Below are 72,089 nucleotides of genomic sequence, written 5' to 3' on the forward strand. Positions count from 1 at the left end.
TGAGTAACGGATACAAATGGAACACCTTACGTCTCTAACCGGCATTCACTGACAATGTAAATTTTTTTTAAAATAACGGAACATGATGGAATGGAGTCCAAGTAAGCACAAGTGAGACTAATATGGTAATAATACATTGGGGCACATTTATGAAGAATAGCGTTTTAGACGCCAGTCTTAATAAAGCCCTAAGCTTCCTAGATGTCCTACAGTTAGACCTGTTTCTACGCCTGAAACAGGCGTAGAAAATGGTAAGTGAGACGGGCCTACCGGCCCATTCCTGTCCATACCACTCCCGCAATTTTAGACCTGGCGTGAGCGGGGTGAAGTCGCAGATAGTGGCACAACTAACCGTATAATAAATGACCCCCATTATTTCCAAGAATAAAACAATGGAAATCATTTAGAGAAGAATGAATCGATTCTTCTGATCAGAAAGCGTTCTCCATGTGTGAGGAGCTGTCCCCGCAGGTGAAGAAGCTCCCACTTGTTACATGATTGACATAGCTGGGTATCTGACTTGGCCCTGACAGTCTCTCGCCTGTGCCGCTGCTCCAAGCACCGGCGCAGAGGCTTCGGCTTTGACTGTTCATGTGCCGCTACCTGGAGTGTAGTGTGCACATGCAGCGGAAAAAGAGCCTCTGTATTTGCACATCTACTCTGAGCAGTGGCTCAGGTGCAAGATTTTCAGGGCTAGGCTAGGTGTCCAGCCCTGTCAATCAGGTGGCCGCTTCTTCACTTGCGGGGACAGCCCCTCACAGGTGAAGAACTCTTGCTGATGAGACAAATCGATTTGTTAATATCAATTTGCTCTTTCTAAAACCATTAGCACTGATGTAAACTTAGAAATGTACTTAGTGATTCATTCATTTTATGCTGAGTACGTTAAGTTCTTTAGAAAATGCTTTTCAGAACAAATTGTATAATTCTTCTGACTTATTAGATGCATTCGATTTTTCATGCAAGACATGACCGTTTTATCCCAGTTAATATGGAGAGCTGTCTGATTGACAGTATAATGTAGAACAGTGGATGCAGCAGCTGCAGTCCTTACCTGATAGGAAGAGTCACAGGTGAGACCATGTGAGGTACCGTACATGGACAATTGTTTGCATTCAGCGATCAGTACAAATGCCTTTACACGGTTATAACGACAAGTAGATGTTCAGATCCTCTGATACATCTCTAATTCCTCTTGCTCCGCCACATATGGCATCTCTCTGCTGCCTGCAATTACTTTGAAAAGAAGCTCATGATTTTAGGGAAAAGTGGAAATTAAAAGTGAAAGCTCTTTAATCCACATCCTCCTTCTCTTCACTGCCTGAAGCCAATTTGCACGGTGTATGGTCCAGTGTCTCTTTGACCGATCCTTCCCCGCTGCGGTGTGACAGGGGGATTTGAGCGGTAAAGACAGAGCCAGATTAAAATAATTGTATTTATCGTTGAATATGCCACGTAGCTTCATTAAAACCTGAAGTCAAGAAAGCAGCTCCCGCTGGGCACCATCAGGATTTCTTGTGCCACCAGAGAAGACCAGAATATCAGACTACAGGGATAGTTTCAAAGTTTAAAAGGACTGTTTTATTCCAAAAACTTTTTGGGAAGAAAGCAGCCATCTTTTTTCTAGTCCTCGACATGCCCTTTAATGTGTTTTTACCACCATAGATTATATATTGACTAAATAAAAGTCTGATCATTGAGGGTTTGACCTCAAAACGCCAACAAATCCTGAGAATACGGTGACTGGTGAGAGTGTGGTAGTATGTGCACATGTGCAGCTACTCTCCATTAAATAGGAAAAATGGTACAATGGATAGGTTTTGATTTGATTAAATGTTCTCCTCAGAAAACAATGTTGTATCTGTTGTTCTCCTTCAGTGTATACTTCCAAAAATACAAATTCTGGAGTCCTTTGGGCTCCTGCCCATTGAAAGTCACCTCTGGTGATGTCACCATTGGATGCAGACATTTTGCTGCAGTTATGGGATATCAGGACAGCCCTGGAGACTTTACCACTTTATTAATTACTGCATCATGGACAACATCTTCTACTGCGGTGAAGACGTCCCACTCATAATTCCATTAGTTTTGTGGCTTCCACCCAAGAACTCTTGGCTAACATGGGGATGTAATCAACAAATTTGTCTCTTCAGGAAAATACCGCTGAGTGTTCTTTATTATCCCTTCCTTTCTATCCCAGGTTTCTTCATATATAATCATGCTTTATGAGTAGCTATCACTGCCTGCACTGCATCAATGAGTAGTCGTCGTGATCATTGTGGTGCTGTCACATCGTGGGTTACTGTAACACTGTACCTAACATGGCAGTAACAAGTACTACTGGTATGGACAACATTTAGCTATTACTGTGGTCCATACTCTGGCTTTCTCTTGGGAAATGTATAGAGGGTATGTTACTTCGTAATTGCTGGTCCCCTGTATCAGATAGTCCTTAACGTCTTCAGTACATTCATCAAGGACCTCCTTTGGAAACTATATCAGAATACCGTAATGGTTCACTGTGGTTCATAACAGTTCATATTGTAGTGATACCATTGTGATCACTCCTGATAGTAGAGCGGCTCCTTGTAGAAAAGAGACACCTGTGGAATACAGACTACAGTCTCTCTGCTGACTTGTAGGGCCTTAAAGGTAATAGGTCACCCCCGTTTTGGACCATTATCTACAGTAATATGTGAGTAGTACTGCAGATAAGGAGCCCAGATCACTATTTTTTATTTTCCTACTGCTCCTCATTCCTCCGCTGTCAGCGCTCAGAGCTGCATTGAAATACATTTTCAGGGTTGCTGTGCATGCGCACAGGAGTCCTCTCCATTATGTTAGAACACAACAGCAGTCCGGGCTGTGTATTTCAGTGCAGCTTTGAGTGCTGACTGGGTAGGATCCGAAAGCGGTAAGCAAATAAAAAAAAATGTGATCCTGTGTTACTGTAGATCAGACATGCTCAACCTGCGGCCCTCCAGCTGTTGAAAAACTACAACTCCCATCATTCCCAGACAGCCTACAACTATCAGCCTACAGAAGGGCATGGTGGGAGTTGTAGTTTTGCAACACCTGGAGAGCCGCAGGTTGGGAATCCCTGCTGTAGATAATACTCCAAAATCAGGATGACAGATTCCCTTTACGGTGGACTTTGAGAGTGCCGTTATAAGGATGACCCAACTACTAAAAACGATTGAATCTGATACTTATGCCATATTATGTAATTGTTCTTTAAACAGGTTTATGGACAACTGCAGGTGGTCCAACAAATGGGATTTCCAGCAATCCAGAGAATATGAGTCCCTGTAAGCATGTCGGAGTGACGTAGACAGTGCTCCGCTAGTCCCATAGAAATGAATGTAGTTGCGGGCTGGTATGCGCACATCACACCATTCAAATAGGGATCGGGTACCCTGTTCCTAAGACTGTAAGCTGTTCCAGCAGTTAGACCCTCAGCCCCAACCTATCCTTTGGGTAGGTGATAAATGTTGTTTGTGCGATAACTTTTTTAAGCAAATACATAGCATGTATGGCAAATTCTTGGGCATTCTGAGAAAATAAATGTGTTCCTTATTTAGGACGTTCATTGATTAGGCAAGTGGCTACTATAAATCTATGTAATGCTTTATTTTCCCTGTGGTGGCGCTGTAGAGGAATGGAATACTTAGTCCGCTACAGATTGCAGCTGATTGTCAAGTGTCCCAAGTGCAGGACGCTGTGTGATCCACTTATGGTTACAGGACCCTTGTGACGAAAAGGGATTTCCAATGTGAAACAACCCTTCTAAGTAAAGAAACCTTCCCTCTTGCTCTTGCACTGCTGCACCTGTATGGCTTAGTCCTCTCTTCTCTACGGGCAGAATTTTGCATCTCGATTTTGCTCCATAAAGTTCTGTGCTTAGCTCAAAATTATTTGCACAAATCAAAGAGGAAAGCTGAAAAGGTTGTCTAGGTAGTAAAGATACAACTTATTTCCTGCCTCCTGTCATATTAAAGAATACATGATCTCATATAAGTGACCTTGTGACCACAGCTTAAATGGGTTATCCCATGATTATTGTAAAAAATGAAAATCATATAGTACATGGCAACCTCTTTCTAACAAAGCTAGAACCAGCCCTATACCTCACATGGATCCAGAGATCGCCACACATTCATTGCTCTGCTAGATTTATATCAAGCTGGCAGGTGAGGAGGAGTATCAGGGGGCGTGTTTTTTCTGCTGGAGCTCTGCCTATCCCAGCTCAGGGGGCGTGTCTCAGCTCCGCCTATCACAGCTCAGGAGGCAGTCGAAGGATAAAACTGAGCATGTGCGGCCTTCTCAGTGAGGCGGACAAAGAAATAAAAAAACAGCAGGTGGCGCTATACAAATAGATTTTATTGAATTACTCAGTGGCTATGCAAATTTTTTTATTACATGCAATTACAAAAGTATTCAGATCCAGGTGCTGGTTTTAAAACTGTACAATATTTTTCATGGGACAACCCCTTTAAATATAACAGATGTGCTTATCATTATTATTATTTTATGGATAGATGTTGATTCTTGCCCTTTTTCTCTTGCAGCTTTCTTATGGTAAAGAATCCACAGAATGTGACTGAAGCAGCCATTATGACTCTTCTCGGAGGAGAGAATTCAGATTATGACTACAGTGCTCTAAGCTGTGCCTCTGAAACCTCTTTCAACCAAAACTTCTTCACAGAGACTGAATCTCTAAAAGGGATATTTTACAAGAGGGCCAGACTCATACAGCCAGGAGAAGACCTCTTTCATAGCATCCACCCAGAGGATCGCAAGCACCATGCCATTATAAACGTTGGGGGCATCAGGTACGTACTTCCATGGACAACACTGGAAGAGTTCCCACTGACGCGCTTGGGGCAGCTTAAGCTGTGCAGCAACTTTGATGAGATTTTAAGTATCTGTGACGATTATGATGTGACCTGCAATGAGTTTTTCTTTGACCGGAATCCCGGTGCCTTCAGAACTATTCTGACTTTCCTGTGTGTGGGAAAATTGCGACTCTTACGTGAAATGTGTGCTCTCTCTTTCCAAGAGGAGCTTCTGTACTGGGGGATTGAGGAGAACAGTCTGGAGTGGTGCTGTAAAAGAAGGTATATCCAGAAGATGGAGGAGTTTGCAGAGCTTAACCTTCAAGAGGACGAGCTCCTTGAGAATGAAAATGGGTCAGAGCCTGAAGATGAGAGCAGGTTAAATATGTGCATGCGACACCTGCGTAATATGGTGGAGAAACCACAGTCTGGACTACCTGGAAAAATCTTTGCATGTCTGTCTGTTTTATTTGTGACTATCACAGCAGTGAATCTCTCTATCAGCACCATGCCAGATTTGAGGGAAGAAGAGGAAAAAGTAAGACCACTGTGTATTTGGTAATTCTCTGATTAAATAAATACAAAAATAAAATTGTAGTATTTCACAGAGAATAGTTTAATATTAATTTAATATTGAACTGCCCTACAAGGTCGTCTGCTTGTTAGAAGGGTCTCCCGCTGATAAACAGATCACAGGTTGTCCTGCCGCTGGGACCCCTAGCTGTCAGCTAAAAACAATGAACAAAGTTTTGAATTACGCTGCAGCACCTCCACAGGGGAAAAAAAGCATTACACGGTTTTCATTTAAATAATTGATCTGCGTAATGCATGGAACTCTTTTTGTAGTGGTTCTCCACCCTGGTTCATTAATGGGCATCCCCTTCTATTAATTCATTATTCCCATATAAGTTATTTAAAAATAAGTTTTGTAAACCAGACTACCCCTTAGCCTCCAGCCCCACCTTACAGCTAGACTGTCCATTAGTGAATACTGAAATGATTATACATGACAGATTGTACTTCTGAGATGAAGAAAATTCATAACTCCTGTAGCTTTCTCCATTACTTACAAAGTTGATTTTATGGCAGTCTGGGGCTCATTAGATAGATCCAAGCTGCCATATAATGCACTCTGCAGTAGAAGCGGGAGGCTGGAGCATATTGGGAACAGATCTGCAGTGTCGCAGTGATAGAGTTTTGCTTTTTTTCTTGCAGTATAAAATATATACGAGCAGGACTAGGCATTTGTAGAAAACTCCCAGTGCCCCCACAATTCTTCCTATTATAGCTTATATGCAATCTCCTGTTTTTATTTATTGCAAGTTCTACTAATTCATCTTTCAGTTCCAATAGCCATGATTTCTATCACTGGCTTATACATGAGGGTGATCTTGCTTTTTATCGATTAGTGCTTTGTAAACGAATAAGAAAAGCTGCTATGTAATGTCCCACACAGAGACAAACAGAGTTACAGTACTATATGTACCAGCGTTTGTATGCCAAAAGGCAGTAGTATCTGTGCTTACATCATACACAGATAGGCAGTGCTATCTGTGCCTACACTATCCACAGCGAGGCAGTACTATTTGTGCCTACATCATCCATAGCAAGGCAATACTATCTGTGCCTATATCATACATGGTGAGGCAGTACTATCAGTGACAACAGCATACTGTCACGAGGGTGTCAAGACCCACGCCTGACTCCGTTATACCCGGGGTCAGGAAGTCGCAGCGGTTGGCTGCGCGCTCTATGTAAGATAGGGCTGTTTCCTTATGGTAGCTTTCTAGGTTTGCTTTGCAACCCTTTTTGGCTCACTCAGGGATCCGTAGCTCCTTCTCCTCAGCTGTTCCTTGTCCAGCACTCCAAACCTCCTTATATTCCCCTCTCACACTTCTCTGGTTGCCAGATATAGAGCTTCCTGCCTGGACATCTATACTGACCCTCTGGAGCTGTGTTGCTGCGTTCTCTGGTAGTTGGTCCAGAACGTTACCCTCCGGATCCCTGTTGGACCTGTGTGGTCTGCTGTGGTCGCCCACCTGGGTGTATGTGTTTGTCTGTATTGTCTGTCCTCTCCCTGGTGTTTCCCTCTTAGTGTCAGTGGTGCGGACTAGCGATCCCACCGGCCCGTTCACTATCTAGGGCTCATTCTAGGGAAAGCCAGGGTTTAGGCACGTGATCGCCGCACGGGTGAGGAACCCGTCTAGGGACGTCAGGGCAGTCAGGTGCCAGCCGCAAGGTGAGTCAGGGGTCACCACCTTTCCCTCTCCCTTGGGCAGAGCTTTCCCTTTTCCCTCCCTGTGCGTGACGCCGGTCATTACATTATATCTGGCCCTTATTTTGTGTAGGTAAAAAAAAAAAAAAATTTTTTTACCTACTTAGAATACAGTATGGATCCAATTGCTGCTCTGTCCAAACACTTTCATGGCCTGTCTTTGGAGGTGGCAGGATTGAAGGCGTCGGTCCTCCAGCAACAGCAGCAATTAGAACTGACCGCAAGCCCAGCGGTTGCTACTGGTAACCAGGTTGTTGCGGAACCCAAGGTCCCTCTCCCTGACAGATTTTCTGGGGGAAGGGACAAGTTTTTGACATTCCGTGAGGCCTGTAAATTATATTTTAAACTGCGCCCTTACTCCTCTGGTAATGAAGAACAGCGGGTGGGGGGTTGTTATTTCCCTGCTGCAGGGGGACCCGCAGTCCTGGGCGTTCTCTTTACCCTCTGATTCCCAGGCTCTTCGGTCAGTGGATGAGTTTTTCGGGGCCTTGGGTCTCATATATGACCGAGTCGCACTGCCTGAATCAAGTTTACGGACACTCCTACAAGGAGAGCGGCCGGTAGAGGAGTATTGCTCTGACTTCCGTAGGTGGGCTACGGATACCCAATGGAACGACCCGGCTCTCAGGAGTCAGTTCTGCTCTGGGTTATCCGAAAGGGTTAAGGATGCGCTTGCATTATATGAGACCCCCTTTTCCCTTGATGCGGTTATGTCCCTTTCTATCCGAATAGATAGACGCCTTAGGGACAGGTTGATAAACCGGAGCAATTGGTAACCCCTCCCAAGCAGCAGTTAGTCTGTACAGACTTAGACGAGCCTATGCAGCTAGGAGGAACTACTCGTCAGGTCCGTCCTCCTGAGGCTCGCCGTAGGCGTGGGGTTTGTTTTTTTTGTGGGGAGAGGGGTCATTTCATTAATGTCTGTCCTTCTTTCCTCAGAAACAAAAGACCATCGGAAAACTACTAACCCCAGGCTGTGTGGAGGATGTCAGCCGGGGGGTATATGTTTCCTCCACACGTACATCGCAATTTGTGTTGCCAGCAGTTATTGTTTTTGGTGTTAAGACGGAGACTATTTCTTTCTTTCTTTCTAGACAGTGGAGCAGGGGTAAATTTGATAGATGCCCATTTTGCCCGCACTATGGGTTTGTCTCTCTGTACGCTACAGAGACCTATTCCCATATTCGCTATTGATTCTGCTCCTCTGTCTCAGAGAAACCTCACCCACATTGTTCATAATTTACACCTTCGGGTAGGGGACCACCATAACGAGATGCTTTCATGTTATGTTCTGGAGGGGCTTCCCACTCCGGTAGTGCTGGGCCTTCCCTGGTTGGTAGCGCACAATCCAGTGGTGGATTGGCAGGCCAGAGAGATATCGGAGTGGAGTGAGCATTGCAGAGAAAATTGCTTAAATAGCAATTGCTTAGTCGCCTCCATAACTACCCTACCTACATTTATTTCAGACTTTGAGGACGTTTTTTCTGAAAAGGGTTGTCAGAAGTTACCACCTCACCGTCCTTATGATTGCCCGGTTAACCTTATTCCCGGCGCAAAATTACCCAAGACCAGGTTATATAATCTTTCGGGTCCAGAGAGACAAGCCATGAAAGATTATATCTCCGAGAGCTTGGCTAAAGGACACATCAGACCCTCTTCTTCACCCGTGGCTGCAGGGTTTTTCTTCGTTAAAAAGAAAGATGGGGGCCTGCGTCCTTGCCTAGATTTTCGCGAATTAAATCGGATAACCATCCAAGACCCATACCCTCTTCCTTTCATTCCTGACCTGTTTAACCAGATTGCGGGTGCTAGGTGGTTCTCCAAACTTGATCTTAGTTGGGCCTACAATCTGATTCGTATCAAGGAGGGGGATGAGTGGAAGACAGCTTTTAACACCCCTGAGGGGCATTATGAAAATCTAGTTATGCCTTTCGGTCTGACCAATGTTCCTGCCGTCTTTCAACATTTCGTTAATTACATTTTTAGTCATCTAATCGGCAGGTTTGTGGTAATATACCTAGATGATATTTTAATTTATTCGTCTGATCTGAGAACACATGAGGTGCATGTCAGAAAAGTACTGCAGGTCCTACGGACGAATGAATTATATGCTAAAATTGAAAAATGTGTCTTCGCCGTTCAGGAGATACAATTCCTAGGTTATTTTTTATCTGCGTCAGGTTTCCGTATGGATCCTAGGAAGGTCCAGGCAATTTTAGATTGGGATCTTCCTGAGAACCTCAAAGCTCTGCAACGGTTCTTGGGCTTCGCAAATTTCTATAGGAAATTCATTAAAAATTATTCAGTTATTGTAAAACCCCTTACTAACATGACTAGGAAGGGGACTGATTTTTCTAAATGGTCTGACGCTGCTAAAGTTGCTTTTTCCTTTCTAAAAGAGAGGTTTACCTCGGCACCTGTACTAGTCCAACCTGATGTCTCTCAGCCTTTTATTGTTGAAGTCGATGCGTCAGAGGTGGGAGTGGGGGCGGTGCTGTCTCAAGGTCCGTCTCCTGGCAAATGGCGTCCTTGTGCTTTCTTTTCTAAAAAACTATCTACAGCAGAAAAGAACTACGATATTGGCAATAGGGAACTATTAGCTATTAAACTAGCGTTTGAAGAATGGCGTCACTTTTTAGAGGGGGCAGTCCACCCCGTCACTGTGATTACGGACCACAAAAATCTTCTGTACCTCGAATCAGCTAAGCGTCTCACCCCTAGACAGGCTAGGTGGTCGCTATTTTTTACCAGGTTTAACTTTGTTATTACCTATCGTCCTGGGGCAAAGAATACCAAGGCTGATGCACTATCTCGTTGTTTCCCTGGAGGGGGTAATGTGAGTGATCCGGTACCCATTCTTCAAAGAGGAGTGGTTGTTTCTGCGGTACACTCTGCTCTGGAGGGGAAGGTGTTAGAGGCCCAGGGGGACGCCCCGGTCTCTTGCCCCTCAGAGAAATTGTTTGTACCGTTGAACCTGCATTTCGAACTATTAAAGGAACATCATAATTCGGCACTTGCTGGGCACCCGGGTAGTAAAGCAACCTTGGAGCTATTGTCTCGTCGTTTTTGGTGGCCAAGGTTGCGTCAGGATGTATTGTCATTCCCAATAGACCATGGACACATCTGTCAATGGATTTTATCACTGACTTACCTTTGTCTGCGGGTAAAACAGTTATTTTGGTAGTAGTGGACAGGTTTAGCAAAATGGTACACTTCATTGCGTTACCCGCACTACCTAATGCTAAGACTCTTGCTCAGGTATTCGTCAGTGAAATCATGAAGCTTCACGGGGTCCCTTCCGATGTTGTTTCGGATCGGGGTACCCAGTTTATTTCTAAATTTTGGAAAGCTTTTTGTTCCCGTTTGGGGGTACACTTGTCCTTTTCCTCAGCTTTCCATCCTCAGTCGAATGGACAGACTGAGCGTACCAACCAAAACCTGGAGACATATCTAAGATGTTTTGTGTCTGAAAACCAAGAGTTGTGGTCATCATATTTACCGTTAGCTGAGTTTGCCATAAATAATCGTCGTCAGGAATCCACTGACAAGTCACCATTTCTTGGTGCATATGGTTTTCATCCCCAATTCTGTACTTTCAAAGAGGGAGGGTCTTCTGGGGTTCCCGAAGAGGAACGTTTTTCGTCATCTCTTTTATCGGTATGGCAGAAGGTGCAAGCTAACTTGAAAAATATGGGAGGTAAATACAAATGCATGGCTGATAAGAGACGGTCGCCAGGTCCGGACCTAGGAGTGAATGACTATGTGTGGTTGTCTACTAGGAATATTAAATTAAAGGTTCCCTCTTGTAAACTGGGTCCTAGGTTCATTGGCCCTTACAAAATTGTAGCCATCATCAACCCTGTGGCTTTTCGCCTGGAGCTACCTCAGACTTTTAAAATCCATAACGTCTTTCATAAGTCGTTACTCAAAAAATATGTTCGACCTCTAGAACCGTCACCGCTGCCACCCCCTTCTGTTGTTGTGGATGGTAATCTAGAATTTCAGATATCCAAAATTGTTAATTCTCGTCGGGTCCGCCGCTCTCTTCAATATCTGGTGCATTGGAGAGGTTACGGTCCAGAGGAAAGAATGTGGGTTCCTGCGTCTGAGGTAAACGCCGACAGGCTAGTTCGGGCTTTTCATGCCTCTCATCCTGAGAGACCTAGTCCTGAGTGTCCGGAGGCCCCTCGTAGAGAGGGGGGTACTGTCACGAGGCTGTCAAGACCCACGCCTGACTCCCTTATACCCGGGGTCAGGAAGTCACAGCGGTTGGCTGCGCGCTCTATGTAAGATAGGGCTGTTTCCTTATGGTAGCTTTCTGGGTTTGCTTTGCAACCCTTTTTGGCTTACTCAGGGATCCGTAGCTCCTTCTCCTCAGCTGTTCCTTGTCCAGCACTCCCAACCTCCTTATATTCCCCTCTCACACTTCTCTGGTTGCCAGATATAGAGCTTCCTGCCTGGACTTCTATACTGACCCTCTGGAGCTGTGTTGCTGCGTTCTCTGGTAGTTGGTCCAGAACGTTACCCTCCAGATCCCTGTTGGACCTGTGTGGTCTGCTGTGGTCGCCCAACTGGTTGTATGTGTTTGTCTGTATTGTCTGTCCTCTCCCTGGTGTTTCCCTCTTAGTGTCAGTGGTGCGGACTAGCGATCCCACCGGCCCGTTCACTATCTAGGGCTCATTCTAGGGAAAGCCAGGGTTTAGGCACGTGATCGCCGCACGGGTGAGGAACCCGTCTAGGGACGTCAGGGCAGTCAGGTGCCAGCCGCAAGGTGAGTCAGGGGTCACCACCTTTCCCTCTCCCTTGGGCAGGGCTTTCCCTTTTCCCTCCCTGTGCGTGACGCCGGTCATTACACATACTCAGCAAGGCAGTACTATCTGTGCCAACAGCATACTCATTGAGGCAGTACTCTCTGTGCCAACAGCATACTGAGCGAGGCAGTATTATCTGTGCCTACATTATCTACAGCTAAGCAGCACTATCTGTGCCTACATTAGCCACAGCGAGGCAGTACCATCTGTGCATACATTATACATGGCAAGGAAGTACTATCTGTACCTACATCATCCACGGCGAGGCCAGTACTATCTGTGCCTTCATTATCCACAACGAGGCAATACTATCTGTGCCTACATCATACATGGCAAGGCAGTACTATCTGTGCAAACAGCATACACAGCAAGGCAGTACTATCTGTACATACATCATCCACAAGAAAGCAGTACTATCCTTTTCTGCATTATCCACAGCAAGACAGTACTATCTCTACCTACATGCATTATCCACAATGAAGCAATATATCTGTGCCTACATCATACATGGCAAGGCAGTACTATTTGTGCCAACAGCATACTCAGCGAGGCAGCACTATCTGTACCAACAGCATACTCAGCGAGGCAGTACTATCTGTGCCAACAGCATACTCATTGAGGCAGTACTCTCTGTGCCAACAGCATACTGAGCGAGGCAGTATTATCTGTGCCTACATTATCTACAGCTAAGCAGCACTATCTGTGCCTACATTTTCCACAGCGAGGCAGTACCATCTGTGCATACAATATACATGGCGAGGCAGTACTATCTGTGCCAACAGCATACTCAGCGAGGCAGTACTATATGTGCCAACAGCATACACATCAAGGCAGTACTATCTGTACATACATCATCCACGGCGAGGCCAGTACTATCTGTGCCTTCATTATCCACAACGAGGCAGTACTATCTGTGCAAACAGCATACACAGCAAGGCAGTACTATCTGTACATACATCATCCACAAGAAGGCAGTACTATCCTTTTCTGCATTATCCACAGCAAGACAGTACTATCTGTACCTACAGTACATTATCCACAATGAAGCAATACTATCTGTGCCTACATCATACATGGCAAGGCAGTACTATTTGTGCAAACAGCATACTCAGCGAGGCAGTACTATCTGTGCCAACAGCATACTCAGCGAGGCAGTACAATCTGTGCCAACAGCATACTCAGCGAGGCAGTACTATCTGTGGCAACAGCAAACTCAGCAAGGCAGTACTATCTGTGCCAACAGCATACTTAGCGAGGCAGTACTATTTGTGCCAACAGCATACTCAGCGAGGCAGTACTATCTGTACATACAGCATATTCAGTGAGACAGTACAATCTGTACCTACATCATCGACAGTGAGGCAGTACTATCTGTGCCTACATTATCCACAGCGAGACAATACTATCTGTGCCTACATCATACATGGCAAGGCAGTACCATTTGTGCCAACAGCATACTCAGCGAGGCAGTACTATCTGTGCCAACAACATACTCAGCGAGGCAGTACTATCTGTGCCTCCATCATCCACAGTGAGGCAGTATCATCTGTGCCTACATTGTTCACAGTGAGGCAGTACTATCTGTGCCTACATTACACACAGCGAGGCAGTACTATCGGTGCCTACATCATATACAGCTAGACAGTACTATCTGTGCCTGCAATATAAACAGCAAAGCAGTACAATCTGTGCCTAAATCAAACACAGCGAGGCAGTACTATCTGTACCATTAGGCCTCATTCACACATCCTTGATAAAATGATCAGTGGTTCATCTGTGAAAGATCTGTGGTTGGTCTGTGTGTCCATTTATGCCCTCTGTGTAACACTGCTCAGTTGAAAATCAATTTCCAGAGCATCTTCTACCAATGGTCCATGAAAAGCCACTGACAGCACACAGATATCATCCACGTTGTGTCCTTGGTTTTCACGAACCCATAGACTGTGCATGAGGGATCCGTAATCATGGACAAAATAGTGCATGGTTCCGTGATGTCACCATCATACACACATTAAAATCACTGGGTACTTGTGCTGTCCGTGAGGACTACACATAGCACATGTCCTTATGTCATGGATGTGTCAAAGAGGCCTTACTGTAATTTCAAGTTGCAAACTCCTTATTCATTGCATGTTTTGCTGTTGGCCACTTCCTAACGCTAAAGAACTAAAGAGCTAGAATAAGTAAACGTCGAGGCTTTTGTGTTACATCTTGCTTTCAGTCTTTAGACATGTGTAATAGGGGTCAGAGGGCATATGAAAATCTCCGCTGGTGTTTCTCTCGTTAAAAAAAATAATACATTTACAAATTGCAATAGCGCTGTAAATATTTTATCGGATGCTTGAAATGCTATGATCTACTCCCATTTTCTTCATCAGGGACACAAAAAGGACCATTTATTAACCCCAAAAGGACAATTACAGAAACTAATTTGGCTCAAACAATGGCGAACAGATAAGACTACTTTCACACTAGCGTTTTAGTTTTCCGGTATTGAGATCCGTCTTAGGGGCTCAATACCGGAAAAAAAACGCTTCCGTTTTTTCCCCCATTCATTGTCAATGGGGTCAAAACTGAACTAAACAGAACGGAGTGCACCAAAATCCATTCCATTCCGTTTAGTTGCGTTCCCATACCAGAGAGAAATCCGCAACATGTTGTAGTTTGCTTTCCGTCCTGGGATGCGGAGTGTTTTTGGCGTTTTCTCTCCCACAATCTGCCACAATAGAAAACGGATCCGTCCTCCATTGACTTTCAATGGAGTTCATGACGGATCCGTCTTGGCTATGTTACAGATAATACAAATGGATCCGTTCATAACGGATGCAGATGGTTGTATTATCAGTAACGGATCCAGCAAAAACGCTAGTGTGGAAGTAACCTAATAGAGTGCATGGAAATATTTAGTTTTCATACTCCTAGTTTTTATTTAGTTTTTATACTTCTTTATATGTTTTCATGGTCAAATGCTGTGCATCTAATAACATATCCCATCATAGTTCCTTCTGCCTTTTTTGTTCCAGCAGCATAAATGATTTGGAGAATTTTCCTAACATACTCAACTTGGCTCCAATCCTTCTAATTTGTAAAGTGCACCATTCCCCTGGTTTCCTCTCATACAGACAAATGTCAGCCGCCTGTTCCCAACCCTAGGATACAGTCAATATGCATTGCTAATCAGGTCTTTAGTACACATACTTCCCCCAGCAGCCAAGAGTGTTCTACTGTATTTGGTGAAGTGGAACTGTGCTTTACTCCTAAATGGAGGACTGCAACCATATTAAAGGGGTTTAGTTATATCCAATTATTCCCCTTGCACAGGATAAGAGATAACTATTAGATCAGTGGGGGCCTGACTGCTGGGAGCCCCACCGATCATGAGAGCATGGGGCACCACACTCCAGGGGGAACTCTAAAAATGGACAGAGAGGCAAGTCAGGCATTCGCACTACCACTAAGTTCATCTGTATGGGATTCACGGGCAGACTGGGATCTTAAAGTGGCCCTGGAAAAATACTAAAAGTGGTCCCATTATGTAGTTAGGTCTAAATTGATGGAAGACTGGGCCAACAATACCATATTGTGGCACATTATACCACCCCAAGAGAGCCAAATACCACAGTCCATCACAAAATACTGTCAGCAGCACAAAATACATCCCCAAAAACTTCCAATGGCCAGCCGTGGTCATCGGCCCACCAGGAAATTTCCCTGTAAAGTCTATGGCCAATCCGCCCCTGATGTGAGATAGCAGAGTACAGTGCTCGGCTATTTCTGGCTGTCCCACAGAGATGGCACAGCAATGACAAAGGATACAATGCCCCATATTCTTGTAATCAGTGGGGTTCCATGTAGCTGAACCCTTACTAATGTAAAAGTTTCCCCTGTCCTGTGAATAGGGAAATAATGTGATATAAAAGGAATACCCCTTTAAGTATTTGAGAATCCTTCATATACCGGTAATTTATACTGCTGGTTTCTTACATACCATAGATCCCCTTCATATTCCACTTTCCCTTTGGTGAGCTTATGTTTAGAAAAAAATGAAACATACACAAACTTAAAGGGAATGTCTCACCAGCGACCTCCCTAAAACTGTTTGCATAAACACACAGCTGTGGTTCACCTGATTAACCCCTTCAGGACCCTGCCATTTTTTGCAAATCTGACATGTGTCACTTTATGTGGTGATAACTTTAAAACGCTTTTACTTATCCAAGTCATTCTGAGACTGTTTTCTTGTCACATATTGTACTTCATGACAGTGGTAAATTTGAGTCAAAATATTTCATTTTTATATATAAACAAATACCGAATTTACCCAAAATTTGGAAAAATTAGCAATTTTCAAAATTTCTATTTCTCTGCTTTTAAAATAGTGATACCTCCTAAAATAGTTATTACTTTACATTTCCTATATGTCTACTTTTTGTAAATTACATTTTTTTTTTGGGGTGGGGCGACATTAGAAGGCTTAGAAGTATAGAAGCAAATCTTAGAAAATTTACAAAACCCAAATTTTAAGGACCAGTTCAGGTCTGAAGTCACTTTGTGGTGGCTTACATAATAGAAACTACCCATAAATGGCCCCATTTTAGAAACTAGATCCCTCAAGATATTCAAAACTGATTTTACAAACTTTGTTAACCCTTTAGGTGTTCCACAAGAATTAAAGGAAAATGTAGAGGAAATTTCAGAATGTCACTTTTTTGGCAGATTTGGCATTGTAATCAATTTTTTTCTGCTAACAAAGCAAGAGTTAACAGCCAAACAAAACTCAATATTTATTACCCTGATTCTGTAGTTTACAGAAACACCCCATATGTGGTCATAAACGGCTGTACGGGCACATGGCAGGGCACAGAAGAAAAGGAGTGCTATATGGTTTTTGGCCCCTTCATGGATTGCTGCCTTGTCGAGGCGGAGGAGCTTGTGTAGCTCTGTGAAGCTATGAGCTATGCCGTGCATGGCCACCCAAGATGGACAGGTCATAGCAGAGAGCTCAGACAAAACGCAAATCCCTGGAGTAGGAAATGGCAAACCTCTCCAGTATTCTGCCAAGAAAACCCTATGGACAGAAATAAAAGGCTACTCGACACTGGAAGATGAGCCCCCCCAGATCGGAAGGTGTCCAAAATGCTACTGGGGAAGAGCGGAGGGCAAGTACAAGTAGTGCCTGAAGGAATAAAGCAACTGGGCCAAAGCTGAAAGGATGCTCAGCTGCAGATGTGGCAGGAGGTGAAAGGAAAGTCTGATGCTGTAAAGAACAGTATTGTAAAGGAACCTTGGAGGTGGTAAAAGGTGAGATGGCAAGACTCAACATCGACATCTTGGGAGTCAGTGAACTAAAATGGACAGGAATGGGTGAATTTAATTCAGATGACAATTACATCTACTACTTTGGGCAAGAATCTCTAAAAAGGAATGGAGTAGCCCTCATAGTCAATAAAAGAGTGAAAAAAGCAGTACTGGGTTACAGTCTCAAAAATGACAGAATGATCTCTGTTCGAATCCAAGGCAAACCATTCAACATCACTGTAATTCAAGTTTATGCCCCAACTACAGAAGCTGATGAGGCTGAAACTGACCAATTCTACCAAGGCCTACAAGACCTTCTAGAACTAACACCAAAAAATGTAACTCTTATTATCATAGGGGACTGGAATGCTAAAGTAGGAAATCTAAAGATAACTGGAATAACAGGCAATTTTGGCCTCAGAGAACAATATGAAGCAGGTCAGAGACTAATAGAATTTTGTCAAGATAACTCGCTGGTCATACCAAACACACACAAAAGACGACTATACACATGGAAATCACTGAATGGTCAATACCGAAATCAGATTGACTATATACTCTGCAGTCAGAGATGGAGAAGTTCTGTACAGTCAGCAAAAACAAGACCTATTGCTGACTGTGGTTCAGATCATCAGCTTCTTATTGCAAAATTCAAACTTAAATTGAAGAAAGTCAGAAAAGATGCCAGACCTTGCAATTACTACTTAAATAATATCCCTTATGAATATGCAGTGGAGGTTAAAAATAGATTTAAGGGATTAGATATTGTAGAAAGGGTACCTGAGGAGCTATAGACGGAGGTTCACAACATTTTGCAAGAGGCAGCAACAAGGAACATTCCAAAGAAAGAGAAGAGCAAGAGAGCAAAATGGCTGTCTAAGGAGGCTTTCCAAATAGCTGAGGAAAGAACAGAAGCAAAAGGCAAAGGAGAAAGGGAACAAAATCGCCAGTTAAATGCAGACTTCTAGGGAATAGCAAGGAGGGATAAGAAGGCATTTCTAAATGAGCAATGCAAGGAAATAGAAAAAAACGACAGAATGGGAAAAACAAGAGATCTTTTCAAGAAAATTAGAGAAATCCAGGGAACATTTTACACTAAAATGGGCATGATATAAGACATAAATGGTAGGGACCTAACAGAAGTGGAAGAGATTAAGAAAAGATGGCAAAAATATACAGAAGAACTGTACAAAAAAGATCTCAATTTCACTGATAACCCTGATAGTATGAGCATTGACCTAGAGCCAAACATTCTAGAGAGTGAAGTTAAGTGGGCTTTAGAAAGTATTGCCAACAACAAGGCTAGTGGAGGTGACGGAATTCCAGCTGAGCTTTTTAAAATTGTAAAAAATGATGCTGTTAAAGTGCTGCACTCAATATGCCAGCAAATCTGGAAAACACAGCAATGGCCGACTGGAAAAGGTAAATTTACACCCCAATCCCAAAGAATGTTCAAACTACTGAACAATTGCCCTCATCTCACATGCTAGCAAGGTTATGCTAAAGATTCTGCAAGCTAGGCTTCAGCAATATGTGAACCGAGAACTACCGGAAGAACAAGCTGGTTTTCGAATAGGCAGGGGAGCCAGAGATCAAATTGCCAACCTTCGCTGGATTATGGAGAAAGCAAGAGTTCCAGAAAAACATTTACTTCTGCTTCATTGACTGCAACAAAGCCTTTGATTGTGTGGATCACAATAAATTATGGCAAGTTCTTAAAGAGATGGGAGTGCCGGATCACCTAACATGTCTCCTGAGGAACTTCTATGCAGGTCAAGAAGCGACTGTGAGAACTGTACATGGAACAACTGATTGGTTCAATATCGGAAAAGGATTACAACAAGGCTGTATATTATCACCCTATTTATTTAACTTATATGCAGAATATATCATGAGAAATGTTGGACTGGATAAACCAAAAGCTGGAATTAGAATTGCTGGAAGAAATATCAACAACCTCAGATATGCAGATGATACGACTCATGGCAGAAAGCGAAGAACAATTAAGGGGCCTCTTGACGAGGGTGAAAGAGGAGAGTGGAAAAGTTGGCCTAACATTAAAAAAACTAAGATCATGGCATCAGGCTCCATCTCCTCCTGGCAAATAGAGGGGGAAGAAATGGAAGCAGTATTAGATTTTGCTTTCTTGGGCTCAAAGATCACTGCAGATGGTGACTGCAGCCATGAAATTAAAAGACGTTTGCTTCTTGGAAGGAAAGCAATGACAAACTTGGACAGTGTAATTAAAAGCAGAGATGTCACCTTGCCAACAATATTTTGTATGGTCAAAGCCATGGTTTTTCCTGTAGTAATGTATGGTTGAGAGAGCTGGACCATAAGGAAAGCTGTGCATGGAAGAATCGACGCCTTCGACCTGTGGTACTGGAGAAGACTTCTGAGCGTTACATGGACTGCAAGAAGACCCAATCAATCAATCCTTAAAGAAATTAACCCTGATTGTTCATTGGAAGGAGCAATACTGAAGCTGAAATACTTTGGACACATAATGAGAAGGCAGGAATCATTGGAGAAGACCTTGATGCTGGGAAAGATCGGAGGCAAAAAGAGAAGGGGACGGCAGAGAATGAGATGGCTGGACAGTATCATGGAAGCAACAAACATGAGCTTAGGCAAGCTTCGAGAGATAGTGGAAGATAGAGGGGCCTGGCATGCTGTGGTCCATGGGGTCTCAAAAAGTCGAGCACGACTGAATTGCGACTGAACGAATGTTTTTTGAAAAGCAGATTTCACTGGGATAATTTTAAGTTGCCATGTCACATTTGAGATATTAGAAGGAGAGAGACAAAGATATAGGTAAAAAGTGTGAAAACTTCAGGGTTCTTCCCAAGATCCCGCTAAGGAATCTGAAATCAGAAAAACTTTATGAAAAGGGAGACTATTCAGGTAATCTCAGCGTTCATAGTTGTGGAGCACATCTGCCCAGGTTTTTCCCTGTTCTTTCTACCGCTTCGTCCTGCCTGGACTGTAGACTACGGGATCGGGGACGGCAGGACCAGCAGGGCATCTAGATCTTGAACCGTACACCAGTTCGCAACAGAGATCATGGGATCCCCTAGTGCTGACAGTAGTTCCGTAAGGTCCTCGTGACGTCGGATAATGAACCTTTTCCCCGCAACTGTTGTAGTAAGGCCAAAAGGAAACATCCAGCGGTATAGGATCTTTTTCAAGAGATAAGAGATCAGTTAAAGGTTTCAGTTCTCTCCTTTTTGTAAAGTGTCATAGGAGCATACCAGCATTAGCTGGTGGCCTTCAAAGTCCCATTGGGGAGTTTCTCTCGTCTTCTTCAGCATATCTTTTTTGACTCTAAAGTCCAGAAATTTACAAATTATGTCTCTGGGAGGATCAGACGGACCAGGACGCAGACGTAGAGCTCTATGCGCTCTCTCTATTTCAATAGAAAGGGGGTAGTGGTCCCCTAGCAGCACTATGGCAAGTTGTTTAACTGTAGATAGTAGCGACTCTGGGGCATATGTTTCTGGTAGACCCCGAATTCTTAAGTTGTTGCGTCTATTTCAATTGTCCTGATCTTTATTTAGTTTAGATGTTCTTGACATGTTTGAAAATGGCTGGCCACTTCTTTGGTGTGATTGCATAAATCTGCTGCAGTTTCCTCCACACGCTGACCAATTTGCCGTAGATCTTGCTTAATCTCTTGTAAATCCTGCGCCAAAGGTGCCAATGCTTTGGTAAGGGTTTGTTGAAAGAAGTCCCTTGACAAAGGAAGGTCAGACGGAGCAGCGGCTTGGACCTCATCATGCATTCTGGTGTCTTAGCCAGAGTGTGAGGACTCCTAAGTGGACACATCCACACATGTGGACGCCTTTGTGACAAACTTCTCCATATTTCCCTTGGAGTGGGAGGTTTTTAGATGCATATTTGGGTCCTTTGTTGCAGGTTGACTGTATTTCACCATAATGAAGGTGGGTTATATACACTGTTTCAAGGGCAGGACACTATGTTTTGCTGCTGTATATGTGTGCTTTAAATATCCTCACTGGTAGCTGAGGAGGGACCCATATGGGTGATGATTTAAATCATAGATCCATAAACAGTGAGCCCAGGGCTCTACAGATATAATAAGGAAAGGATGCACACTTCAGACATCCCAGTTGGGAGGGGGATCTTTATAAAACATTTAGGCTAAGTCTATCAGTTGCCCTTATATTGGGGGCTAAAATTGGAATATTGTCAAAGCAGTCCCCTCTTTCTTGTGCTACAACAATCCTTGATAGAGGAGAGCAAGATAGGTATGAGAGAGGACCTGCACAGAGCCTGCAGTGGGCCCCACAGATTCTAATGGAGGAGACTTATGTGGCAGTACCTTGGACTGGGTATGTGTCCCCTGTAGGACCCTGCTGTCAGCGGCTGTCTTCAGATGGGGTCAGGGGGTGATCCAAGCATGCAAGCTCCTAGTTGGCTCCCCCCCCCCCCCCTTCCTCAGCCATACAGGACCCCGGGAGCGGGAGATTCTCGGCTCCAGCAGCGTTGGGTTGTTGGTTGCACCGCGGGATGCGGTTTAAGGCTTGGGGCGGATTCCTTTATTAAAGCGGGCAGCTGGTATTCTTATCTGCAGTGGCTCCACTTTAGATCCTTTATGTTCGGGGTCGTCACACACCGCTCAGTGCCCGGTCAGGAACACTTCCGGTTGGCCGGCTCTGCAACTTTAGGCCACGGCTTCCCTGCCCGAGTAGGCCACGTTTGCCTCGGAACTCCTCAGGGTGGGAGATGGGGAACCAGATGCTCTCTGATGTGACAGAAAGGCTGGTAAGTCATCCCTTCCCTATAGCTGGGATATAAACTGTGGATGGCGCTGTATTTATAGTTAAATCGCCCGAGCTCTCTCTCCACGCGTCCGTCTCTGCTGATGGCTAGCTCCGCCCCCTGCCATGTCACATTTGAAGACCCCCTGATGCACCCCTAGAATAGAAACTCCAAAAAAGTTACTCCATTTTGGAAACTACACCCCTCAAGGTATTCAAAACTGATTTTACAAACTTTGTTAACCATTTAGGTGTTCCACAAGAAATAAAGGAAAAAGTAGATGAAATTTCACTTTTTTGGCAGATTTTCAATTTTAATCCATTTTTTTTCGATAACAAAGCAAGGGTTAACAGCCAGACAAAACTCAATATTTATTACCCTGATTCTGTAGTTTACAAAAACACCCCATTTGTGATCGTAAACTCCTGTACGGGCACACGGAAAGGCGCAGAACAAAAGGATCGCCATGTGGTTTTTGGAGGGTAGATTTCACTGGGATAATTTTAAGTTGCCATGTCACTTGAAGACCCTCTGATGCACCCCTAGAGTAGAAACTCCCAAAAAGTGACCCCATTTTGGAAACTACGGGATAAGGTGGCAGTTTTGTTGATACTATTTTAGTGTACATATGATTTTTGGCTGCTTTATATTACACTTTTTGTGAGATAAGGTAACAAAAAATAGCTGTTCTGGCACCGTTTTAATTTTTTAGTTTTTTACAATGTTCATCTGACAGGTTAGATCATGTGCTATTTTCATAGAGCAGGTTGTTACGCAATATTTTTTTGTGTCTTCATATTCTGAAAGCCATTTCTTTTTTTTTTTTTTTTGGGCGGGGAGGCACATATGCAAGTGGGAGGCACATATGCAAACTGTTGTAATTCCTACACCATTCACCTGATTTGGATGTAAATACCCTCAAATTAAAGCTGACAGTCTGCAGTTAAAACACATCTTGTTTGTTTAATTTCAAATCCATTGTGGTGGTGTATAGAGCCAAAAAAGTTAGAATTGTGTCGATGTCCCAATATTTATGGACCTGACTGTATGTGATATTAGGCTACTTTCCCACTAGGGTTTATATTTTCCGGCATTGAGATCCATCATAGAATCTCAATACCGGAGAAAAACGCTTCCGTTTCGTCCCCATTCATTGTCAATGGGGACAAAATGTAGCTGAACAGAATGGAGTGCTCCAAAATGCATTCTGTTCCGTTTGGTTGTGTTCCCATACCAGAGAGCAAACCGCGGTTTTCTTCCTGTCATGGGATGCGGAGCAAAATGGATCCGGCATAACCCACAATGCAAGTCAATGGGGTTGGATCCATTTAAGGCCCCATTCACACGTCCGCAATTTCGTTCCGCATTTTGCGGAACAGAATTGCGGACCCATTCATTTCTATGGGGCAGCACGATGTGCTGCCCGGATACGGAATTGTAGACCCGCACTTCTGGGTCCGCAATTCCGTTCCCGAAAGAAACAGAACAGAATAGGCATTTTCTATTAAGTGCCGGCGGTGTGCGGTCCGCAAAATGCGGAACGCACATTGCCGGTGTCCGTGTTTTGTGGATCCGCAAAACACACACTGATGTGTGAATGGACCCTTACTCTGACACAATAGAAAACGGATCCGCCCCCCATTGACTTTCAGTGGTGTTCATGACGGATCCGTCCTTGCTATGTTAAAGATAATACAACCGGATCCGTTCATAACGGATGCAGATGGTTGTATTATCAGTAACGGAAGCATTTTTGCTGATCCCTGCCAGATACAGCAAAAACGCTAGTGTGAAAGTAGCCTTAAAACAGTGATGTTCATAAACGTCTTATATTCAATTTCCCTACAGTGCCTCCACAGGTGTGATTAAGCATTACACCCTTTTCAATGTAATTAATAGGTTGACCATGTATGGATAATCTGCGTCCTCCAGAGACAGAGACCCTATTTACAAACAGACAATAAGGGGAGTACAATATTAATGACCTATGATCAGGGTAGGTCTTTAATATCAGATCAGTGGGGGTCTGACCCCTGGCACTCCTGCAGATCAGCCGTTTGAAAAGGCCGTGGTGCTTAGTGAGTGCTGCAGCCTTTTCCTAGGCCAGTGACGTCACATTCATTGCATACACCTCCTATGTGCTTCTCAGTCCCATTCAAGTGCAGGGGCTTGAGCTGCAACAGGAAGCAAAGGCACTACACAATGTACGGTGCTTCCGAGTGCTGCGTCCCTTTGACAGTTGATCGGGGAAGGGAAGGTGAGCCAGGAGTCGAACTCCCACCGATCTGAAATTGACAACCTATACTGAGGGTAGGTCAGTAAAGGGGTTGTGTCACTTCAGCAAATAGAATTTATTATGAGTTAATAGAAGGCACTTACTAATGTATTGTGATTGTCCATATTGCTTCCTTTGCTGGCTGGATTCATTTTTTCATCACATTATACACTGCTTGTTTTCATGGTTACAGACCACCCTGCAATCCATCAGTGTTGATTGTCTTTGCACACTATAGAAAAAAGCACCAACCTATGTGAGCTCCCATGGTCTCAGCCACCAGAGAGGCCAGCACTTTTTCCTTTAGTGTGCAAGCACGACCACCGCTGCTGGATTACAGGGTGGTTGTAACCATGGAAATGAGCAGTATGCTATGTGATGGAAACATGAATCCAGCCAGCAAAGGAAGCAATATGGATAATAACAATACATTAGTATGTGGCTTGTATTAACTTTCTCTACATGATAAATGACAGTTGCTGAAGTGAGACAACTCCTTTAATATTGCAGTCCCAGAAATGCCCTGTAAGTTCGGCCATTTGAAGAATCGTTTCCAGTACCTGATACTGTTCTGTGTAACACAGCGTTAGTTTTGCACTAGTTCTTTTTGAAGCTTATGTATAGTATTTTGTAGACACAGCGGTTGAGGTCTAATATTATGTTCCATTATAGTTATAACATAGGACTAGAAAGACGCAACCATCTCTGGTGCCAGAACCTGATTGCAGTCCTTGGCACTAGTGACTTGTTTGATCTTATTCCATGCAGAATTGCTTCCATCCTCCTAATTAATTACAACACACAAAATGATGATATCTATAGCTAGAAAGATAGCCTACTGTTTAGCGTAGTGTTAAATCTATAGCGTTATGCCTCCGCTGACAGCATGTTTCTATAGGTGTTGTATGCCAAAAACCTATATAGACGTCTATTCCTGGTAGCAGACTTGGAGACGGTGAAATCACTCCAGGAACACATAAATAACTTATTTATTACTAGGATTACATTTCCCCATTTGAATGAATGAACAGGGGTGGACTGGCCATAGACCTTACAGGGAAATTTCCCGGTGGGCCGATGCCCAGGGGGCTGGCTAAACCCTCCTCAAGGCCGCCATTGTGATGCTCTCAGCACTAATTAATGCTAGTGCAGTGCGCAGCCCTGCAGGGTATTGCGATGTGAGGTCACGATTACTAGGCAAACGAGGGTTGCTCTGGGTTACTCACAGTTTGTAGGGGGACCCTGGGCAGGCGTACAGCAGTGATAGAGAGGCTGGCACAGGGGTCCTCTGGGGCACTCTCTGTATATAGGGACCAGGCCTGATAGTGGGTGAGGTGCCCTGGATGTTGCAGATTTAATGTGCCGGGGGCAAGGTCCCTTTAAGGTTTGTGACGCCAGTGCCTGTAACGGTGGCACACCGATTGATGATAGTGGTAATAAGTGAGGAACATGTTGTTGTGGTGAACCAAAACTTCCTTTACTGGAAACAGTTAACTTTATACAGTCTTTTGTAAGTTCCAGGTACAGCAGCAGTAATAAGCAGGCTTTATAAATATATGGCAGGCACAATGTTCTTGCAAGATACACAGAGGGTAAAACACTTACAGACCAGGCTGCACTGTTCCTCAGAAATCCTGTGCACTATTCCTCAGAACTCCTGGCTGTCTTTATCCCAAGGCTGGCTTTATCCTTGGTAGAAAACTTCCTCAGGTATATATCCTTGCTTTAGGCAAAATACTTCTGCTCTTCAGCTCCAGGTATATATCCTTGCTTTAGGCAAAATACTTCTGCCCTTCAGCTCTCTTGTCTAGCTGGAATACTGGCTCTGCTCTGCTTGGTTATGGGAACTTGGTTTCTCAGGAGGCAACTCTTCCCCTGGTGACAATCTTCTGTGCTAACTCTGGCTCAATATCTTCAGGCAGGCTGGACTACTCTCCCTAGCCTCCTGGTGTCAACTAGAAACCTGGGCTGTCTAGTTGCATGTCAGGAGCTCACTTCAGCTGCTCTATGGCTAAAGTGTCCTCTTGCTTCTGACTCTCCCTGAATAGGACCTGAATATTTATATTAGGGGTTCCCCAGCTCCCTCTACTGTCTAGGAGGAGGAATTACACCCTAACAGGCCTGATACACATTTAAAACAGGGAAATGCACATAAATAATATGAATAAAGTGACATTTTGCATTAAAATGACATATAGAACACAATGGCCCTGTTCCACAGGAGGTGGAGTACGGCGTGGCCCAATTGACCCTTGTGTAGTGCCCACATTTACCTAGTGGGACACTACACTAGGAGCATCTGGTACTTATACACCTGGCTGACAGAAGTACCCTCCTGCATTCAACTGTATTGCTGTCCTCAGGATAGTGGCGAGTGATACAGTGGGGGCGGCAGTATTCTGTGCTGCACTGTGTGTTTGGTTCTGCTGGCTCAGTATCTAATGCCGCACTATAGTGTTGCTGGCCCCGCCTACCTATGTTGACCCTGCCTACGTATATTGGCTCTGCCTTTTATCAATTTGCTACCCAACACCCCCCCTCCCCCTCCACAACATGGGGCCACTTTTAGTTCTTTTTCCGGGGGCCACTTTAAGTTCCCAGTCTGCCCCTGTGAATGAACATTTGGATAGCACAGGAGAAAACAAAAGGAAACACGTAACTCTAACCTAATGTGGAGCAGCCAGTGCTATACTCTAATCCTAGAAATAGTGCCACAGTTGAAAAAAAAAGGGGCGGGGCATTGACAACCTCGAGCATTTCCTGTACTTTTAGGGTGCTTTCAGATGTTGCAGATTTGGTTGCAGAATATTTCTGCGACTGAAAATCTGTTCCATTCTTCTGAATAGTTGTTTTTTTTTGGTGGGAAACACATGGATTTCTGCACGCTCCATTCAGAGGAATGGAACAGATTTTCAGTCCCAGATCTATTCTGCCATGTGTGAAGGTACCGTACCCTTATTGTAGGGAATAGACTACGGGACAGATGGTCTCATGAATATTTGATGACATCATAAAGCAAAGTATACATAGAAGGTTTCCAGTTAAAGTGAATCCATTTATAAATATGAAAGCTACAACTTGCACTATAAGAGTACAGTCACACGGCACGGCCGTACGAGCTGCACAGCATCATATTAACTACTAAGAACCCAGTGTTCATAGGGCCCCATCACAACATTTAGTATGAGCCCCCTACCGAATCTAGTTTCCGACTACATGTGCATCAAACTCTCTCAAGCAATTTGGAAAATAAAATGCAACGCCCCAGATTTCTGTTTTAATTTACATTTTTATTTTTATTATGAAAAAATTGTACTTCTAATAAAAAGCCACTTACTGTAATTATGTAACTCATTTTATCTGACTTCTGTGTTTGAAAACAGGCGCTTTATCTGAACACCATATTTCTCAATGCATTTACACCAGACAACTGGCATAAATGCATTGCATCTTCCCATACAGCTCTGTCTGCTGCTTCCCTCACACAGAGTATTATAAAACTGTCTGCCTGCAGCCACCACTAAGAGGCGCTCAGTACAAAGGGGTTTACACAGATACCATTCACTGCAATGGAAGCTTTAAATGGGTTTTCTGAGATTTTGATACTCATGACCTATCCCCAGGATAGGTCATCAGTATTGGATCGGTGGGAGTCACCCGGGACCCCGGCCGATCACCCGTTCAAGAAGGCACCGGCGCTCCTGTGAGCAGCAGCACGGGCTTCTCGCAGCTTACCAAGCACAGCGCTGTAAATTGTATAACGGCTGTACTTGGTATCTCGCTCAGCCCTATTGAACGGCTGATCAGACCCTGACCGATCAGATACTGATGACCTACCCTGAGGATAGGTCATCAGTATCAATATTTCAGCAAACCCCTTTAAAAATCTCTTTGCACTGAGCTCCCACTGGTGGCAGCTGCCTGAAAATGCATCCAGGAACAGAAGAAGTAGTTCAGCACCAGGCCCCTCTTCTATAGCAGTTGTATGGTCTGCCTCCATGGAAGGCACATTCGTTACTTGACACACAGTAACCTGCAAAAAATGAACACTGAATAAATAATTTGCTTCAAATGAGTTAATATGCTGCGGCTTGTGCGGCCATGTGATACTCGGTCACAAGGCAGCCACTTCCCAACCGCAGTATGACCATGCCAATTCAGGGTACGGTCAATGTAGAGGGGTGAAATCCGTAGTGAAATCTGCCTGTTACTCATGGGAATTTTGCTGAGGATTTGCAGCAAAAGTTGTAGCTGGATATCCATATCTGGCTTACATCATTTAAAAACCCAGTTCATCTATATAGCAGCCATGGTGGTTGCAGATTAGTAGTTTCACCATACCAGTGGTATAGCCAGCTCTTCCTTAACCTGGGGCAATGGTTCCGTTTACTGGCCCAGCGTGGTGCCTGCATACATTGGCCAGGGCAGAGTGACTTGTTGGCTGACATCCAGCACTCAAATCTATCCCATCCATCCCCTACCCAGTTATACCCCTAAACAATGACATCAGAGGTAGTCCTGATCATATATTTCTGCACTGTTATCAGAATCCAGGAAGGCTCCACTTTTTGAGGTGACCCCTGATTCTGGACATATGTGCTTTAACCTGACCTTAACGGGTGCCTTTTGAAAACTAGAAATGAGAAGCTGCATGTGATAATTATTTTCTTTGTTATCGAATATCTTCGCATCCCATTTGGGTTATACATATGATGTATATGACTGTATAAAAAAAAAAAGTTCAACAGGTGTATAAACAGGACTGTATTTTCGATTAGGCACTGAGGGCATGTGCCTAGGGCACCAGGAAGTTGAGGGGTGGCAGACCAATGCCCAATGGGCCACCCAAACCTCCACAAATGGCTGCTGGCTGTATATATAACAACTTATGTAGCCAGACCGGCAGTCCCCCTCATGAATTCAATTCTTTGCAGTTTAATACTGCGGTGGGACATGGGAACTGATGATTCCCTGCCCTGCCATTCACCCTTATAAGCTTGAGGCCTACTTTACTAGGCAGGAGGCCTATGAGACAGTAAATCCCAGCTCAGGCAGCCACGATAATATCATTGGACACATCTGTGCTGGGATATATTACTATTAATATTTTTTTCTTCCCTGACTACTTAGGGACATTACTGGGGGAACATTACTGTGAGGGGACAACACTCAGGAGCACTGTGGGGAACATTACTGACAGCACTATAGTGGCCATTACTGGGGGCACTATAGGAGGATTTTTCATACTGGGAACAGTATAGGGGGCATTACTGGGGACTTTTAATACTAGAACACTATAGGGGCATCACTTTGAGCATTTTTAATACTGGGCAGTATAGGGTGTATCATTGGGGCATTTTTAATACTGGGAGCACTATAAGGGGGTATTCCTGGAGGCACTAGGACATTTTAATATTGCGGCACTATAGGGGGCATTACTAGGGACATTTTTAACTCGGGGCCCTATAGGAGGCATTACTGTAGACACCGAGTGCATTTTAACATTGGGGCACTATAGAGGAATTTATCATACGAGGGCATCATTGTTATAACTGGGGCCACAATAGGGTGGCATTATTATTGCTAGAGGCACTATAAGTGACATTATTACTTGGGGTACTATACAAGTATTATTACTGGTGGCATTTTAGGGGACGTTAATATTACTGGATCACTATAGGAGCATTATTACTACTGGAGGCATTATATAGGCATTATTATTATTAATATTATTATTATTATTATTATTATTATTAATGGATGCATTTTAGGGGTCTTTACTACTGGGAGCACTATTTTTTCAGCAGCATAGTATTTGTAAGCATTGAGGAGCAGGCACAGCAATGGTGGTAGCAGCAGGATGACATTGATGGGGAGTTTGTGCTGAGAAGGGGAAGAGGCTGATGGAAAAGTGAGGATCTAAGACGTCTGTGTGACAAACTTTTGAGACTTTGCTGAAAGAAGTCATGAAATTCTTGACAGAATAGAGATGATGAAGAAAGAGAACGTCTATGTCAGAGGACAAGTCACTGTATGTAAGAGGTATGTAGTGCTGTATACTCCTCTATGACCAGGCAGTATGCTGACAGTACTGCTGGCTCAGAGGTGTGGCCCACATCCCACCTCTTCAGCCCCCTCCTATATACAGTACAGACCAAAAGTTTGGACACACCTTCTCATTCAAAGAGTTTTCTTTATTTTCATGACTATGAAGGCATCAAAACTATGAATTAACACATGTGGAATTATGTACATAACAAACAAGTGTGAAACAACTGAAAATATGTAATATTCTAGGTTCTTCAAAGTAGCCACCTTTTGCTTTGATTACTGCGTTGCACACTCTTGGCATTCTCTTGATGAGCTTCAAGAGGTAGTCACCTGAAATGGTTTTCCAACAGTCTTGAAGGAGTTCCCAGAGATGCTTAGCACTTGTTGGCCCTTTTGCCTTCACTCTGCGGTCCAGCTCACCCCAAACCATCTCGATTGGGTTCAGGTCCGGTGACTGTGGAGGCCAGGTCATCTGGCGCAGCATCCCATCACTCTCCTTCATGGTCAAATAGCCCTTACTTTCAAAGTTTTCCCAATTTTTCGGCTGACTGACTGACCTTAATTTCTTAAAGTAATGATGGCCACTCGTTTTTCTTTACTTAGCTGTTTTTCTTGCCATAATACAAATTCTAACAGTCTATTCAGTAGGACTATCAGCTGTGTATCCACCTGACTTCTCCTCAACGCAACTGATGGTCCCAACCCCATTTATAAGGCATGAAATACCACTTATTAAACCTGACAGGGCACACCTATGAAGTGAAAACCATTTCAGGGGACTACCTCTTGAAGCTCATCAAGAGAATGCCAAGAGTGTGCAAAGCAGTAATCAAAGCAAAAGGTGGCTACTTTGAAGAACCTAGAATATGACATATTTTCAGTTGTTTCACACTTGTTTGTTATGTATATAATTCCACATGTGTTAATTCATAGTTTTGATGCCTTCAGTGTGAATCTACAATTTTCATAGTCATGAAAATAAAGAAAACTCTTTGAATGAGAAGGTGTGTCCAAACTTTTGGTCTGTACTGTATCTTAATTAGAGATAACTGGAGGAGTAGGAGGACAGAACGTGTCTGCTGGCACTGGCCACCACCGAGGGACACCTTCTGTCCCTATTGTGCTGCATTGTGGTATTTGGTTCTGCTGGGGCAGTATTTTGTCCTGCATTGTGGTATTTGATTCAGCTGCCAAACCAAATACCAAACCATAATAAAAAATACTGATCCAGCAGAACCAAATACCACAATGCAGCACAATAAACTGCCCCAAGAGAACTTCTTGTTTTGCTGGGGCATTATATTGTGCTGCTTTGTGGTATTTGGTTCTTCTGGGCAAATATATTGTGCTGAGCTTTGGTATTTGGTTCTGTCCCTATATGGTATTGCTGGCCCCATCTACAGTACATGTGTCAGCCCCGCTAAGTTTTTATGGGGCAATTATGAGCTGAAAGAGTGCATCTTTAGCGTTAGACAAGTCTATGAGGTTTTGTTGTTTGTTTTTTTTGCATTTTGCCATATATTTAAAAAATAATAATCCCCACCTTACCCCTTGTGATGTGAACGGAGCCATGTTTTGATATAAAATAACAAGCCTGAAATATTGATAAATGATATGTGCAGTTGCACTGAACTTTCTGAGCCTTTTAGTACAGAGGGTCCTCAGTGAAAAAGCCTACAAAGGTAACATGCCGACGCATCAGGCAAGTCATAGAAAATGTGATGTGCATTAGGCCTCATGCACATGACCGTGCCGTTTTTTGCGGTCCGCAAACTGTCGATCTGCAAAAAACAGAAGCCGCCCGTGTGCCTTCCGCAATTTGCCCATTGTAGAAATGCCTATTCTTGTCCGCAAAACGGACAAGAATAGGACATGCTATATTTTTTTTGCAGGGCCATGGAACGGTGCAACGGATGCGGACAGCACACTGAGTGCTGTCTGTATCTTTTGCAGCCCCATTGAAGTGAATAGGTCCACATCTGAGCCGCAAAGAAAGTGCCTCGAATGCGGACCACAACAACGGTCGTGTGCATGAGGCCTTAATCATATCTAGTCAGTTGTCCACATTCACAGACCTCTGTAGCCACAGGTCTTTTCTGACAATGCAGAAATGAATTACACCAAGGATAAAATAATTCCATGTCGCTGTCATGTGTCTCCATTCAATGCATGATCACTGAGGTGAGAACGCCATGTAAAATCTAAGGCCTTCATTATATAAATATATTAATATTTCTTCCACCATTGAGGAGAGGTGAGTAAAACTGACAGAAATTCTCACTTTCTCACTTTTGATTTGCATAACCTTAAATTTAAAACTGCTAATACAGGGGAAAAATACTAAATTAATTGGATTCAGCCTCTTAACATTTTAGCCCTAGACGTGACAGTAGCCCTCAGGTAGAAGTCATACTAATATATAAAAGAAAGGCTGTGTTGCCAACAACTATCTTCTTTCTCTGATTGCAGCGGTCATATGACGTAATCACTTCAGCCAATCAATGGCAGTTGAAGCAGACATACTTAGTGCTAACTGTAACTGGTGGGGCATGGCTTCTTAGCCTGCCTCACATCTCCCTGCATGGACTATTCTAATAAATGTGCTGATTTACATGTAAACTGTATTAAGTGGAGCTGATTTAAAACAAAAACTATTTGATGCCCATAGCATCCAGTCATTCCATAGCTTTCATTTTACCAGAGCAGTTCAACAAATGAAAGCTGAGCTCTGATTGATTCCACCTCTCAGTACCCCTTTCTACACCCCCACTACAGTAAGTGTATGAAGTAGAAGACTCTGCCAGTATGCATGTAGATCGGATTAAGTTTGCCAGTAAGAGACTGTCCCGATTTGAGTGAAGAGTGGGTTGCCTCGCTCCCCTTTCAAGGGGTTTTCCGTGAGTTTTGTACTGATGACCTATCCTCTATATACACTGCTCAAAAAAATAAAGGGAACACTTAAACAACACAATGTAATTCCAAGTCAATCACACTTCTGTGAAATCAAACTGTCCACTTAGGAAGCAACACTGAGTGACAATCAATTTCACATGCTGTTGTGCAAATGGGATAGACAACAGGTGGAAATTATAGCCAATTAGCAAGACACCCCCAATAAAGGAGTGGTTCTGCAGGTGGTAACCACAGACCACTTCTCAGTTCCTATGCTTCCTGGCTGATGTTTTGAATGCTGGCGGTGCTTTCACTCTAGTGGTAGCATGAGACGGAGTCTACAACCCACACAAGTGGCTCAGGTAGTGCAGCTTATCCAGGATGGCACATCAATGCGAGCTGTGGCAAGAAGGTTTGCTGTGTCTGTCAGCGTAGTGTCCAGAGCATGGAGGCGCTACCAGGAGACAGGCCAGTACATCAGGAGACGTGGAGGAGGTCGTAGGAGGGCAACAACCCAGCAGCAGGACCGCTACCTCCGCCTTTGTGCAAGGAGGAACAGGAGGAGCACTGCCAGAGCCCTGCAAAATGACCTCCAGCAGGCCACAAATGTGCATGTGTCTGCTCAAACGGTCAGAAACAGACTCCATGAGGGTGATATGAGGGCCCGACGTCCACAGGTAGGGGTTGTGCTTACAGCCCAACACCGTGCAGGACGTTTGGCATTTGCCAGAGAACACCAAGATTGGCAAATTCGCCACTGGCGCCCTGTGCTCTTCACAGATGAAAGCAGGTTCACACTGAGCACATGTGACAGACGTGACAGAGTCTGGAGACGCCGTGGAGAACGTTCTGCTGCCTGCAACATCCTCCAGCATGACCGGTTTGGCATTGGGTCAGTAATGGTGTGGGGTGGCATTTCTTTGGAGGGCCGCACAGCCCTCCATGTGCTCGCCAGAGGTAGCCTGACTGCCATTAGGTACCGAGATGAGATCCTCAGACCCCTTGTGAGACCATATGCTGGTGCAGTTGGCCCTGGGTTCCTCCTAATGCAAGACAATGCTAGACCTCATGTGGCTGGAGTGTGTCAGCAGTTCCTGCAAGACGAAGGCATTGATGCTATGGACTGGCCCGCCCGTTCCCCAGACCTGAATCCAATTGAGCACATCTGGGACATCATGTCTCGCTCTATCCACCAACGTCACGTTGAACCACAGACTGTCCAGGAGTTGGCAGATGCTTTAGTCCAGGTCTGGGAGGAGATCCCTCAGGAGACCGTCTGCCACCTCATCAGGAGCATGCACAGGCGTTGTAGGGAGGTCATACAGGCACATGGAGGCCACACACACTACTAAGCCTCATTTTGACTTGTTTTAAGGACATTACATCAAAGTTGGATCAGCCTGTAGTGTGTTTTTCCACTTTGATTTTGAGTGTGACTCCAAATCCAGACCTCCATGGGTTGAAAAATTTAATTTCCATTTTTTTATTTTTGTGTGATTTTGTTGTCAGCACATTCAACTATGTAAAGAACAAAGTATTTCAGAAGAATATTTAATTAACTCAGATCTAGGATGTGTTATTTTTGTATTCCCTTTATTTTTTTGAGCAGTGTATTTATATAAACATATATATGCAATCAAGAAACAAACGGAAGGGTGCAGGAGTGTCATCCCAGAAATGCTTCCACATTTGAAGTTTTTTTTATGACAAATGAAAGAAATTACCAACAAGAGAATTCTTATAGAGACCATTTTATTGTTTGCATAATGGGCATACATGGGGCAGAGTAATGGCTTACCCAGGGGACAGTGGACAAATGAAAGAAATAACCAGCAAGAGCTTTCTAGAGCCCATTTTATTGTTTGCACAATGGGCATACAAGAGACAGAGTGGTGGCATACACAGGGGACAGTGATAGCATACAGGGGACCGTGACGTCACACCCAGGGGACAGAGTGGTGGCAACCAGGTGGCTGGAGTGATGGAGAGTTTTCTAGAGCGTGTTTTTTCACACAGTGGCCTTTATTGCTAGTCATATGATAAATGATCATGGCAGTATAGTTACTTATTTTGAGTAATTACTTTATGGCATATTTTACTGCTTTCTGACTTTTTCTTCTTTCCTGCAGGGTCAATGTTCCAGCATGTGCTATAACATCTTCATAGTGGAGTCGGTTTGCGTTGGCTGGTTTTCTCTTGAATTTATTTTGAGATTCATTCAAGCTCCCAGCAAGTTCACATTTTTGAGGCAGCCTCTGAACCTCATCGACATTGTGGCCATTCTGCCTTACTACATCACGTTGGTCGTGGACAACACGTCAACAGGCCAGAAGAAGCCTGGATCAGGGAACACATATCTGGATAAAGTAGGCCTTGTACTGCGCATACTTCGTGCCTTGAGGATTCTGTATGTAATGCGCCTTGCCAGGCATTCACTGGGCCTTCAGACATTAGGCCTCACTGCCAGACGGTGCACCCGTGAATTTGGTCTGTTACTTCTTTTCCTCTGCGTAGCCATAGCCCTTTTTGCCCCCTTGCTGTACTTGATTGAAAATGAGATGGCAGACTCTCAGGAGTTCACAAGTATCCCTGCTTGCTACTGGTGGGCAGTGATCACTATGACCACGGTTGGCTATGGTGATATGGTGCCCAGGAGCATACCGGGCCAGGTGGTAGCTCTCAGCAGCATTCTGAGTGGAATTTTGCTGATGGCCTTTCCAGTGACTTCTATCTTCCATACCTTCTCTCGGTCATACGTGGAGCTGAAACAGGAACAGGAGAGAATGATTTGCCGTAGGGCACAGCTGCTGAACAAGACTCAGCTTGGCAACATGTCACACGGAAGTGACATCCTATCTGATAGTGTGTCATCTGATGCAAAGGACTAATATGGTACAGAACAGAATACATAGCCACAGATGGAGTATTGGCTTCTGAACGATAGGACAGCAGAGTAGGAGCTTGTCTGTTCTCTTTAATTACAGAAAAAAATGAGGCACATCTGCTGCTTCTAATAATACTGAGTATCACCAGGCACTCCCAGCTCGCATGGTCAAAATAAAGAGATGTATGTCTCCAAGGCATTTCGTCTGATTGAAATTAAGCATCCTAGTATCTGTGTTGAGCAGTTTGTCTGTCCACAAGCTTACTGTTGTTTCCAGTAACAAAGAAGAAAAAATGGAAAAATGTTGGACGTGGAAAAAGCACTCCAGTCAAAAAAAACAGCATAAAATTCAGAAATGACTTCATATACATTAAAAATGTATGTCATAATTAGAGATGAGCGAATTTCATATTTTGAAATTCATTCACACTTCGTTTGGTGGTAAAAGGTGAATTGCGTTATGGATTCCGTTACCATGGACCATAACGCGATTCTATTCAGGAATGCATAACGGAATGCCTTTAGAGGCATTCCGTTATTCATTCCATCTTAATAGAAGTCTATGGCCTGCATAACGGATCCGTCCTCTTTCTGTTATGCAGGAGAGGACTCCCCTGCATAACGGAAACGGGAAGAATCCGTTTTGCAGCCCATAGACTTCTATTATGATGGAATGAATAACGGAATGCCTCTAAAGTCATTCCGTTATGCATTCGTCCTAGAATTGCGTTATGGTCCGTGGTAACCGAATCCATATCGCAATTCACCTTTTACCACCAAACGAAGTGTGAATGAATTTCATAAGTGGAAATTCGCTCATCTCTAGTCATAGTCACTAATATAAAGAAAATTCACATTCTTTATTAGGTGCATACGCAGCACAACCTGCCGGCCAGTAAGTAATCATCGAAATATGTGCCATGACAAGTGAACAAGGAATCACATGAATCCAATCAATTCCTATTAGGAATTTATCCCCAATTTATCATCATTAATGAATAAATACAGGGCCGAGGGTCAAAGAGATATTGGAGGGAGTTTTTCATGGCTACTACACCGATTTTCTGTTATAGAAAAGTCTGAGATTTTTGCAAAAGTTCCCCTTTTGCACAAACAGTTGAGACCTATTGCCTATTTGTGCTACAGTTGACACTTTTCAATGAGGTATGCGGGAAGGGGGCAGGGTCTATTTAGCCTGACAAATTTAAGAAAACAAATCTGGCGTAAATTACACCTCAGTTTTACAACAGCTCTGCAGATTTTAGCTTCTGGTGCATAAGCCTCCCAAGATTAGCCAAAATTATGAAGAGACGTGCATCTCTTAATTTTGGCACATCTTACATCAGTAGACTCAATACTAAGCCCATCGTATGAAACACTATTCTTAGTAAATTTTACTGAGTGAATGAATGGGTATGCACAGATTTATCTGCAGCTGGAAATGGAAACAGTCAGGGCTAATCTGAAATACAACTCTATAAAATGAATTAAGCATGTTATCCACTAAGGGTATGGCCACATGGTCATGTTTCCTGATGCAGATTTGGAAGCCAGAATTCAGGCGTGGATCATAAAAGAAAGTATAACAGACATGTTCTCCTCTTTTTTTGAATTCACTCCTGGTGTTCGTTTCCTTCATCAGGAACCCTGACCATGTGGCCGTACCCTAACAGTCATAAATGCATATGCAAAGAGGTATTTCCCAACGGAGAGAACCATCTCGTCAGTGACACCTATTGGAAGTGGAGCCAAGTTTCCAACAAGTTTTGGGATTTGCCAAGGGAATATAGCCAGGCCAGATATCCATCTGTAGACAGATGTTTTAGGGTTCTTGCCCTCCGTCAGTATGCAGTATGATTCTGGCTGGCTCAGTGCGATGCCTTGGAAGAGGCATAGGCTGGATAGCTGTCTACGAATGGATATCTGGCCTTGCTATATTCCCTTTTCAAATCCAAAGGCTTGTTGGAAACTCAGATATTGACTCAGAGGGATCCACTTCCAATAGGTGGCACTGACAAGATGGTTCGATTCCTTATGAGATACCTCTTTGCATACTCGTTTCCCATGGAGCATTGCCAATAAGTCGCCATACCATGGAGTACTTCCAGTAAGTCTCTATACAAGACTGGTCTCTTTAAGGAAATTCAGCACCTTGCCTAAGTCATAAATGCAAATAATAACAGTACCGAATTGACACAAGCTTCCAGCTGCAGAACATCTAGTTCCTGATTCAAGACAGCAATTCTTTCTGAAAATATATACAAAATTTGTGCTGTGTCACTTGTCACTACCAATTGAGCATCAAGATAATTAGGTTCACTTCATCAAATCACATTAGAAACGGATGCAGATGTGAACACATGGCGTATGATGTCATTAGCCTGATAATGAGCCACCGTGGGTGCATGCACCTTGAGAAAGTCCTTTCTTAGATGAAACGCATCAGTAATTTAACCCCCCAATATGCAGAGATGGAAGGATCACCATCTTCCCTCATTTTGCTGCATGCAGTCGGGTTGCCAACTGAAAGGCTTATTGAGTGCAGAAACTTTCATCCCCAGCCTTTTTTCCTGTTATCGTAACTTCTTTACTGCTAGACATTTCAAAATGCTTTGACTTATTATGTGGACACAACAATCCATGTACACCATATTTGCGCAAAATCTTGCACTTTGCGATGTTTGAAAAATTGTCTTAAAATTATGCAGACTTAGCAGTCACTGTACTTTCACACAATTTCATTTAATAGAGAATGATGTAAATAACACATTTCTAAATCACTTCATTTAAAATAATATGCCTGCATCCACCTGAAAAAAAAGATGTAAAGTCATAGCCATTAGGGGTCTCACTTCCACCTAATTTACAGTCCACTGCGTGTTGTCAGGCAAGATCCATTCTTAGTAACAGAGACAGCAAAGAGGAAATGGGGCGTGTCAGAGGTAGCTGAGATCCTGAGCCTGGTAAAAGAACTGCTCCTACACTGCTTTTAAATTCACATGAGCCTCCTGTCTTTCTGTAAGTGTGATTTCACCCTTCTTATCTGTTCTGCGAGCTCCAGAGCTGAATACAAACATAGTGGGAAGTAAGGGCAAGGACATCACAGCAGTACAGTGCTGGCCGATTTCACAGAATGGATATGCCCCCTGCTTCTCAGTGATATGCATCTAGCTGTGCAGCTGAAACAGGAAATAATATGGCTGAAAAAAAGACTTTAAGGAAGCCCAGAAAACACCTGTTCCTTCACAGTCAGGATTGTACAAGGAAGCACAGCCATTATTCAAACTTTGTTTGAAAACTCAGGTACGATATAAGAAAAGTTGACTTCAAAATTCTCATGATAAATTCCCCCTCATAATCTTCAATACCTATTGCACAATTGGCTGTCCATATTGCAAGCAGACTTGATACTTGATACTTTTACATGCGGTGGCTCATCATGAGGACAATACCGTTGTATCGGTCCATATTTGAAGCTGTGATGTTATTTCATGGAGTGAAAATTAGAGATCTTGCTTCTCAAGTGATGCTGCATGATTTGTGCAAAAATTCACCGCACCAGGTTGTCGCTGTGGTCTGCTGTTTCAAATTAGTAGCTAGACCTTATATATAATGCAGCTGTTGTCTATACAGTCCTATAATTATTAGCTTTTGTGACTGATAATGGGTTGCTCAACTGATTTTGGAGGGTTGTCATTGGGATTAGCCCTGACTTTGTTTCTATTTTCAGCTATAGTTACATCTGTGTATGTTCACTCAATTTCTCTTTCCTATCCATTTAGTAAATTACTAATAATAAATTGTGGAGGAATTCCTAATATGAATTGATTGGAATTATGTGATTCCTGTCATCGCACATATTCCGATGATTACTTACTGGCCAGTAGAATGTGCTGAGTATGCGTCAAATAATGAATGTGATTTTTTGATGTATGGATTTGTGATTTTTACATTTTCTATATATATGAATAAACTCATTAATCTTATAGCATTTTCATAAGTGGAGTGCTCTATCCAGATTGAACCATTTGTGGTCTTTTCTTTTGTATAGTCTTTGTGGATGTTGACCATCCATACTCATATTACTCAATATAGAATTGGTTGCAGCTGTCTACTGAGTTTTGCTTTTTTTCAGTTATGTTTCCAATAATAACAGAATAGTGAGTGCTGCTCTAGAGTACATATAGGCTGCAACTCAGGATCGGTACAGGATCAGAAATATATGCAATGACTCCTCCAGCAGAATATCAAGTGCAGCTCTGGAGTATAATACAGGATGTAACTCATGATCAGTACAGTATAAGTAATGTATGTACTCAGTGACTCCTCCAGCAGAATAGTGAATGTAGCTCTGGAGTATAATACAGGATTCAACTCAAGGATCAGTAAAGGAATGTAACATGTGTAAACATAGACTATAGTGAATACAGCTCTGAAGTATAATACAGGATGTAACTCAGGATCAGTACAGGATAAGTAATGTATCATATGTACACATAGACTTCTCCAGCAGAATATTGAAACGATTAAATAAATTAAAATTTACTGAAAATAAATTAATGAAAATCAGACATTGACTTTGAATTGTGGTTCAACTGAATAATTTATAAAACAGACTAATGAAACTGGCCTGGACAAAAATAACGGTGCCCTGAATTTAATATTTTGTTGCACAACCTTTTGATGCAATCAATCAATTTCTGTAACTCTCAGTCAGACGTCTGCACCGGTCCACAGGTATTTTCGTCCACTCTTCATGAGTGAGCAAACTGATCCAGCTGTCTCAGGTTTGAAGGTTGCCTTCTCTAGATTGCATGTTTCAGTTCCTGGATGTTTTTAGCTGTGTGTTTTGGGTCATTATCCTGTTGGAGGACCCATGACCTGCAACTGAGACCAAGCTTTCTGACATTGGGCAGCACATTTTGCTCCAGAATGCCTTGATAGTCTTGAGATTTCATTGTACCCTTCACAAATTCAAGACACCCTGTGCCAGATGCAGCAAAGCAGCCCCAAAACATAACCAAGCCTCCTCAATGTATCACAGAGGGTACAATGTTCTTTTCTTTGTATACTTCATTTCTGTGAACATAGAACTGATGTGACCTGCCAAAAAGCTCCAGTTTTTTCTCATCTGTCCAAAGGACATTCTCCCAGAAGCCTTGTGGCTTTTCAATATGGATTTTGGCAAATTCCAGTCTCACTTTTTTATGATTTGCTTTCAGCAGTGGTTTCTTCCTCGGTCATCTTCCATTAAGTTTACTTTAGCTAAGACAGCGACGGATGGTGCGATCTGACACTGATGTACCTTGGAGTTCACCTTTAATCTCTTTGAATTTTGTTCTGAGCTCGGTATTGCCCATCTCTTCAATTTGTCATCAATTTTCCTTGCGGCCACAACCAAGGAGGTTGGCTACAGTCCCGTAGACCTTAAACTTCGTAATTATATGTGCAACTGTAGTAACAGGAACATCAAGCTGTTTGGAGATGGTCTTATAGCCTTTACTTTTAACATATTTGTCTATGATTTTCTAGCTAATCTCCTGAGACAACTCTCTTCTTAGCTTTCTTTGGTCAATGTTCTATGAGGTACACACCATGATATTAAACAGCACAGTGACTACTTTTCACCCTTGAAATAGGCAGACTGACTGATTACCAGTTTGAAGACACCTATAATGCTAATTACAGGACAAACCTTAGTTTAACATGTCCCTATGGTCAAATTATTTTGAATTTTTCTAGGGGTACCGTCATTTTTGCCCATCCCAGTTTCATTATTCTTTTTTATTTATTTTTATTATTCTGTTGAACCACAATTCAAAAGCAATGTCTGATTTTCATTAGCTGATTTTTAGTCATTTATATATGCACTTTATTTATATATGCACTGTGATATTGAAAAGGTGAGCATATGGCATTTGATGTGCATGCGTGGAGCCCATAGGCTTACAACATTGAAACTGTAGAATGACAATGTGACTTAATTCACACTGCACAAACCTCCTTATAGCTCTACTGATACTAATGAAAGGCAACATCTGTATTCATCACATGCAGTCTCTCAAGTTGAAGAAACCCATAAACCAGTAGTTAATAGGGCTGGACACACGGCAAATTACCAAGCACTATCTCACTTCAGCCATTATAACATATCTTCATTAATAAAGCTGTGCTCAGTATATCTTTATAGCATTAACATTTTTTAGGCTGGATGGCAGTTTTGATGGGACATGACTGGCTTTGCAACCTACAAAATAAGCAAGGACAATGACGATGTCTACAGCTCTGGGCACTTTTGAAGGGAATCTGTCACTAGGACACAGATGTACCATCTAGTATGCCTGCATACTCTTGGGCTTCATGCAAATATCTCTATTTTTTTTCAGTGTGCTATCTCCATTTTTTGCAGATGGCGCACTTACCCATTCATTCCTATGGGGCCATGCACAATTCTGTGTTTTTTTACGGATCTGTGTGGCCTTCCGGAAAATTATTGAACATTTGCTATTCTTGTCCGTATTGCAGACAAGAATAATCCTTTATTCATTTGATGGGAGTGAGAAAAATAGAGAATGCAAAAGGAAAGTATCCGTATTTTGCGGACTGAAATGCAGACACAGGCCGTGTGCATGAAGCCTAAATAAGATGGTTGGACTTGATGGTTTCTTATAGATGGTGCTGTCAGATTTTTATATTTCGTAATATTAGATTGATGGTAACAAGCTCAGACTGATTATTCTCCAGGTTTCTAAAGTCAAGTTCGTCTTCAAGGATCCTTCTCTGTTGCTACACACTGAAGCCAAGCATTAATAAGAGGCTGGGGGTCATACTCAGTATTATTTTTACTTGTAGCATGTTAAGATTGATAGCTGAGGCCCCTGATTGCTCCTATTACAGCTGATTGCCCTATTATCCAGAGCCAGGCAGTATAAGGGATACCAATGGGCCATTTAATATCATATCTGACATAAAAGTGGCAGCTTGACCTGGCAAAGTGACTTCTAAATCCTTTACTTGTCTTGTATCGATGCAGAATAACATCTCGTCTTATGTCTTTCACATCTAAAGTTAAAAAAGGGATTCAAGTTATATAAAGTTATCCTCTAGCCACAGGATAGGGTATAATTATTAGATAGGAGGGGGTCTGACCGCAAAATCCCCATACTCCCATAGAAATATATGGAGCGGCCGTGCGCATCCCCAACTGATGTGCTCCATTCATTTAGAGGGGCTACAGGGGGTATGGGGCCTCTGTTCTCATGATTTGTGGGGGTCTTTTTAATAGTAATTCCCTATCCTGTGGTTAGGGGATAAATTTATATAACCGGAATACCCCTTTAAATGTACTGTAAACTAGAGAGCACAGACAATAGTTAAAGTGGTTATCCCATTAGGACAACTTATACGTGTCTGATTGGCAGGGGTCAGACTCTGGGGTCCTTGCTGAGCATGAGAAGGGGGCCCTTGTTCCCTGGTTGAATGGTGCAAGAGGCACACATGTATTTTCCACTTCATTCAACTCTGTGGGACTCCTAGAGATAGCTGAGTACAAGCCCTCAGCTATTTCTGGCAGCCTCATAGAGCTGAGTGGAGCGGCATCGCGCACATGTGACCGCCGCTCCTTTCAAACAGGGGAGAACGAGCCCTGCAGTTGTACCCTTGAGGATCAAACTCTTATCCCCTATTCTGTGGATAGGGGATAAGTTGTCTTTGTGGAACAACCCCATTAGACAAACAGATCTGATGCTTCTGTTTCATGTCTGACAGCAGTGAGGCATTAAGTCGCTGTTTGTTCCCAGGGTCAACCAGCAGAATTTTATAAACAGCTAAATATGTGAATGGAGAGAATAAGCGCAGAAAAAGTAAATCAGATCATATATTACTTAAGCTGGCGGTACAATTTAAGCATGTAATATCCAAGTTTGCTAAAAAGCCACAACACTCAGAAACCAGACTGAACAGTCAATAGCTTTAATATAGAATATTTTTGTTTCAAAGCAGAAAAAAAATTCTTAATGGGGGGGGGTTATCATTATTTACACCAGAAAACTGATGTAAATGATGACTGAAATCTACACCATCTAGGAGCTGGCTTAGATTTCAGTGTAGGCACATGGACTGCCGGAGGATGCACCGAATTTATTAGAAGGTAAGCGCATCGTCATAACTTAATTAAGCGCATCCTCCGGCGGATTGCCCCCCTTTGTGGTTGAAACTTATATTTTTGCCATAAATTATATTGTTTCTAAACTGTTATCTGTAAATATCTGTACATAGAGACGTGGTCGCCTGGACTGTGATGAATAAAGTGGTGAGATAACGTGTCTGTCCTCTGTATTCATTCTCCTCCTTGGGTGTCCGCAGAGTCCAGGTGAGCTCCCTTTGCACATCCTGCGCTTCAGAGGACTATTCCGTTGTACACAGGCTTCCATATGGAGGATTTAGGGAGGGGGGAATGAGTCATTAGAAAACACAGATGTTCTGTAACTGGTTATCATGGGGAGAGGAGTTTATGTGACAGTTGTAACAACAAGTAGGACGCTTTGTTTCCCAGACTGAAAAAAACTTTGCAATAGAAAGTCAAGCAGGTTTGCCATCCTTGCTGTGATAACTGAATTAATCTCCTGCAGCACAGCTCACTGCTCACATTGTTCAGACAGATAGAGCAGCTCATAGCGGGATATCTTCGGGATGTGGGATTTCTATTAGAAAACACATTGGGCAGATTTACTGATTTTAAAGATGCCATAAACATAGATGGGGGGCATATTAACTAAAACCGGCTTTTTACACCAGTCTTAGTTTTCCCCTTGCTCTGCCCTAAAATTCATCTAATTCTATGTGCCTGGCAATAAAAGGGGCTGGCTTAGTTTTTTGCCAACATTTACCAGGCGTAAATTTGCAAAGGCTGAAGTCCTGGCTCTGGCACTGCTCCGACGTGCCCCTGCCTCGCTCAACTGGTGAACATGGCGTAAAACCGACTGTGCAACTAAATATTGTTGCAAGGCCGGTTAAAAAGGGGACTTGCAACTATTTTATCGACGCAATTCCCTTAAGTAAATGTGCCTCAGGGTGTCACCGGTTGGATAATAAATTTGGTGTATGGCTAGACGCTATTTTCTAAGTTCATACCATCTATTGGTTGGCTTAGGTTGAGATTGAATTTTACACCAGAATTGTGGCACAATCTTGTAGAATATCAGACCATACCTCTTTCCTGTGAAGCCTTGTCTGCTGTCTAAAAAACGACATGCATTTTCAGGCTAGGCACCTCTAATTTCTCTAAACCTACAGATGCCAAAATTGACACTACGATCTAGATGTACTCACATTAGACTAGACTCACATTGGTAAATGTGGGTCATACTCTGAACACACACTAGTCATAACAGTGAAGTGAAATGGGCAGTTGTGTTGGCGCTCAATCTCCTCTTTCTGCAATCCCAGAACCAAAGTTACTCCTGTGATCCAATGTCATCTCCAGCGCAGCTATATGCCAAAACTTTATAGATATTCTTGAATTCAAACAGAGAATTCTCACTTCTGGAATTTGTGCAGCACTTACCAAAAGAACAAATAGTAGTTGGCGCTATACAGGCACATTTTATTGAATAGCTCACTGGCTATATTAAATTTTTAATTACATGCAATTACAATGGTTTTCCCATAAATAAATTCAGTCAAATAAATTCAGTCATTCTATAATAAAAAAAGGTTCTGCAACTTTCTAATATCATTTTTACATCATATCTGCAAGATATCTGCAGTGTATTTGTGAATGAGGAATTTTTTTGTTTACACTGTGTACAGAATTATTAGGCAAATGAGTTTTTTGACCACATCATCCTCTTTATGCATGTTGTCTTACTCCAAGCAGTATAGGCTCGAAAGCCTACTACCAATTAAGCATATTAGGTGATGTGCATCTCTGTAATGAGAAGGGGTGTGGTCTAATGACATCAACACCCTATATTAGGTGTGCATAATTATTAGGCAACTTCCTTTCCTTTGGCAAAATGGGTCAAAAAAAGGACTTGACAGGCTCAGAAAAGTCAAAAATAGTGAGATATCTTGCAGAGGAATGCAGCACTCTTAAAATTGCAAAGCTTCTGAAGCGTGATCATCGAACAATCAAGCGTTTCATTCAAAATAGTCAACAGGGTCGCAAGAAGCGTGTGGAAAAACCAAGGCGCAAAATAACTGCCCATGAACTGAGAAAAGTCAAGCGTGCAGCTGCCAAGATGCCACTTGCCACCAGTTTGGCCATATTTCAGAGCTGCAACATCACTGGAGTGCCCAAAAGCACAAGGTGTGCAATACTCAGAGACATGGCCAAGGTAAGAAAGGCTGAAAGACGACCACCACTGAACAAGACACACAAGCTGAAACGTCAAGACTGGGCCAAGAAATATCTCAAGACTGATTTTTCTAAGGTTTTATGGACTGATGAAATGAGAGTGAGTCTTGATGGGCCAGATGGATGGGCCCGTGGCTGGATTGGTAAAGGGCAGAGAGCTCCAGTCCGACTCAGACGCCAGCAAGGTGGAGGTGGAGTACTGGTTTGGGCTGGTATCATCAAAGATGAGCTTGTGGGGCCTTTTCGGGTTGAGGATGGAGTCAAGCTCAACTCCCAGTCCTACTGCCAGTTTCTGGAAGACACTTTCTACAAGCAGTGGTACAGGAAGAAGTCTGCATCCTTCAAGAAAAACATGATTTTCATGCAGGACAATGCTCCATCACACGCGTCCAAGTACTCCACAGCGTAACTGGCAAGAAAGGGTATAAAAGAAGAAAATCTAATGACATGGCCTCCTTGTTCACCTGATCTGAACCCCATTGAGAACCTGTGGTCCATCATCAAATGTGAGATTTACAAGGAGGGAAAACAGTACACCTCTCTGAACAGTGTCTGGGAGGCTGTGGTTGCTGCTGCACGCAATGTTGATGGTGAACAGATCAAAACACTGACAGAATCCATGGATGGCAGGCTTTTGAGTGTCCTTGCAAAAAAAGGTGGCTATATTGGTCACTGATTTGTTTTTGTTTTGTTTTTGAATGTCAGAAATGTATATTTGTGAATGTTGAGATGTTATATTGGTTTCACTGGTAAAAATAAATAATTGAAATGGGTATATATTTGTTTTTTGTTAAGTTGCCTAATAATTATGCACAGTAATAGTCACCTGCACACACAGATATCCCCCTAAAATAGCTAAAACTAAAAACAAACTAAAAACTACTTCCAAAAATATTCAGCTTTGATATTAATGAGTTTTTTGGGTTCATTGAGAACATGGTTGTTGTTCAATAATAAAATTAATCCTCAAAAATACAACTTGCCTAATAATTCTGCACTCCCTGTATACCTAAATTATGAAAATCCATCCTGACATTGTCCTTCCTACATAGGTGCACAACCCATTACTCTGTCTTCTATACACTTTGCTGCTGTGTGAGCAGTCTTATGTTAGGACAGGTTTTCAACCCTGAATGGAGAAAACAAAAGTGTATTCAGAAGCTGAAGTTGGAGTTCAGCTATAGGAGTTGGTGTTACGTGCCACTTAGAGGGACATGTCACTGCTGTGGCCACTCATTGGTAACACACCTGGTGTCCGTCAACCAGAAGTTTACAAATGAGATGGGGGACCAAAGAAGCTGGATTTGAGTGGCAAGGAGTAGGTAAGCAGTGGCAAGGAGCAGGTACTGTAAGTACAGTGGCATGCAAAAGTTTGGGCACCCTTGGTCAAAATTACTGTTACTGTGAACAGCTAAGCAAGTTGAAGATGAAATGATCTCTAAAAGGCATAAAGTTAAAGATTAAACACACTTTTTAAACATTTAAGCAATATCAGTGTAAAAATTTGGTTTTGTACAATTTTCGAGTGAAAATAGGAAAAGAGTGCCAAAAGTATGGGAACCCAAGGAGAACTGAGCGCTCAGATAACTTTGAGGTCTCAGACCTTAACCACCTCCGGACCGCTGTACGCACAGACGCGTCCTGGAGGTGGTTGATTCATTCCGCCTGGACGCATATACGCGTCATCTCGCGAGACGCGAGATTTCCTGTGAACGCGCGCACACAGGCGCGCGCGCTCACAGGAACGGAAGGTAAGAGAGTTGATCTCCAGCCTGCCAGCGGCGATCGTTTGCAGGCAGGCTGGAGATGTTTTTTTTTTAACCCCTAACAGGTATATTAGACGCTGTTTTGATAACAGTGTCTAATATACCTGCTACCTGGTCCTCTGGTGGTCCCCTTTGTTTGGATCGACCACCAGAGGACACAGGCAGCTCAGTAAAGTAGCACCAAGCACCACTACACTACACTACACCCCCCCCCCCGTCACTTATTAACCCCTTATTAGCCCCTGATCACCCCATATAGACTCCCTGATCACCCCCCTGTCATTGATTTCCCCCCTGTCATTAATCACCCCCCTGTCATTGATCAACCCCCTGTAAAGCTCCATTCAGACGTCCGCATGATTTTTACGGATCCACTGATAGATGGATCGGATCCGCAAAACGCATCCGGACGTCTGAATGAAGCCTTACAGGGGCGTGATCAATGACTGTGGTGATCACCCCATATAGACTCCCTGATCACCCCCCTGTAAAGCTCCATTCAGATGTCCGCATGATTTTTACGGATGCACTGATAGATGGATCGGATCCTCAAAACGCATCCGGACGTCTGAATGAAGCCTTACAGGGGCATGATCAATGACTGTGGTGATCACCCCATATAGACTCCCTGATCACCCCCCTGTAAAGCTCCATTCAGATGTCCGCATGATTTTTACGGATGCACTGATAGATGGATCGGATCCTCAAAACGCATCCGGACGTCTAAATGAAGCCTTACAGAGGCGTGATCAATGACTGTGGTTATCACCCCATATAGACTCCCTGATCACCCCCCTGTCATTGATTACCCCCCCTGTCATTGATTACCCCCCTGTAAAGCTCCATTCAGACGTCCGCATGATTTTTACGGATCCACTGATAGATGGATCGGATCCGCAAACTGCATCCGGACGTCTGAATGAAGCCTTACAGGGGCGTGATCAATGACTGTGGTTATCACCCCATATAGACTCCCTGATCACCCCCCTGTCATTGATTACACCCCTGTCATTGATTACCCCCCTGTAAAGCTCCATTCAGATGTCTGCATGATTTTTACGGATGCACTGATAGATGGATCGGATCCGCAAAACGCATCCGGACGTCTGAATGAAGCCTTACAGGGGCGTGATCAATGACTGTGGTGATCACCCCATATAGACTCCCTGATCACCCCACTGTCATTGATTACCCCCCCTGTCATTGATTACCCCCCTGTAAAGCTCCATTCAGACGTCCGCATGATTTTTACGGATCCACTGATAGATGGATCGGATCCGCAAAACGCATACGGACGTCTGAATGAAGCCTTACACAGGCGTGATCAATGACTGTGGTGATCACCCCATATAGACTCTCTGATCACCCCCCTGTCATTGATCACCCCCCCTGTCATTGATCACCCCCCTGTCATTGATCACCCCCCCTGTCATTGATCACCCCCCCTGTCATTGATCACCCCCCCTGTCATTGATCACCCCTCTGTAAGGCTCCAGACATTTTTTTGGCCCAAGTTAGCGGAATTATTATTTTTTTTTTCTTACAAAGTCTCATATTCCACTAACTTGTGTCAAAAAATAAAATCTCACATGAACTCACCATACCCCTCACGGAATCCAAATGCGTAAAATTTTTTAGACATTTATATTCCAGACGACTTCTCACGCTTTAGGGCCCCTAGAATGCCAGGGCAGTATAAATACCCCACATGTGACCCCATTTCGGAAAGAAGACACCCCCAGGTATTCCGTGAGGGGCATATTGAGTCCATGAAAGATTGAAATTTTTGTCCCAAGTTAGCGGAACGGGAGACTTTGTGAGAAAAAAATTAAAAATATCAATTTCCGCTAACTTGTGCCAAAAAAAAAAAAATTCTATGAACTCGCCATGCCCCTCATTGAATACCTTGGGGTGTCTTCTTTCCAAAATGGGGTCACATGTGGGGTATTTATACTGCCCTGGCATTCTAGGGGCCCCAAAGCGTGAGAAGAAGTCTAGTATCCAAATGTCTAAAAATGCCCTCCTAAAAGGAATTTGGGCACCTTTGCGCATCTAGGCTGCAAAAAAGTGTCACACATCTGGTATCGCCGTACTCAGGAGAAGTTGGGGAATGTGTTTTGGGGTGTCATTTTACATATACCCATGCTGGGTGAGAGAAATATCTTGGTCAAATGCCAACTTTGTATAAAAAAATGGGAAAAGTTGTCTTTTGTCAAGATATTTCTCTCACCCAGCAAGGGTATATGTAAAATGACACCCCAAAACACATTCCCCAACTTCTCCTGAATACGGCGATACCACATGTGTGACACTTTTTTGCAGCCTAGGTGGGCAAAGGGGCCCATATTCCAAAGAGCACCTTTAGGATTTCACAGGTCATTTACCTACTTACCACACATTAGGGCCCCTGGAAAATGCCAGGGCAGTATAACTACCCCACAAGTGACCCCATTTTGGAAAGAAGACACCCCAAGGTATTCCGTGAGGGGCATGGCGAGTTCCTAGAATTTTTTATTTTTTGTCACAAGTTAGTGGAAAATGCTGATTTTTTATTTTTTTTTTCATACAAAGTCTCATATTCCACTAACTTGTGACAAAAAATAAAAACTTCCATGAACTCACTATGCCCATCAGCGAATACCTTGGGGTCTCTTCTTTCCAAAATGGGGTCACTTGTGGGGTAGTTATACTGCCCTGGCATTCTAGGGGCCCAAATGTGTGGTAAGGAGTATGAAATCAAATTCTGTAAAAAATGACCTGTGAAATCCAAAAGGTGCTCTTTGGAATATGGGCCCCTTTGCCCACCTAGGCTGCAAAAAAGTGTCACACATCTGGTATCTCCGTACTCAGGAGAAGTTGGGGAATGTGTTTTGGGGTGTCATTTTACATATACCCATGCTGGGTGAGAGAAATATCTTGGCAAAAGACAACTTTTCCCATTTTTTTATACAAAGTTGGCATTTGACCAAGATATTTATCTCACCCAGCATGGGTATATGTAAAAAGACACCCCAAAACACATTCCTCAACTTCTCCTGAATACAGAGATACCAGATGTGTGACACTTTTTTTCAGCCTAGGTGGGCAAAGGGGCCCATATTCCAAAGAGCACCTTTTGGATTTCACAGGTCATTTTTTACAGAATTTGATTTCAAACTCCTTACCACACATTTGGGCCCCTAGAATGCCAGAGCAGTATAACTACCCCACAAGTGACCCCATTTTGGAAAGAAGAGACCCCAATGTATTCGCTGATGGGCATAGTGAGTTCATGGAAGTTTTTATTTTTTGTCACAAGTTAGTGGAATATGAGATTTTGTATGAAAAAAAAAAAAAAAAATCATAATTTTCCACTAACTTGTGACAAAAAATAAAAAATTCTAGGAACTTGCCATGCCCCTCACGGAATACCTTGGGGTGTCTTCTTTCCAAAATGGGGTCACTTGTGGGGTAGTTATACTGCCCTGGCATTCTAGGGGCCCAAATGTGTGGTAAGGAGTTTGAAATCAAATTCTGTAAAAAATGACCTGTGAAATCCGAAAGGTGCTCTTTGGAATATGGGCCCCTTTGCCCACCTAGGCTGCAAAAAAGTGTCACACATCTGGTATCTCCGTACTCAGGAGAAGTTGGGGAATGTGTTTTGGGGTGTCATTTTACATATACCCATGCTGGGTGAGAGAAATATCTTGGCAAAAGACAACTTTTCCCATTTTTTTATACAAAGTTGGCATTTGACCAAGATATTTCTCTCACCCAGCATGGGTATATATAAAATGACACCCCAAAACACATTCCCCACCTTCTTCTGAGTACGGAGATACCAGATGTGTGACACTTTTTTGCAGCCTAGGTGGGCAAAGGGGCCCATATTCCAAAGAGCACCTTTCGGATTTCACAGGTCATTTTTTACAGAATTTGATTTCAAACTCCTTACCACACATTTGGGCCCCTAGAATGCCAGGGCAGTATAACCACCCCACAAGTGACCCCATTTTGGAAAGAAGAGACCCCAAGGTATTTCGTGATGGGCATAGTGAGTTCATAGAAGTTTTTATTTTTTGTCACAAGTTAGTGGAATATGAGACTTTGTAAGAAAAAAAAAAAAAAAAATCATCATTTTCCGCTAACTTGTGACAAAAAATAAAAAGTTCTATGAACTCACTATGCCCATCAGCAAATACCTTAGGGTGTGTACTTTCCGAAATGGGGTCATTTGTGGGGTGTTTGTACTGTCTGGGCATTGTAGAACCTCAGGAAACATGACAGGTGCTCAGAAAGTCAGAGCTGCTTCAAAAAGCGGGAATTCACATTTTTGTACCATAGTTTGTAAACGCTATAACTTTTACCCAAACCATTTTTTTTTTACCCAAACATTTTTTTTTTATCAAAGACATGTAGAACAATAAATTTAGAGCAAAATTTATATATGGATGTCGTTTTTTTTGCAAAATTTTACAACTGAAAGTGAAAAATGTCATTTTTTTGCAAAAAAATCTTTAAATTTCGATTAATAACAAAAAAAGTAAAAATGTCAGCAGCAATGAAATACCACCAAATGAAAGCTCTATTAGTGAGAAGAAAAGGAGGTAAAATTCATTTGGGTGGTAAGTTGCATGACCGAGCAATAAATGGTGAAAGTAGTGTAGGTCAGAAGTGTAAAAAGTGGCCTGGTCTTTCAGGGTGTTTAAGCACTGGGGGCTGAGGTGGTTAAATAGCCTGTTAGGGTTAAGGCTTGTTCACAATCATTATTAGGAAAGGCCAGGTGATACAATTTTCAAAGCTTTATAAATACCAGACTCCTCACACCTTATCTCAAAAAACAGCAACCATAGGTTCCTCTAAGCACCTGCCTAACACTATGAAAATTGTTACGGCCCACAAAGCAGGAAAAGGCTATAAGAAGTTAGCAAAGCGTTTTCAGGTTGCCATTTCCTCAGTTCAAAATGTAATTAAGAAATGGTAGTTAACAGGAACTGTGGAGGTCAAGAGGAGGTCTGGAAGACCAAGAAAAATTGACAGCAAGGCAAATCAAAACTCAAGCTTGATTGCAAAAGACATTCAGGAAGATTTAGCAGACTCGAGTTTTGGTATATTGTTCTACTATTCAGTGACACCTGCACAAATATGGCTTTCATAGAAGAGCCATCAGAAGAAAACCGCTCCTGTGTCCTCACCACAAAATTCAGCATCAGAAGGTATGCAAAAAAACTAAACAAGCCTGATACATTTAGGAAGTCCTGTGCACCAGTGAGGTTAAAATAGAACTCTTTGGCCACAATGCACAAAGGTATGTTTGGGGGGAAAGAGACACAGAATTTCATGAAAAGAACACCTCTCCAACCAATAAGCATGGGGGTAGATCAATCATGCTTTGGGGTTGTGTTGTAGCCAATGGCACAGGGAACATTTCATGGGTAGAGGGAAGAATGGATTCAATAAAAGTCCGGCAAATTCTGGAAGCAAACATAACGCAACTGTAAAAAAGCTGAAGTTGAAAAGATAATGGCTTCTACAAACAGATAATGATCCTAAACACACCTCAAAATCCACAATAGACTTAAAGGTTTTACAGTCCCCTGATCTGAATATCATAAATATCATAAAAAATCTGTGGATAGACCTCAAACGAGCAGTGCATGTAAGACAGCACAGGAATATCACAGAACTGGAAGACTTTTGCAAGGAAGAATGGATGAAAATCCCTCAAACAACAATTGCTGGCTACAAAAAGTGTTTACAAGCTGTGATGCTTGCCAAAGGAGATGCTACTAGGTACTAACTATGCATGGTGCCCAAAGTTTTGCTTTGGGCCCTTTTCCTTTTTTGTTATTTTGAAAATGTTAAAGATGAAAAAATAATTTCACTTAAAATACAAAGGGAATGTGTTAGCCAAAAAGGTATAAAGCGCTGGACATCGCCTTTAATGTTCCAATCACTGATAGCAAGTAATGTTGAAACCTGTAAGGGTATATTTAAACGTAGCAGTCATGTCTGCAAAGCTTCAACAAAATGCTGTCCTTTTGGTGAAAATCACTTTGCTTAACCTTTTCAGAACCAAGTCCATTCCCAGAGCCATAACTTTTTTAATTTTCTATTCGTATTGCTATATGAGGGCAAATTTTTTGCAGGACAAGTTGTATTTTTAATGGCACCATTTAATTTATAATGTCTTGCATTGGAAAACGATAAAATTATTATCTGAAGTTGAAAAGAAACTAAATTCCGCCAAGATTTCTTTTTGGGTTTTGACATTACGGCGTTCACTGTGCACTAAAAATGACATGTCATACCTTTTCTGCAGGTCAATATGATTATGGTGACACCAAACTTGTATAGCTTTTATTTCGGTTTACTACTTTTAAAGAAATAAAAACCATATAAAAAATGAAAAATTTCGCCATTTTCTGACTGCCATAATGTTTTAATGTTCCATCCACAGAGCTGTATGAGGGCTTGTTTTTTTTTGTGGAACAACCTGTAATTTTTTTATTGTCTCCATACATCATTAAAATGTATGTGCTGCTGTGAGGTAAAATTCAGTAAGTCCAAAGTCGCGCAAGACTTTGGTGAATAACTTTGGGCTTCAAAAAAAAGTAATCCTCACTCAGTGTTAGGGCTCATGCACACGAACGTATTTTCTTTCCGATTCCGTTCCATTTTTTTTTTTGGACCGTATCCGGAACCATTCATGGGTCCGCAAAAAGAACGGAAGGTACTCTGTGTGCATTCCGTTTCCGTATTTCCGTTCCGCAAAAAAGTAGTGCATGTCCTATTATTGTCCGCAAATCACAGTCCGATGCCCCATTCAAATCAATGGGTCCGCAAAAAATATGGAACGCACACGGAATACATCCGTATGTCATCCGTATTTTGTGGATCCATACTGTAGAAATGCTATGCCCAGCCCATATTGCTCATGTGTTTGGTGTTTAATAAATTACTGTTTATGTTTCCAATCCGCAAAAAACGGATCGCATACGGAAACCATACAGATATGTTTTGTGGAATAACGGAACAGAAGATGACTTAAATCAGAGAAGAAAAAACTCAGATACGGAACAACGGATCAGTGAAAAACGGACCGCAAAACAACAATGTTTGTGTGCATGAGCCATTAGGGAGCATTCACACGACCGTGTTGGTTTTGCGGTCCGCAAATCACGGATCCGTGTGTTCCGTATTTCTTCAGTTATCTTCCTGTTTCCGTTCCGTAAGTCCGTATAATACGGAAGTGGTGCTTCCGTGTGTCATTCGTTTTTCACGGTCCGCAAAAAACTGAAATGGGACTGAAATGGGGTTTCCTAGAATGTTTTCAGTCCAGGGGTCCGCAAAAAACGGATGACATACAGATGCATTTCCGTGTGCTATCCGTTTTTTACAGACCCAATGACTTTCTATGGGGCCATGGACCGCAATTTGCGGCCAAGTATAGGACATGTTCTAAAATAAAAGCAAAGGACACACGGAACGGACAGCACACGGATGACAATAAAAGGCATTCCACAATTTTTGCGGACCCATAGAAATGAATGGGTCCGTGCATTGTCCTCTAAAATTGTGGAACGGATACGGAACGGACGCGAAAGAAAAACACGGTGGTGTGAATGCTCCCTAATAGTGCATTTTCAAAAACACAGCGGGCGTCATTTATTAAAACTGTCTAACAGGAAAACTGTCTTAGTTGCCCATAGCAACCAATCAGAGCACGCCTTTCATTTGTTAAAGTGTTCTTAAAAAATGAAAGCTGAGCTCTGATTGGTTGCTATAGGCAACTAAGACAGTTTTCCTATTAGACAGTTTTTATAAATGAGGCCCAGCATGCTCTGGGAATAGGGTTTTCCACCCACATACTTTAATAATAAAAATGCACCTGCAGGGTGCCTTGAGTTTTCTTAATGCATCTTTGGGGTGTTTTAAAAATAATGGAAAACCCTCTGTGAACCAGCCCAAAGCCTGCAACTTCACTTGTGTCCATTGTTGTTATGTTAAAATGGATATATTTTTCTTCTCCATAACTCAGATTGTATTCTGCATTTTACAGGAGCACAATACATTGTTCCCTAAATGGCTTGCCAAGTTTTTTTTTAACTCTAACCCCCAGAAATCATACTCTCATACTCACCTGTGACAAAATCCATACTCACCTGGTCCCTATAAAGTGCACTGGACACTGCACGGCTGGTCAGCACAGGTGTTGGAAGCTGCTCCTCTGATGTATCCACGCCGGAAGGTACGATCTCAGATCCAGGTTAGTCAGATATCGAACGCAGTGAAGCCGCATGGCACAATCGCTCCTCCGAAGCAGTCAGATACTGGATAGAACGAAGCAGTATATAGATAGTGCAGACTGCTGGGCAATGTTAAAACCATGGGGCAGATTTATCAAAACTGTTGCAAAGGAAAATTGGATTAGTTGCCCATAGCAACCAATCACATTTCACCTTCATTTTCCAAAGGAGCTCTGAAAAATGAAAGATGGAATCTGATTGGTTGCTATGGGCAATTAAGCCAATTTTCGTTTACACCGGTTTTGATACATCTGCCCCCATAGGTTTTTAATCCACACTGACAAAGTTAAAAGGTAATCAAGCATGTAACAAACACTGTGCAAACAGCCCGAACCAGATCCCCTAAAAGAAGCCAAGAGTGGGCGAAACCCTGGCTATTTGCACAGTGTTTGTTATATGCTTGATTATCTTTTAACTCTGTGAGTATAGATAAAAAACCTATGATTTTAACATTGCTTAGCAGTCTGCAGTATCTATACTGCTTTGTTCTATTCAGTATCTGACTGGTTCAGAGGAGCGGTTGTGCCGTTCGATATCCGCCTAGCCTGGATTTAACCACTTAAGGACCACAGGTTTATACCCCCCTAAAGACCAGGCCCTTTTTTACAAATCGGCACTACACTACTTTCACCGTTTATTGCTCGGTCATGCAACTTACCACCCAAATGAATTTTACCTCCTTTTCTTCTCACTAATAGAGCTTTCATTTGGTGGTATTTCATTGCTGCTGACATTTTTACTTTTTTTGTTATTAATCGAAATTTAACGATTTTTTTGCAAAAAAATGACATTTTTCACTTTCAGTTGTAAAATTTTGCAAAAAAAAACGAGATCCATATAGAAATTTTGCTCTAAATTTATAGTTCTACATGTCTTTGATAAAAAAAAAATGTTTGGGTAAAAAAAAAAAATGGTTTGGGTAAAAGTTATAGCGTTTACAAACTATGGTACAAAAATGTGAATTTCCGCTTTTTGAAGCAGCTCTGACTTTCTGAGCATCTGTCATGTTTCCTGAGGTTCTACAATGGCCAGACAGTACAAACACCCCACAAATGACCCCATTTCGGAAAGTACACACCCTAAGGTATTCGCTGATGGGCATAGTGAGTTCATAGAACTTTTTATTTTTTGTCACAAGTTAGCGGAAAATGATTTTTTATTTTTTTTTTTTTTCTTACAAAGGCTTATATTCCACTAACTTGTGACAAAAAATAAAAACTTCTATGAACTCACTATGCCCATCACGAAATACCTTGGGGTCTCTTCTTTCCAAAATGGGGTCACTTGTGGGGTAGTTATACTGCCCTGGCATTCTAGGGGCCCAAATGTGTGGTAAGGAGTTTGAAATCAAATTCTGTAAAAAATGACCTGTGAAATCCGAAAGGTGCTCTTTGGAATATGGGCCCCTTTGCCCACCTAGGCTGCAAAAAAGTGTCACACATCTGGTATCTCTGTATTCAGGAGAAGTTGAGGAATGTGTTTTGGGGTGTCATTTTACATATACCCATGCTGGGTGAGATAAATATCTTGGTCAAATGCCAACTTTGTATAAAAAAATGGGAAAAGTTGTCTTTTGCCAAGATATTTCTCTCACCCAGCATGGGTATATGTAAAATGACACCCCAAAACACATTCCCCACCTTCTCCTGAGTACGTCAATACCAGATGTGTGAAACTTTTTTGCAGCCTAGGTGGGTAAAGGGGCCCATATTCCAAAGAGCACCTTTCGGATTTCACAGGTCATTTTTTACAGAATTTGATTTCAAACTCCTTACCACACATTCGGGCCCCTAGAATGCCAGGGCAGTATAACTACCCCACAAGTGACCCCATTTTGGAAAGAAGAGACCCCAAGGTATTCGCTGATGGGCATAGTGAGTTCATGGAAGTTTTTATTTTTTGTCACAAGTTAGTGGAATATGAGACTTTGTATGAAAAAAAAAAAAAAAAAAAATCAGCATTTTCCACTAACTTGTGACAAAAAATAAAAAATTCTAGGAACTCGCCATGCCCCTCACGGAATACCTTGGGGTGTCTTCTTTCCAAAATGGGGTCACTTGTGGGGTAGTTATACTGCCCTGGCATTTTCCAGGGGCCCTAATGTGTGGTAAGTAGGTAAATGACCTGTGAAATCCTAAAGGTGCTCTTTGGAATATGGGCCCCTTTGCCCACCTAGGCTGCAAAAAAGTGTCACACATGTGGTATCGCCGTATTCTGGAGAAGTTGGGGAATGTGTTTTGGGGTGTCATTTTACATATACCCTTGCTGGGTGAGAGAAATATCTTGGCAAAAGACAACTTTTCCCATTTTTTTATACAAAGTTGGCATTTGACCAAGATATTTCTCTCACCCAGCATGGGTATATGTAAAATGACACCCCAAAACACATTCCCCAACTTCTCCTGAGTACGGCGATACCAGATGTGTGACACTTTTTTGCAGCCTAGATGCGCAAAGTTGCCCAAATTCCTTTTAGGAGGGCATTTTTAGACATTTGGATACCAGACTTCTTCTCACGCTTTGGGGCCCCTAGAATGCCAGGGCAGTATAACTACCCCACATGTGACCCCATTTTGGAAAGAAGACACCCCAAGGTATTCAATGAGGGGCATGGCGAGTTCATAGAAATTTTTTTTTTTTGGCACAAGTTAGCGGAAATTGATATTTTTAATTTTTTTCTCACAAAGTCTCCCGTTCCGCTAACTTGGGACAAAAATTTCAATCTTTCATGGACTCAATATGCCCCTCACGGAATACCTGGGGGTGTCTTCTTTCCGAAATGGGGTCACATGTGGGGTATTTATACTGCCCTGGCATTCTAGGGGCCCTAAAGCGTGAGAAGAAGTCTGGAATATAAATGTCTAAAAAATTTTACGCATTTGGATTCCGTGAGGGGTATGGTGAGTTCATGTGAGATTTTATTTTTTGACACAAGTTAGTGGAATATGAGACTTTGTAAGAAAAAAATAATAATAATTCCGCTAACTTGGGCCAAAAAAATGTCTGAATGGAGCCTTACAGAGGGGTGATCAATGACAGGGGGGTGATCAATGACAGGGGGGTGATCAATGACAGGGGGGTGATCAATGACAGGGGGGTGATCAGGGAGTCTATATGGGGTGATCACCACAGTCATTGATCATGCCCCTGTAAGGCTTCATTCAGACGTCCGGATGCGTTTTGCGGATCCGATCCATCTATCAGTGGATCCGTAAAAATCATGCGGACGTCTGAATGGAGCTTTACAGGGGGGTAATCAATGACAGGGGGGTAATCAATGACAGGGGGGTGATCAGGGAGTCTATATGGGGTGATCACCACAGTCATTGATCACGCCCCTGTAAGGCTTCATTCAGACGTCCGGATGCGTTTTGCGGATCCGATCCATCTATCAGTGCATCCGTAAAAATCATGCGGACATCTGAATGGAGCTTTACAGGGGGGTGATCAGGGAGTCTATATGGGGTGATCACCACAGTCATTGATCATGCCCCTGTAAGGCTTCATTCAGACGTCCGGATGCGTTTTGCGGATCCGATCCATCTATCAGTGCATCCGTAAAAATCATGCGGACGTCTAAATGGAGCTTTACAGGGGGGTAATCAATGACAGGGGGGTAATCAATGACAGGGGGGTGATCAGGGAGTCTATATGGGGTGATCACCACAGTCATTGATCACGCCCCTGTAAGGCTTCATTCAGACGTCCGGATGCGTTTTGCGGATCCGATCCATCTATCAGTGGATCCGTAAAAATCATGCGGACGTCTGAATGGAGCTTTACAGGGGGGTGATCAATGACAGGGGGGTAATCAATGACAGGGGGGTGATCAGGGAGTCTATATGGGGTGATCAGGGGCTAATAAGGGGTTAATAAGTGACGGGGGGGGGTGTAGTGTAGTGTAGTGGTGCTTGGTGCTACTTTACTGAGCTACCTGTGTCCTCTGGTGGTCGATCCAAACAAAGGGGACCACCAGAGGACCAGGTAGCAGGTATATTAGACGCTGTTATCAAAACAGCGTCTAATATACCTGTTAGGGGTTAAAAAAACACATCTCCAGCCTGCCAGCGAACGATCGCCGCTGGCAGGCTGGAGATCAACTCTCTTACCTTCCGTTCCTGTGAGCGCGCGCGCCTGTGTGCGCGCGTTCACAGGGAATCTCGGCTCACGCGAGATGACGCCTATTGGCGTTAGCGTAGCCTGGGGGAGCCGCCGCAATGACGCCTTTCGGCGTTACAGTTGCGGGAAGTGGTTAAAGGCTATGTACACCTTTGGGGGCAATTTTGTTTATTATTGCATTGTAAACATTTTGAGCTAAAAAAATTTTTTTTAATTGGTCTTCATTCAAAATATGGCTTCCATTATTCTGTACAGAGCTGACATGCTCTAAAGCACCCTTTGAATTTTTATTTTCCGTCAGACCAGGATCTGACAGACTCCTTATCTCTGCTCTAGGAACTCCTAAACATTCATTATAGCTCAGGTCCTATCTTACTTTTCAGAATGTGGCTTAAAGAGGACCTTTCATTACAATAAATCTAAACTAAGCATACAGACATGGAGAGCGGCGCCCAGGGATCTCCCTGCACTTACTATTATCCCTGGGCGCCGCTCCGTTCTCCCGGTATAGGCTCCAGTATCTTCAGATTTTCGGCTTAACTGGGAGGAGCCTGCCGGCGTCTCCTTCTCAGGCTATGAGCTGAGCGCTGTGATTGGCCAGCGCTACAGCCTGGGAGAAGGAGACGTCAGCAGGCTCCTCCCAGTTGAGCCGAAAATCTGAAGATACTGGAGTCTATACCGGGAGAATGGAGCGCCGCCCAGGGATAATAGTAAGTGCAGGGAGATCCCTGGGCGCCGCTCTCCATGTCTGTATGCTTAGTTTAGATTTTTTATTGTAATGAAAGGTCCTCTTTAAATGATGTTTATGACATCTTAGAAGTTTAGAGATAATGTTTATTAGATGACTGGCACAAAGTAACCCTTTGTGACAGAACAGCTCAATATTTGTAATAAAGGCCAATTACTAAACTCTTGACTGCAAAGGAGACTTAATTCCCCCATGGGTATTCTAGTTGAGTAGTGGTGAGTGCTGTGACCTTCTTTTTAGGGCTCATTAGTGTTGATCAAGCATACTCAGCCGAACACCAGTTCGGCTCAGCAATCGCGATGCTCGGCACATCGCGGTGTTCGGCTGAATACCGTGTGTGCTCGAGCGCGATGCTCGAGTTTCCTCCCCAGCTATGCCGCCAATAAACATGCAGGTAAGTACTGCCACTCACTGTAATGCCGTAGCCATGTTGATTACTGGCATTACAGTGATTGGCTGGCCGGAACGCGTCATCGGGTGCTATAAAGCACCCGATGACACGTGGTTCGGCTCAGTCTTAGTCAGAGAGAGCTGTAGAAGGGACAGATAGTGCAGGGAATTGAATAAAAAAAAATTGTTAGGCAGGGTTGGGGTTAGAGACCCAAAAGTCCTTTTAAAGACTATTGTTGTATCTGGCAGCAATATATATTATTAGCACAACCTGCGCTAAATAGCTTGAAATTGTTTGGCCGCTGCAGACAGCGACATTATCTGCGCTACATCTCCTGTGTAACGTGTGCGCAGCCTAAAAATATCTGTGACATCCCGTGTACTTTTTCCGTAGACAGTGTCCGCTGCGGACAGTTACATTACCTGCTGATAGGAATCCCACTTGGTACCCCTGGCACCAAACTTCTAGTATCGGCTTGGTTTGAGTCCCTTTCTGACGTCAGGAGAGCGCTTCACTCAGTAGGTAATGAAAGACACAACAGTGATGTACTGAATGAACACTCTGAGGTTTATTTTTAATGCACACAGGTTATATAGAGGGGGCTTTACCCTCTTTATTAGTATATCATCGTAAGTTATGTATTCAACCTATCATATTTCATTCTTCAGACACGAAAAGAGAAACAAAAACGGAACTTCCATATTAGGAATATTGTCCGGGAGTAGTGCCAAAGAGATAAAATTCAGGGTTACAGAGAATAGAAACCTTACAACAATTATTTCCAAAGCAATCAGAGTTAGTTCCTAACAGAGAAACGAAACTTCAGCAAAAGGCACAATTGGTTTTGACATAATAAAGAACATGGATTCCTTTCAAATCCCCTCTTAAGAACCTTTAGTGGATCACACTACATGGTTCTTTCCTTTCTTGTCCTTTTTCTCTCTATATGATATTAGGTAATTCTTATATCCATCTGGGCTTCGATCCTCCTGGAGTAGAGTAGTCTGATATAATGACATATTAGAGAGCCCTTTTTGTAGCATTCGTCTCACACAGGGAATAACACATAATGCTACTACACCTATTACTACAATTACTATTAGTATGACAATCCCTAGTTGCATGAGACCTTGTTTCCAACTTGTGAACCACCCAAAGTATTGATCCCATGGATTATTTATACCTGAGTTCTTTTTCAGTTCTATTGACAGATCTTCAAGCTTTTTTATAGCTATTGTGACCTTACCAATGGGGCCAGTATTATTTGGTATGTATGTGCAGCAGGAGGTTGGATCAATCAATACTCGGCACACTTCGCCCTTCTCTGCAAGAATCATATCCAACACCATTCGATTCTGGAATGTCATGACTGAGTCTGCTTGTAGTTCTTCTGCTACCCCTAGAAATGCATCTCTGGTATAGTTTACAAACCTTTGCTGATTGTAGTATATGTAATTTATCCAATCCACATTTTTATTCACAGTAATGATGGGAAATATTGATTCAAATCCGGCGGCTACTTGATCTCTAGCTTTGAACTCATCTGGGACCCCTCTTGGAACACCTATTGCATCTATATACACATGGGGATCAAAACTTGAAAGGCGGCTACTTCTTTTGTTTATTTTTAGCACCCCTTTTTCTATAATATCTGATTCAGTAAAAATGTGCATGTTCATTATAGCTTTGGCAAGCGCACATTCACCTTTCCAGGCAACTTCCAATCTGGATCTTATTTTTCCATCTCCACAGATCCAATACACATCTCCTATGGAGTACACTTGGTTCTGGGTGAGGGATATGTTCAGATTGCTGTATTTGTGACAATAACCTTTGGTGAAATTCTGTACATTCCTCCCATGTGTACTCCCTTTGTAACATGTGTAGTTACCTGGATATACCTGGATACCTGCCCCTGGGCGAGGATTTTTTAACAAAAGAGGGTATTTTGATTTCCATTCTGTACATGCACTGTGGTTATAAGACATATTAACAAAAAGAGTCAAAAAACATTCTTCAACACTTTTTGGTAACACTAGGGGTACGGTACCTAGGTGTGGCTTGGCAGCACTGCATATGTAACAGTTACTTTTATTCACAGAGGCTGCACTATACTTCATCCACTCCAGCCACAAATTAAAATCAGAAAAACCCGTCCCCATGGCCAAAGTATCCTCATATGTGGGATTAGATATGGCCCTTAGGTTTTTTAAAGAAACTATATGTGGGGCTAGTGGGTTTTTGGGTACACCTGTGATGGGTTGGTATTCCTTAGACTTATACATATCTCTAAGTCTGAACATTTGTGTTACCCGAGAAGTCTCAGCTCCTCACATTTTATGGAAGTACCATCCCAATACATAATCTCCTTCATTATATTTACCAGGGTTTTCTATTGTCAATACAATTTTCATTTCCGCTGACCTTTTTTTTTGCAATAATTCAATGAGGAGGTGTCCACATAACACGTCCGTCTCTCAAGGAGTGTCATTCTAGTCAAAAGGGACTTAGAATTTTTATCCCTCCTTTTGAGGACGCTTTCTGGTTTATATCCCCATTCTGTCCCTGTATTCCATCCCACTGATCCCCAGTATCCACAACCTTTTACCCAGTATGAGTCTGTTACACATATATAGGCCTGTCCTTCTACATAGTTGTTGGAACAGTAGTTATAATATGAACATGTTTTCAATATATCACAAAGACAAAAGGTGTAGGTAGCTACGTGAGTGTTAGATGAATTATACCAAAAGATGATGACGCCACCCTTGCTAGTTGCGGCTATTTCTCCCTTACTACTAATTGGTAAAATCAACAAGATTATTGAAGCAATCTTAGTCAGTACATTCAACCATTTTCCAGAAAAGAGTGAGGAGCTCATCATGTTGGAGGTCAGGGCTGTCTGCCCCCATTAGTACCTCTGGGCCTTGTTGGAGGTCAGGGCTGTCTGCCCCCGTTAGTACCTCTTGTCCTTCTTCAAGGCCAAGGCTTTCTGCCTCCGTTCCTGCCTCCTCTCTTGTTCTCACAAGCTTCACTCGGGTGGAGTGGATCCAAGTTGGAGACTGTTCAGTCAGCACGGCTGTTCTGGTTACTGTGACCACGGTAGTGGGTGGGCCATATGCGAAGTCACCTTGGGATTTTCCTTTCTTCAGTGTTTTGATCACTACCTCATCTCCCACCCTGTATGGGTGGGTGGGTTCCTGTGGAAGAGAGGGAGACTTACAAGCAACTTTTTCCTCAGTTTTATTAAGTACCTGTATCAATTTGGTGACATATTCTTCCCTTATTAAATCAAGGTCCTCTTCCTGCACTATCATTGGGCGTCTTGCCCAGGGGGTGGGGAAAGGCCTTCCCATGAGTATCTGTAAGGATTCTCAATGCTGTTATATCCTACCCCCTCTTTGCAGACTAATCCTGTCTTAGGATTTTTCTGCAATACTGGATAACACCAGTCTTGCTGTTCCTGTTCAGTGGCATATCTTTGAAGATCAGTAAGCATTTGTGACATCTCAGGGGTTGGAGGTGCTGGACATGGCATCTCCCAATGGTTACACAAACCTGTGGTGTTGCATTTGGCCACTCGTTTCGCCACCTTATCTGCCAGCGCATTGCCCTGTGAGACATGATCCTTACCATCTGCTGCCGTGAATCCTCTCCTCAAATCATACCATGGTCCCACACTACCCCATGTGCGTACCTACTATCAGTATAGATGGTGACAGGTCTGTCAGCATGTAGAATACATGCTCTAGTGAGTGCAATGAGCTCAGCTGCCTGCTGTGTTGAGTGTGGATGCCCTTGAGTAGGCCTACAACATCATGTGTAGTGTGCAAAAATGGTGTAACGTTACATTGTGAAAGGAGTTGCCAACTCTACCATCATAGCACAGGCTGCAAGAGAACACAGACATGCCGGCATCCCTTGAACAGGGGTGGGCATTACCTTTGAGAAAAATACACAAGGACGCAACTTGCCTCCGTGTTCTTGTGTCAGTACACACGCCATGGTTTTACAATTTTGTCATGCAAACATGTGGAAGGGCAGTTTGTAGTCAGGGAGGCCCAATCCTGGACTTGACATTAATGAACATTTCAGATAATCAAATGCATTGTACATTTCTGAAGACCATTTTATTAAATCAGGTTTGTCCTGTAGTGTTGCCTCAAGATATTGTCATAGTAGGAACAGTCTGGGATCCATAGTCTGCAGTAGTTTATCATTCCAAGGAAGGATAGCATTTCCTTCTTGGAGAGCGGGGTGACCAGGCCCGCTACAGACGTAACTCTCCCTGGACTGATCCTCCTTTCCCCCTTTTGAGGACAAACCCCAAGTATTCGACTTGCTGTTTACACCATTGCATTTTCCCTAATGACACTTTGTGTCCACATTCAAACAACCATTGTAACAGTGATATACCATCCTCAATGTTGGCCTCCACTGACATACTGCACAACAGTAAATCATCCACGTATTGCAACAACACGGAACCTTGGGGGGGTGCCATGGTTTTAACGTGGCTTGGAGGACTATGCTGTACACTACAGGTGAATCAGCACATCCCTAGGGCATTCTGCCCCAGGTCAGTTGACATCTGTCAAAGGAAAAAGCAAAAATTTGTCTGGTCTTCTTGTCAACTGGGACAGAAAAGAATGCATTTTTCAGATCTATCACACTGAACCAAACAGCGTCTGCTGGAATGGCAGATAGTAATTGAGTGATGTCAGGTACAACAGAGGCTATAGGCACAATGATGTTGTTGATGGCCCTTAAATCCTGTACAAAGCGGGTAGTACCATCTGCCTTTGTCACTGGATTCACGGGCGTGCTGTAGGGTGAAATCACCTCTTCCAGGATTACCTTTTGTAGGAATTCTTTTATCATTGGCCTAAGTCCATCGAATTTCTCTTTTGGCAGTAGGTATTGTTTCTGGAACACTGAAATGACACCTGGTTTTACAGTAGCTTTGTAAGGTGTGCAATCTATGAATCCTGTGTCATATTCCTTTGAAGACCATAATGCAGGGTTAATGTTGTTAAGTTCTGGGTGGTTCTGTATGTTTGCAAGAATCAGTGGCACTGGTGTAGAGATTGGAATGAGATCTGAGTGTACTCTTATGCCCTGATTTTTGGCTGACACTTGTAAGTGAAGCTTAATGAACAAATCTTTACTTAACACACTTAAGGTTGCACTGCTATCTACCATGAATCCTACTCTGAGTCATCTAAGTCCACCCCTTTTTGTCGGACGCTGTGGTCCACCTTCTGTCTGTCAGTAGTGTGCCAGCTGTCCGTGAGCACAGAGCTCTGATGTGAAGCACAACACTTAACATGTAACACATAACTTCAAACATTGAAACAAACAGATCTGACAATACAGACATGAACACACAAAGGGCCCATAAGAAACTTTTCATTAACTTCGATAAAAAAAAATGTACAGCTTGATCAATGCTGTTGGCACCAATAAAAACCAAAAACTTCCAAGAAAAATAAAATAAAATTCTCAATGCGCATATTATATGAAAACAAATATCATACTCCATACACATTCATATACATTTCATGTACTCATCTTCACAAAACAGCTCATAACCACGCCCTTACACATAAAAACTGAATTGCACACACAGCTCTGCTAAAGCATCCATTAGGGCTCTTTCACACTTAACTCCACTACAACTCAAAGCCACACCCATTCACATTCCACTGAATCATTTGTCTTCCAACCTAATCACACAATTGTCTTTGTTTCATCCCAAAACTTGCAGCACAGACAAACACAGCTTTCCGGGAAACAGATATCCACACCACACCCAGAATTACTGATAGATATCTCGCTGTTGTGCTGTTTTCCAATGTTTTCTGATCTTCACTCTGTGATTAATCAACTCTCATAAGAAGACAATATACATGTTATAATTATACAGTCATTTTGTTAAACCCAAATCATTTTATATGTCAGATGTTCTTAGTTAATGTTGTACATATATAATAATTCTTGTTAAAAGCTGGATTCTCACATTACACTGCTGGGGAAAGAAAATTATTGAACAATTTTTTTATTATTATTATATATTTTTTTTCTATAATAATATTACACATATAACATCACTTACTCTGCAGGATTTCCTACCCCTTTGTATCATGTAATCCATATCCTAGGACGGGTCATGGTCAAAATGTGGCCATGCTTCTTTGTCTCCCAGACAAAGACCCTTTATCATGTCCATGTGGTACGGGCTATTATCGCCGTCCCTGGGAAAAGGGGCTAGCAGCTTGCATGGACTCAGTCCATCCAGCTAAATTATCCACCCATGGGTTAACTAGGAAGGAATTTGTGGGACTACACCGTGCAACATAAACTTTGCATGTTTCTCCCGTCTCAAGTTTGGGATAATTTGTTTTAGACCCTTGTGACCCCATTCCGTCTGATATTTTAATGATGCTACTTTCCTAGGACTGGCTGTACTGAAGCGTTAATGATTCGACAAATTAATGCTGTCAACTAGGCAAAGGACTCAGGTCTGATCAGAAAATATCACAGAGTTTCATCAAACATATAATTTGTTGCTTTGTCTGCCACTTGTGTTCACCTATCCCCGGGTTAATGGATTGCTCCTAGCCGGGGGTGGGGCGTATTGCAGACCTCCGCAACACAGTAAAACAACAATGCAATGTCCTTAAAACTCTATGCAAATAGTGAACTTCAGTCCGTACACTTACCACCCGGACATCAGTATCCTTATCTCAACTCTAATAATCTTATACTTTAAAACAACTTTAAAAGAGTCAAACCAAGCTCCATCCTTGTCTCCCTGAGACAATATTATGTAGTGCGCACTATATTTTCTCTGAGTAATCCTCACGGTGGATTCCCGGAGTCCCCGGGTCACTCCCCCAGACTCCCGGAGTCTGTTCCCTGTATCCCTGATACAGTAATTATACTAGAAGTTGTAGGTTCTACTTACTAGATCGAGACGTGGTTCTCGGATCGGCCAGAGGACAATAACAGATGCCTTTCTTACCGAACACGAGGAAAACCTTCCCGATCCCGGACGAGCCCCCAAACTGATATGATAGGAATCTCAACGTCCCACTTGGTACCCCTGGCACCAAACTTCTAGTATCGGCTTGGTTTGAGTCCCTTTCTGACGTCAGGAGAGCGCTTCACTCAGTAGGTAATGAAAGACACAACAGTGATGTACTGAATGAACACTCTGAGGTTTATTTTTAATGCACACAGGTTATATAGAGGGGGCTTTACCCTCTTTATTAGCATATCATCGTAAGTTATGTATTCAACCTATCATATTAACACGTTTCATTCTTCAGACACAAAAAGAGAAACAAAAACGGAACTTACATATTAGGAATATTGTCTGGGAGTAGTGCCAAAGAGATAAAATTCAGGGTTACAGAGAATAGAAACCTTACAACAATTATTTCCAAAGCAATCAGAGTTAGTTCCTAACAGAGAAACAAAACTTCAGCAAAAGGCACAATTGGTTTTGACATAATAAAGAACATGGATTCCTTTCACCTGCATACATCTCCTGAATAACGTGTGCGCTCGAGCGCGATGCTCGAGTCTCCTCCCCAGCTACGCTGCCAATAAACATGCAGGTAAGTACTGCCACTCACTGTAATGCATCCAGTGTACTTTCTCCGTAGATGGTGTCCGCTGCGGACAGTAACATTACCTGTGCTACATCCCTATACAGCTCTCTATAATGTTAGCCGCTGGTGACAGCAGTGAAATTACCTGCGCTGCATCTCCTGTATAATGTTAACCGCTGATTACAGCAGCAACATTACCTGAGCTACATCTCCTGTATAACGTTAGCTGCTGGTGACAGCAGCAACATTACCTGCGCTACATCTCCTGTATAACGTTTGCGCATCCCAAATAGTTGTGACATTCCTTGTAATTTTTTATTAGCCACTGGTGACAGCAGCGACATTGCCTGCGCTACATCTACTGTATAATGTTTGTGCATCCTAAATAGCTGTTACAATCCCTGTAATTATTTATTAGCCACTGGTGACAGCAGCGACATTACCTGCGCTTCATCTCCTGTATAACGTTGCGCATCCCAAATAGCTGTGACATTCCTTGTAATTTTTTATTAGCCGCTGGTGACAGCGACATTACCTGTGCTACATCTCCTGTCTAACGTTTGCACATCCTAAATATCAGTGCCATTCAGATTCATTAATTTGCGCATACACTTAGAAAACCTGCGCTACTGTACATGTGACATACTTGCAAGGATATATACCATTTAATATGCAGAAGGCGAGCAGTAAGGGACGCGGAAGTGGCCATGCTGCTGATGGTGCACGCAGAAGCCATGGTCCTGGGCGTGGTGAAACTGTGCCTGCTGCCAGAGCACAAGAAACACACTCATCCACGATACCTAGCTTTATGTCCCAGTTTGCAGGGCAGCACAGGACACCACTCTCAAAGTCAGACCAGTGCGACCAGGTGGTCGGAGGTGGTCGGTTGGATTGCAGCAGATAATGCTTCCAGTCGGTTAAGCACCACCATGTCTTTCACAAAGTCCAGTCTCAGTAGCCAAGAGTCTGGTCAACAGAATCCTCGCCCTGATCCTCCTTCCTCCCATCATGGAGAGTCTTGCCAAACAAGTGATCCCACACTTGAATATTCAGAGGAGCTCTTTTCATTCTTTGATGTGGGCCTCTCGCCAAGCCCACTTGAAAAGGGACATGAGGAGATCGTGTGCACTGATGCCCAAACTCTTGAGCATCCAAAGTTACAGGAAGATGACGGTGGGGAACGGCAATTAGTGTCTCAAGAGGTTGATGATGAGGATGAGACACAGTTGTCAATAAGTGAGGTTGCTGTTAGGTCAAGTCAGGAGGATGACCAGTGTGAGGAAGTGGAAGAGGAGGAGGTGGACGATGAAATCACTGACCCAACCTGGGAAGGTGGCAAGCCGAGCGAGGACAGCAGTACAAAGGGGGAGGTATCCGCAGCACCGCAACATGCTGGAAGAGGCAATTAGGTGGCAAAAGGGAGAAGGCAGGCCACACCAAACAGGCCCACAACTGTTCCCCAGAGCGCCGCCTTGCGGCAATCTCACTTGCCATGGTGTAGGTGTTCCGCAGTCTGGCGCTTTTTTGAGGAAAGTGCGGACGATAAAAGAATTGTCATTTGCAACCTGTGCCGTACCAAAATGAGCAGGGACGTTAACACTAACAACCTCACCACCACCAGCATGATCCGCCACATGGCATCAAAGCACCCTAATAGGTGGGCCGAATGCCTGGTATTCTGACTCCGATTGTTGTAATAGCGATTTTGGCCTAGTGAGACCTCTATGCCTGGCCTGTATGAGCAGATATAATCACTGCGGACAATCTTGATCAGATAGCTTGAACTCACCAACACCGAGTTTATCCGTGTAAGTTGCTTTATTCTGTAAGCCAGATAACAAAGTACAGCAGAACAGATGGATTCCGGTATTGTGCAGTCAAAATATGATGCTTACAAGCTTACATGACAATACATGTGTACCTGTGCAAATCCCTGAAGCAGTATGAAGAAACAGGAAGTGAGGTACACAGAAGAAGGGGTGGAGCAATGAAATGAATGACATATATCACGAACAGAAAAACAAGTGCAATACAAAAAACAGCCACTAGATGGGAGCATATAACTAAATATAGAATATCTGAATGGTTCAATGAAATAAACTATATAGATTTTAACTGTGTAGCAGCACACTCTGTCTGGCTTTGAAAATGTCACTATGTAAACGATAACGGTAGTTATATAATTGCAAATAAACAATAGTGCAATTTGCTTGATGTCTGAGGCCTTCAAGTGTATCAATTAAAGTTCAAACACTTCTTCCTTGAAGTTTCAGGTAGGATTCAGCAGCCTAGGAAATAAGTTCATTCTCCAAAGGGCAAGAGCTGAATAAGTTCCGTGATAGGCCTGATGAAAGTCTTTACAGTCCCTTGTCTTGCAACTTTCACCTCCACCTTGCATACCTTATCGTCATCACTAGGAACACTCTTCACAATAAGTCCCATAGGCCACTCGATTCTTTCGGCTTGCTGGTCCTTGAGCAGAACGAGATCTCCAACTTGTATGTTAGGGCACTGTCATTGCCATTTCCTGCGTCCTTGCAGAGTGGAAAGATACTCCATCCTCCAACGATTCCAGAAGCGGTTGGCAAGGTTTTGTACTCGCTTCCATTGATCATAGCACAGATTTCCGTCTTTAAAGTTTCCAGGTGGAACAGGAACGGAACCAAGCTTCTGGGTAAGCAGGGTAGCTGGGGTAAGGATA

General features: G+C 43.0%; 1 protein-coding gene across 1 annotated transcript; it reads left to right on the top strand.

The window, feature by feature from the left end:
* The first annotated feature begins 4,614 nt into the window (after nt 1-4,614).
* KCNG1 (potassium voltage-gated channel modifier subfamily G member 1) lies at nt 4,615-36,107 on the top strand. The gene is made up of 2 exons (XM_040437337.1): nt 4,615-5,373; nt 35,349-36,107. The coding sequence occupies exons 1-2, from the start codon at nt 4,615-4,617 to the stop codon at nt 36,105-36,107; spliced, it is 1,518 nt and encodes a 505-aa protein (XP_040293271.1).
* Nucleotides 36,108-72,089: the final 35,982 nt, after the last annotated feature.

This window comes from Bufo bufo, chromosome 6 (genome assembly GCF_905171765.1).
Source record: "Bufo bufo chromosome 6, aBufBuf1.1, whole genome shotgun sequence".
Classification (NCBI taxonomy): Eukaryota; Metazoa; Chordata; class Amphibia; order Anura; family Bufonidae; genus Bufo; species Bufo bufo.

Coding starts and splice junctions, on each gene's coding strand:
- KCNG1 (XM_040437337.1), top strand. CDS start 4,615: ATGACTCTTCTCGGAGGAGAGAATTCAGATTATGACTACAGTGCTCTA. Junction 5,374..35,348: donor TGAGGGAAGAAGAGGAAAAA/GTAAGACCACTG, acceptor TCTTTCCTGCAG/GGTCAATGTTCCAGCATGTG.